Source organism: Bombina bombina, chromosome 5 (genome assembly GCF_027579735.1).
Source record: "Bombina bombina isolate aBomBom1 chromosome 5, aBomBom1.pri, whole genome shotgun sequence".
In the NCBI taxonomy this organism is placed as follows: Eukaryota; Metazoa; Chordata; class Amphibia; order Anura; family Bombinatoridae; genus Bombina; species Bombina bombina.
In genome coordinates, this window is record NC_069503.1 from 626,649,709 (window position 1) to 626,721,797 (window position 72,089).

Below are 72,089 nucleotides of genomic sequence, written 5' to 3' on the forward strand. Positions count from 1 at the left end.
CCGACGTGGAGCATCCTCTTCCATCCAACAACTAACACTATATGACCATACCTTTAAGTGACGTCATAGAATTCTATCAGCCAATAGGAATTAAGGTAGAAAAAATCCTATTGGCTGATCCAATCAGCCAATAGGATTGAGTTTGCATTCTATCGGCTGTTCCAATCAGCCAATAGAATACAAGCTCTCCGGATGGATGAAGATAGAAGATGCCACCTGGATGAAGACTTCTGGCTGTCTGGAGGTCCTCTTCTGCCCGGATCGGATGAAGACTTCTGGCCGTCTGGAGGACCACTTCTGCCCGGTTGGGTGAAGACGTCTCAAGGTAGGGTGATCTTCAAGGGGTTAGTTTTAGGTTTTATTAAGGGGGGATTGGGTGGGTTTTAGAGTAGGGTTGGGTGTGTGGGTGGTGGGTTGTAATGTTGGGGGGGTATTGTCTTTTTTTTTTACAGGTAAAAGAGCTGATTACTTTGGGGCAATGCCCCGCAAAAGGCCCTTTTAAGGGCTATTTGTAATTTAGTATAGGGTAGGGATTTTTTTTTATTTTGGGGGGCTTTTTTATTTTATTAGGGGGATTAGATTAGGTGTAATTAGTTTAAAAAAATTGTAATTATTATTTTTCTTACTTTAGTTTATTTAATTGTAATTAATTGTAGTTAGTTTAGGTAATTAATTTATTTAATTATAGTGTAGTGTTACGTGTAATTGTAACTTAGGTTACGGTTTATTTTACAGGTACATTTGTACTTATTTTAACTAGGAAGTTATTAAATAGTTAATAAATATTTAATAACTATTGTACCTAGTTAAAATAAATACAAACTTGCCTGTAAAATAAAAATGAATCCTAAGATGGCTACAATGTAACTATTAGTTATATTGAAGCTATTTTAGGGTTTATTTTATAGGTAAGTATTTAGTTTTAAATAGGAATTATTTAGCTAATAATAGTAATTTTATTTAGATGTATTTAAATTATATTTAAGTTAGGGGGGTGTTAGGGTTTGGGTTAGACTTAGATTTTGGGGTTAATAAATTTAATATAGTTGCAGCGACGTTGGGGGCGGCAGATTAGGGGTTAATAAATGTAGGTAGGTGTCAGCGATGTTAGCAACGGCAGATTATGGGGTTAATAAAATGTAACTAATGTTTGCGAGGCTGGAGTTTCGGCGGTTTAGGGGTTAATATATTTATTGAAGTGGCGGCGATGTCCGGTCGGCAGTTTAGGGGTTAAAAAATGTATTTAAGTGTTTGCGATGTGGGGGGGGGGGCCTTGGTTTAGGGGTTAATAGGTAGTTTATGGGTGTTAGTGTACTTTTTAGCACTTTTGTTAAGAGTTTTATGTTACGGCGTTAGCCCATAAAACTCTTAACTACTGACTTTTAAATGCGGTAGGAGTCTTGACAGGAGAGGGTGTACCGCTCACTTTTTCCAAGACTCGTAATACCGGCGTTAGGCAAATCCCATTAAAAAGATAGGATACGCAATTCTAGGCGATACTTTTTTATAAAGTACATATATGAGTGTAATACTTTATTTTAATATGTATTTGATGTGGTTTGTGAAATTTACACTCTACTTCAGGTCTCAAATCTCAAGTCAAGCTAAATATTCTGGTGGAATTTAGGATTTTGATTGAGCGTAAACCTATAACTTTCAACTTGCATTATGAGCACTATTTAGCACAGTTGCAATATCCATTGAAAGTATAGGTTGCGCTAGAGCGATATTAGCTGCACTAGCTATTCTCTGGTAAATGTGATTTACCATGGACTTGCAATATCAAGCTGTGCACTAATGTTAGCTCGGTTTAGCGATACTGCCATGTCCCATGTGATCGGTAGCACACTGCTTGTAATCTGGTCCTTTCTATGCTGCTGCTGGTATAACAAATCATTGGAAACAAATTAAGAGGAAAACTATTTTACAGTACACTGTTGCCACTGTTACATAAAATAACAAATGCAATTGTAGTATGCTGTATAAAGAAAAAGTCCAACGTTTATTTTTACCTTATGAAATAGTACTATGTGAGCTTTATTTAAAACCCAGGTATTAGTTGTTGTTTAAATACATTTATATTATCCTTACAACAAACTTCATATGCTGTCCTTGCTATGGTTATACTATAGGTCTAAAACACGTGTGTCCTAGTATAGAGGACTCACTGTGCAACTTGAAGATTAATCAGTCAAAGCATAAATGAATTTAAGAATCAGTTTAAAGGACTATTGCAAATAATAAAATGTATTATGTAAAAGCAAAGTAAAATACTTCTGGGTTTGAAGGGTTAATTAATAGCTGCTTACATTTAATTCTTAATTATTCAGTCATCATCTACCAATTGTCTGTATTTTAGGAGTGTTCTTTTCATGAATATTATGAAAATAATGAGAATTATAATTGATGAGCATTGTTATAGAAGGTTTTATATAAAGGAGCAATGCATTAACTAATGGAGGATCATAAGCTCCATAATACAATTGAATTAATTCTATTTTTTACATGAACCAAACAACACAAGTATCTAATATTATTTAAAAGAAAATGATCATGCTTTATGCAGCTTTGCAGAACGTTCCATTATTGAGTTAACAAGAAACAAACCAGAAAACAGAGCAGACATTTTAAATGTGTTTGGTAATCAGTCTATCTTTTTAACATTTAATACTATATTAAAAACAATGACTTCTCTACAATAGGACATTGAAAATCAGTCTTAAAAATGCCTTGTCTAGCAGTGAACACAATGATTTCAAATGAAAAGACGAACACAAATGAATAAAGGCATACAGTGTTTTAAAATGCATGGTGTCAAACAGAAAATGCTAATAACGCAAGGGAAGAATTGAAGTCTTGACAAAGGAACGCTAATGAGAGGAGTTTCATCAAGAAGAACAAAATTATAAACTTCTTTTAGAATGATAATGTGGGCTTTATCAGATCAAACGACAGATGAACAATAGAGGTTCTAACAAATAAAATGGATTTTTTGCTTGGAAACTAAATCATTATCAGAGATAACTTCCTGTTTATGTTGTGAAGGTGTTGTCTTCTCGCCAAATCCACTGCCAGAATTTATTTAACAATATCAAAGGAGACCGCAGAGAGTTTTGGGGTATACTAAACATAAATCATTTTCTAGTACCGAAAGTAAAGTGTTAACTTGATTTATACAGCGGAAATCATATTCATTAAAAAGAAATGAGAATGTTACGGTTATGTCAGACTGTGAATGCTCGACACGATGAAGCTCAGTACTACAGACAATTCTGTTTACTTTACACAAATGCATTTTGCAGACAAATCCGAAGCTAAAATTGACATTGTATTGCAAAACTTACACGCTGTAACAATATTATTTACTGGCTGTAGATAAATATGGGATTTACCCCTACAAAGGGTTAACATGGATTTATAGGTGAAGTCCTTTTAGGGAGGCAAAACCACTGCAAGGTTTTAATTCTAGGACAAAAGCAGGCCGAGCAGCAGTTGAGCATTCCCCCAATCACCAGCCATGTTCTGCTTAGGAGCTGCAATGTTTTCAGCTCCCAAGTGGGATTTTTCCTATGGAACCACATAAAGGAGTTAAACACATAGGTGTTGATTCCAATCTTTCTGTTTTGTTTTGTTTTTTAATATCCAAAAAAGCAGGAATGGACATTTTTTCATTAAAGGACCAGTCAACACAATAGATTTGCATAATCAACAAATACACGATAACAAGACAATGCAATAAGACTATGGGGCATATTTATCAAGCTCCATATGGAGCTTGATGCCCCTTGTTTCCGGCAAGCCTTTAGGTTCACTGGAAACAGAAGTTATGAAACAGCGGTCTAAAGACCGCTGCTCCATAACTTATCCGCCTGCTCTGGGGCGGCGAACAGAAATCCACCCGATCGAATACGATCGGGTTGATTAACACCCCCTGCTAGTGGCCAATTGGCTGCGAATCTGCAGGGGGCGGGATTGCACCAGCAGTTTACAAGACCTGCTGGTGCAATGATAAATGCCGAGAGCGTTTGCTGTCTGCATTTATCGATATGCGGTGGACATGATACATTACATTGTATCATATCCGCTCTCACATTGATAAATATGCCCCTTAGTCTGAACTTCAAATGAGTAGTAGATTTTTTGTCTGACAATTTTAAAAGTTATGTCTATTTCTACTCCCCCTGTAGCATGTGACAGCCATCAGCCAATCACAAATGTATACACGTACCATGTGACAGCCATCAGCCAAACACAAATGCATACACGCTTATTCTGTGAATTGTTGCACATGCTCACTAGGAGCTGGTGACTCAAATAGTTTAAATATAAAAAGACTGTGCACATTTTGTTAATGGAAGTAAATTGGAAAGTCGTTTAAAATTGCATTCTCTATCTGAATAATTAAAGTTTAATTTTGACATGAGTGTCCCTTTAACAAAAGCTCAAGCTGCATAACTGCCATGAAATTTGATCTTCATTGTCCCACACCGAAACCCTGACCGACCGATAATGGATGCCAATCACAAAAAAACAAGATGGGTTAGTGTGCGTGTTTTGTAACTAGATAAGATGGTGTTTATGACATTTATTAAACAGTCTGAATGCCATTTGTATATGTGTATGATATGTATATGAGATATGTTTGCTCAATGATTATATTTATTAAGAAAACCTTATTTTCTGATTTAATCTAAAACCAAAAACAGCGTGCAAGAAGAAAATGGCTGCAACTTGTATTACCTTCTATAAGGTGATTTTCACAGTTCTGATACTGTTAATCATGAAACCTCTAAGCGAAGAGATTGAAAACATTTATGAAAGTTCCAAACCTCACTCTACAGAACTAGGTTTTTCTTTGCTGAATTTCTATTACTTTAAGAAATCGGCCACACAAAGTTCTAAATACTGTAAATCGTGATTTTTTTTAAAAATTTGATTTTTGGGACTTAGGTTTATTGTAAAAAACATATTCAATGGTGGTTGCCAATAAACTATTGAAACAAAATCAACTCATTCTAGGTGCATGTGGAAGTATAATAGTCTGAAATTTATTGTAGTCACATAATAAAAAGTACAAATGCTCATAGCACTTTCCAATAGGAGGACAGCTCTGCCAATAAAAAAGACAGAACGGCAAAAGGTTAAATCCTGATCACAAATATGCAATTGCTGATAGAAACCCTGTTTAGTATGAAGAAGTGACTGTAGCTTACAATCACTAAAATACAAGTATGAAATAAAAAGAAATTCTGTAAGAGAGGGATTACTAAACACCATTTGTAGAGACTGCGGTCATGATTTAATTTTCTCATGTTACGTACATGTGCTGTACAAGACTTAGACATATGCAAATGTCAGTCCCACCCACTACCTACAGATCATACACAACTGCTGAATATAGTTTTTAGGAATCTATATATATATATATATATATATATATATAAACATCTAAAATGGTGTCAATGGCCATTTCAGAGCGTATTGCACACGTGCAAGATAATAGGATTATTACAAATGGTCTTGGAATTTTTGCACTTTATCAACACATTTTGGCTGTTAAAAACAGTGCCCATTTTGCTGTTGAAATATAGTGCAAAACGTGTGGTCTGGTGGATTGAGATCACCGATTTCAATGTTGTCCATGCATGGTATGGACAAATCTTCTGATATCCGATCATATCCAATATTAGGGATGGGCGAATGTTTCGCAACATTCGAAAAACGGCACAAATTTTAACACATTTGTTCGTTCGAATCGAATTTCAAATGTATACATAACATTCTAACATTCGCTTTTCGAATGTTCGGTTTAGAATTTTATGATTACATTTGAAAATATTATTTTAGAAAAATTCGAATTTAGATTGTAATAGTATTTCTAATGCTTTTTCTTTAAATGTAATATTCGAATGATGCAATATTCGAATTTGAAAAATTCAAATTTATATGTTTGTAATAGTATTTCTAATGCTTTCTTTAAATGTAATATTCAAATTATGCAATATTCTATATAGAAACATTCGAAATGATATATTTGTTTCTATTATGTATCAATTTAATAGATTCCCGCCCTACCACATGAACTATTGAACTTGTGAATAGTATTTGTTAAATAGAATGTTAAATTCGAAATTTCGAATGTGGACATTCAATATAATTATAAACATTGGAATTCGAAAGTGACATTCGAAAACTGTAAATAACATTCGATTTTAGAATTTTTAAGAATATTCGTTCTTATCAACATTCGGATTTATAATTCGAATTTCGGTAATAAAATTCGTTCTACATTCGAAATTCGAAAATTTACACATTCGCCCATCCCTATCCAATATACTATTTTTCCAATATGAAAATGGTGTTATTGTTTGAATTGTGATTAATCTGATGTCGAAATAAAGTGTATTGGGTGCCGATAATCAGCCAGTTGACACAATCGGTAGGCTTTAAATCATGTGATCTAGGATTAGCAATACAAATATTACATACATGTTCTAACCAATTACTTAAGTAAAATGCCATCCTTATTTTGTTACTTTTGACTGCAACATCATTATAACTTCCAATTAAAATACAATAGAGTCAAAATATGTTGGTTATTAAAATAAGCTTAATCCAGCTCATGAAATACTTTTAAATGAGAACTACAGTATGACAAACAGAATATTTTATTAACTTGGTTGATGAGGACTCTCCTCTCTCTTCTGTCCAGAATCTCTGATGATTTAGCAACATTTGATTGTATTTAATTCCTTTGACAAATGTAATTGCTGTACTCACACTGATTAAGTCTGCATCTGATTAGTCTTCCTAGTTAAATCTGCTAACAATTCAGCAGTGATGCTAGATAATTATACAATGCTGAATCAGTATTTCTGGTTTTATTCTCATTTTGTGTTGGAATTTCTTAGAAACGAGTAGAGCCTACGTTTCACCATTATCACTGTTATTGACATAGCTATTTTGATCAACCCATCATAGTCCACATTTGACAACATTGATGTTGAGTGTCACTGCACTATAACAGTATTTCTTTCTTCTAGTTCTCATAAATCACATATCTAACAGAACTAAATGATAGTGATTTCATACTGACCATTGTTGATACTTATAGGGATATAAAAATGTAAAAATAAAAGAATAATACGTTTTTTAATAATGCACGGTAGGTTGCCTATAGCTATGTGTTTAACAACTGTAATGGGTTAAAAACAGTGGTGGCTAGTTTATAGGAGCAATGAGGGCAGTGTCCTACTATTATTATTATTATTACTATTAATATTATTATTATTATTACTATTAATATTATTATTATCTAGTCTGAGAATAACATGTAGATATATTTTTGAAAGTTTCATTAGCTGTTTAAATATTGAGAAAATAAGTGTAAAGTTTTAGTGTCTATAAAACAATTGGAGCTGCCATTTTGCAATTTAGGTTACCTTCTCTGCTGTGGCCAATTAGAGACAGTTATAAATAGGTCACTAGAGTGTGCAACCAATGGCTGTATGGAATACAAAGAGTGTTCTGCACTTCCATTTCTAACAGGAACTAAAAAGCTCACAATTTTAGAATGGAATTACAGGAAAAGGGGACAAAATAAATAATAAAAGTATATTGCAGACTTTATATATATATATATATATATATATATATATATATATATATATATATATATATATATATATATACGATTTATCATTTTAAATTACCATCTCAAAGTGTTTAACGTCCCTTTAAATTGTCCCATGCAGTTATTTTTAGACCATCCTCTTTCGTTCCCTTCAATGTAAAGTTACTATTAAAACATGGGCAGCTGTAGTCCACAGCCTTAGAAAATAAAACATGAGAGACATACATCTACCAGCAACAATAGAACCTGTCCAATCATATCTCAGGTCAGTTTCCACTAAACACAATAAAACAGTAAAATGGAGAATCCTTTTACATACACAGGTTAGTCAAGTGTTTTCTACACCTTCTATTCTTCTAATGATTGATTCAAGTTGCAAAAGATTCAGAAATTTCTAATATTTAAAAAGAATATATATTTCTTAGTAACTGAATAGATATTTTTATTACAAGAACAGATAGTTATATTTTGCTTAGCGCTCCTTTTTACTATTCAGGATGCTTTTAAAAGAAACAGAGGAAATCAGCCAATGAGCTTTCTCAAAATGACCATATACTGTCTAAAGAGACCATAAAATAAACATGTTTTGACTTCTAACATACAGCTAGATTATGAGTTTTGAGCGCTATAGGTATTTTAATGACCACCACAATAGCGGCGTTATTTCACCTCCCTAGAATAGCGCTGCTATTACAAGTTTTAAAAAAGCAGGCTTTCGCGGGAGGTAGTTGCGTTGAGCTCCATACCACACCAAAATCAAGCGCTGCTTTGACGTGCTCATGCCTGATTTCCCCTTAGACATCAATGGGGAGAGCCGGCAAAAAAAAAGTCACCTGCGATCGCGGAATAAAAAGCTCCGTAACACAGCCCCATTGATGTCTATGTGGAAAGAAAAAGTTAAGTTTAAACCTAACACCCTAACATAAACCCAGAGTCTAAACACCCCTAATCTGCCACCCCCGACATCTCTGCCACCTACATACAGTTATTAACCTGTAACAAGACTTAGCCAAACACAGGAGGAAAGGGATTTGGGAGTAGTAATAGATAACAAGCTAAAGATGGGTGCACAATGCAGGGCAGCGGCTTCAAAGGCTAATAAGATTCTAGCATGTATTAAAAGAGGCATTGATTCAAGGGAGGAAAGCATAATTCTGTCATTATATAAAGCCCTGGTAAGACCTCACCTTGAGTTTGGAGTGCAGTTCTGGGGACCGATTGCTAAAAAAGATATTGCAGAACTAGAAAAAGTTCAGAGAAGGGCCACAAAGCTAATAAGGGGATTGGAGAAATTAACCTATAAGGAGAGGCTAGCCAAACTGGGTCTGTTTTCTTTAGAAAAAAGGCGCTTGAGAGGTGACATGATTACTTTATATAAATATTATCAAGGCCCATATACAGAGATGACAGAAGCTCTGTTTATTCCAAGAAAATTGTTTCTGACAAGAGGTCATAATTTAAGGTTGGAGGAAAGGAGATTTTATCTCCTGCAACGGAAACGTTTTTTCAATGTAAGAGCAATAAAATTGTGGAACTCATTACCAAAGGAGGTAGTGAATGCCAATACCATAGATACATTTAATAATAGTCTGGATAAATTTCTGTATATAAACAAAATTCATGGATATGATTGCTAGTATTAAATGGGTCACATTTTAATGGGGTTATTTAAGCTTAACTGGAGCTTTTTGCAAGTATTTTAGATTTGTATAGGTTGAACTCGATGAACTTCAGTCTTTTTTCAACCTTATCTACTATGTATCTACTATGTAACCTATAATCTGCCGCCCCCGACATCGCCACCACCTACATACAGTTATTAACCCCTAATCTGCTGCCCCCAACATTGCAGCCACCTAAATAAAATTATTAACCCTTAAACTGCCGCTCCCGATGTCGCCTCCACTATAAAATAAAAAAGAATTACACCTAATCTAATAGCCCTATCAAAATAAAAAAGTCCCCCAAAATAAAAACAACCCTAGCCTACAATAAACTACCAATGGCCCTTAAAAGGGCCTTTTGTGGGGCATTGCCCCAAAGAAATCAGATCTTTTACCTGTAAAAAAAATATAAACGTCCCCAACAGTAAAACCCACCACCCAACCAACCAACCCCCCCAAAAAAAAAATCTAAAATTACCTAAGCTCCCTATTGGCATTTGTATGGGCATTGCCCTTAAAAGGGCATTTAGCTCTTTTACATGCCCAGACCCTAATCTAAAATTAAAACCCACCCAAAAAACCCTCAAATAAACCTAACACTAACCTCCGATGATCCACTTACAATTCTTGAAGTCCCGCTTGAAGAATCCATCCAGCCGGCGACGTCCTCATCCATGTGGCAAGAAGTCTTCATCCAGATGGCCTCTTCCATCTTCATCCAGCCAGCGAAGTCCTCATCCAGGCATCAAGAGGTCTTCATCCAGACGGCATCTTCTATCTTCATCCATCCTGAAGACATCCGGCGTAGAGCATCCTCTTCATATGGTCTCCGCCATAAACTGGAACTTCAATGCAAGTGACGTCATCCAAGATGGTGTCCCCTGCTTTCCTATCGGCTGTACATGTAAAAGAGCTAAATGCCCTTTTAAGCCCATTGCCCATACGAATGCCCTTTTCAGGGCAATGGGGAGCTTAGGTTATTTTAGATTTTTTATTTTGGGGGGGTTGGTTGGTTGGGTGGTGGGTTTTACTGTTGGGGGGTGTTTGTATTTTTTTTTACAGGTAAAAGAGCTGATTTCTTTGGAACAATGCCCCACAAAAGGCCCCTTTAAGGGCCATTGGTAGTTTATTGTAGGCTAGGGTTTTTTTTTTATTTTGGGGGGGGGGGGCTTTTTATTTTGATAGGGCTATTAGATTAGGTGTAATTCTTTTTTATTTTTGATAATTTGTTTCTTATTTTTCGTAATTTAGTGTTTTGTTTTTTTTGTAATTTAGTTATTTTATTTTTTTTGTAATTAGATACTTTTTGTAATTTTTACAGTAGTGTTAGGATTTTTTTAATGTGTAGTTTAGTTTAATTTAATTGGTAGTTAGTTTAATTGTAGTTTAATAATTATCTTAGTTTAATTGGTAGTTTAAAATTAATTAATTTAATTTGACAGGTAAGTTTTAATTTAAAAAAAGGAATTTGTAATTTTAATATAAAGTTAGGGGGGCGTTAGGTTTAGGGGTTAATAGTTTATTTTAGTATATTTCATTGTGGGGGCTTTCGGTTTAGGGGTTAATAGTTTATTTAAGTATATTTCGTTGTGGGGGGCTTGCGGTTTAGAGGTCAATAGGTCTATTATAGCGGCGGTGTGGGAGGACGGCAGATTAGGGGTTAATTGTATTTAAATAGTGTTTGCGATGCGGGAGGGCGGCAGTTTAGGGGTTAATAGGTTTATTATAGTGGCGATGATGTCGGGGAGTGGCGGAATAGGGGTTAATACATTTTAATAATGGCGGCGATGTTAGGAGCGGCAGATTAGGGGTTAATAAATGTATTATAGTGTTTGTGATGTGGGAAGGCGGTTTAAGAGTTAATAGGTAGTATATGGATGGAAGTGTACTTTTTAACACTTTAGTTATGAGTTTTATGTTACAGCTTTGTAACGTAAAACTCTTAACTACTGACTTTAGATGGCAGTACAGATCTTGTGGTTATAGAGTGTACCGCTCACTTTTTGGCCTCTCAGGCAAACTCGTAATACCAGAGCTATGGGAGTCCAATTGAAAAAAGGAATTTTTTTAAAGTGCAGTACTAATGTTGCGTGACTGGCTAAAAGGTGTGTGGTTAACCTATACCGACAAGACTTGTAATAGCAGCGTTAGGGAAAATTAAGCGCTATGGGCCATAATGATGCTATTTGACTCATAACGCAAAACTCGTAATCTAGCTGATATTGTTTACTTTCTTATTATTGTTTATTCTGTTTGTTGTATTTCATTAAGCCTAACTTTTTAGATATATTTCCCTTTCTATTTTTCTATTGCTCTTAGTATTTACCCAAGTTTCACTAGTTTTTCATTTTTTTTTTTTTGTAGTTCTCTTTTGCTCAGTCTAGTCTACCCCTTACTTTTGGCTATCTGTTTTTCTAACATTTCCCCCAGCAGAGACACTTTTCTCTGTAGATATTTTTTATTCTGTGTTGTTTCTTTCTGCTGCAATTTCTTCTTAGTCATGAGTTCTTCCACACACAAAAAAAATAAATTATTATGTTTTTTAAGATGGCAATGATAAAAAAAGTTAGAAAATAAAAGGCTAAAACAAAACATTTATCTAAGGTGCCTCCATCTAAAAAAGATAAAGATCTTCATAGACTGTTAAATTCAGACACCCATAACACTGCTACACTGCTAAATGCAGACAGTACTCAGGAATAGGCAAGGTGTCCGTACACGGATACTGGTGTCCATGACTGGCCCTTGCAGTGTCCGCCGCCCGTTTTGTGGCAGGGAGGGAGGAGAAGGACAGATGAATGCTGGTCCTGACTCCTCCTTAACGTACGCTGCACCAAATTTTGCGGGACTGGGGCCAACTGCGTGACACAGCTCAGTAGCGGGAAAGTGAGTGAGAGAGAGGGAAGAAGCAAGCTGCCTGCAGTGCAGCCTGTGTTAACCACTCGTGAGTCGTGACGTGTACCAATTCCTTGATCTGTGCGGCAGACTGGTGCTGGTGTCTCTGTGTAGAAGTAGCAGAGGCTCCCTACTCTGACAAACCTTACCTGACCAGTAAGTAACCAACCATGATGATTATGCAAGTAACATCAAGGTGGGTGTGCTTGGTCAGGAGTTGCAGAGCCCCCCAGCAGCCTCTTTAAACTGGCTGCTCTGACTCTCATTATTCTCAGACGGTATCATGTGTCCCAGCAGCAGGAGCCTCCAGAATTCTATTTAAACAGGGTTCCTAGACTCCCCCTATTCCTAGGGGGCCCTGTTTGTACTGGGACTCCCAGTGAATGTCTTAGCAGCCAGGGGGTCTGCATGCTGAGACCACCCAGGGGAGAGTGAAGTGTTAAAACAGGCTCTCTGCAGGGAATAGATCTAGGAGAGCTGGTAACAATTCTGTCCTGCTTGTACTCAGGTGGAATTCAGTCCTGCTTCCCCACAGATACATATTTCTCTTGTTAAGTGTATCCAGTCCACGGATCATCCATTACTTGTGGGATATTCTCCTTCCCAACAGGAAGTTGCAAGAGGATCACCCACAGCAGAGCTGCTATATAGCTCCTCCCCTAACTGCCATATCCAGTCATTCTCTTGCAAGTCTCAACAAAGATGGACGTAGTAAGAGGAGAGTGGTGTATTATAGTTAGTTTCTTAACTTCAATCAAAAGTTTGTTATTTTTAAATGGTACCGGAGTGTACTGTTTTATCAAAAGCAGCATTAGAAGAAGAATCTGCCTGTGATTTCTATGATCTTAGCAGAAGTAACTAAGATCCATTGCCGTTCTCACATATTCTGAGGAGTGAGGTAACTTCAGAGAGGGAATGGAGTGCAGGTTTTCCTGCAATAAGGTATGTGCAGTAAACATATTTCTAGGGATGGAACTTGCTAGAAAAATGCTGCTGATACCGGATTAATGTAAGTTAAGCCTAAATGCAGTGATTTAATAGCGACTGGTATCAGGCTTATTAACAGAGATACATACTCTTATAAAAGTGTAATATAAAACGTTTGCTGGCATGTTTAATCGTTTTTATATATGCTTTGGTGATAAAACTTATTGGGGCCTAGTTTTTTCCACATGGCTGGCTTTATTTTTGCCTAGAAACAGAGGCTTTCCACTGTTATAGTATAAAAGTTACAGTTGGTGCAGTTAAAATTACAAACTGTGACATTCAGCTTCCCCCAGCAGTCCCCTGCATGCTATAGGACATCTCTGATGGGCTCAAAAGGCTTCAAAAGTAGGAGCTGTGGCAGTTGTTATGACTGTTTAAAAAACATATTTTTCATTTTGTTAATCTGTTTTTTGTATTAAGGGGTTAATCATCCATTTGCAAGTGGGTGCAATGCTCTGCTAACTTGTTACATACACTGTAAAAACTTTGTTAGTGTAACTGCCTTTTTTCACTGTTATTTCAAATTTTGCCAAAATTTGTTTCTCTTAAAGGCACAGTAACGTTTTTTATATTGCTTGTTAAAAGTGTTTTCCAAGCTTGCTAGTCTCATTGCTAGTCTGTACAAACATGTCTGACACAGAGGAAACTACTTGTTCATTATGTTTAAAAGCCATGGTGGAGCCCCATAGGAGAATGTGTACTAAATGTATTGATTTCACCTTAAACAGTAAAAATCAGTCTTTATCTATAAAAGAATTGTCACCAGAGGGGTCTGTCGAGGGGGAAGTTATGCCGACTAACTCTCCCCACGTGTCGGACCCTTCGCCTCCCGCTCGAGGGACACACGCTAATATGGCGCCAAGTACATCAGGGATGCCCATAGCGATTACTTTGCAGGACATGGCTGCAATCATGAATAATACCCTGTCACAGGTATTAGCCAGATTGCCTGAATTGAGAGGCAAGCGCGATAGCTCTGGGGTTAGACGAGATACAGAGTGCGTAGATGCTGTAAGAGCCATGTCTGATACTGCGTCACAATATGCAGAACCTGAGGACGGAGAGCTTCAGTCTGTGGGTGACGTCTCTGAATCGGGGAGACCTGATTCAGAGATTTCTAATTTTAAATGTAAGCTTGAGAACCTCCGTGTGTTACTTGGGGAGGTATTAGCTGCTCTGAATGACTGTGACACAATTGCAGTGCCAGAGAAATTGTGTAGGCTGGATAAATACTATGCAGTGCCGGTGAGTACTGATGTTTTTCCAATACCTAAAAGGCTTACAGAAATTATTAGTAAGGAGTGGGATAGACCCGGTGTGCCCTTTTCCCCACCTCCTATATTTAGAAAAATGTTTCCAATAGATGCCACTACACGGGACTTATGGCAGACAGTCCCTAAGGTGGAGGGAGCAGTTTCTACTTTAGCAAAGCGTACCACTATCCCGGTTGAGGACAGTTGTGCTTTTTCAGATCCAATGGATAAAAAATTAGAGGGTTACCTTAAGAAAATGTTTATTCAACAAGATTTTTATTTTACAGCCCCTTGCATGCATTGCGCCTGTCACTGCTGCGGCGGCGTTCTGGTTTGAGGCCCTGGAAGAGGCCATCCATACAGCTCCATTGACTGAAATTATTGACAAGCTTAGAACACTTAAGCTAGCTAACTCATTTGTTTCTGATGCCATTGTTCATTTGACTAAACTAATGGCTAAGAATTCCGGATTCGCCATCCAGGCGAGTAGGGCGCTATGGCTTAATTCCTGGTCAGCTGATGTGACTTCAAAGTCTAAATTACTTAACATTCCTTTCAAGGGGCAGACCTTATTCGGGCCTGGTTTGAAAGAAATTATTGCTGACATTACTGGAGGTAAGGGTCATACCCTTCCTCAGGACAGGGCCAAATCAAGGGCCAAACAGTCTAATTTTCGTGCCTTTCGAAATTTCAAAGCAGGTGCAGGATCAGCTCCATCTACTTCAAAACAAGAGGGAACTTTTCCTCAATATAAGCAGGCCTGGAAACCTACCCAGTCCTGGAACAAGGGCAAGCAGGCCGAAAGCCTGCTGCTGCCTCCAAGACAGCATGAAGGAGCGGCCCCCTATCCAACAACGGATCTAGTAGGGGGCAGACTCTCTCTCTTCGCCCAGGCGTGGGCAAGAGATGTTCAGGATCCCTGGGCGTTGGAGATCATATCTCAGGGATATCTTCTGGACTTCAAAGCTTCTCCCCCACAAGGGAGATTTCACCTTTCAAGATTATCTGCAAACCAGATAAAGAAAGAGGCATTCCTAAGCTGCGTGCAAGACCTCCTTGTAATGGGAGTGATCCATCCAGTTCCGCGGACGGAACAAGGACAGGGGTTTTATTCAAATCTGTTTGTGGTTCCCAAAAAAGAGGGAACCTTCAGACCAATTTTGGATCTAAAGATCCTAAACAAATTCCTCAGAGTTCCATCATTCAAGATGGAAACTATTCGAACCATTTTACCAATGATCCAAGAGGGTCAGTACATGACCACAGTGGACTTAAAGGATGCCTACCTTCACATTCCAATCCACAAGAATCATCATCGGTTCCTGAGGTTTGCCTTTCTAGACAGGCATTACCAGTTTGTAGCTCTTCCATTCGGGTTGGCTACAGCCCCAAGAATTTTTACAAAGGTTCTGGGCTCACTTCTGGCGGTTCTAAGACCGCGAGGCATAGCGGTGGCTCCTTACCTAGACGACATCCTGATACAGGCGTCAAGCTTTCAAATTGCCAAGTCTCATACAGAGATAGTTCTGGCATTTCTGAGGTCGCATGGGTGGAAAGTGAACGAAGAAAAGAGTTCTCTATCTCCTCTCACAAGGGTTTCCTTCCTAGGGACTCTGATAGATTCTATAGAAATGAAAATTTACCTGACGGAGTCCAGGTTATCAAAACTTCTAAATGCTTGCCGTGTTCTTCACTCCATTCCGCGCCCCACGGTGGCTCAGTGCATGGAAGTAATCGGCTTAATGGTAGCGGCGATGGACATAGTGCCATTTGCGCGCCTGCATCTCAGACCGCTGCAATTATGCATGCTCAGTCAGTGGAATGGGGATTACACAGATTTGTCCCCTCTACTAAATCTGGATCAGGAAACCAGAGATACTCTTCTCTGGTGGTTATCTCGGGTCCATCTGTCCAAAGGTATGACCTTTCGCAGGCCAGATTGGACCATTGTAACAACAGACGCCAGCCTTCTAGGTTGAGGTGCAGTCTGGAACTTCCTGAAGGCTCAGGGTTCATGGACTCAGGAGGAGAAACTCCTCCCAATAAATATTCTGGAGTTAAGAGCAATATTCAATGCTCTTCTAGCTTGGCCTCAGTTAGCAACACTGAGGTTCATCAGATTTCAGTCGGACAACATCACGACTGTGGCTTACATCATCCATCAAGGGGGGACCAGGAGTTCCCTAGCGATGTCAGAAGTCTCCAAGATAATTCGCTGGGCAGAGACTCACTCTTGCCACCTATCAGCGATTCATATCCCAGGGGTAGAGAACTGGGAGGCGGATTTTCTAAGTCGTCAGACTTTTCATCCGGGGGAGTGGGAGGTGTTTGCTCAATTGGTTCTCCGTTGGGGCAAACCTGAACTGGATCTCATGGCGTCTCGCCAGAACGCCAAGCTTCCTTGTTACGGATCCAGGTCCAGGGACCCAGAAGCGGCACTGATAGATGCTCTAGCAGCGCCTTGGTTCTTCAACCTGGCCTATGTGTTTCCACCGTTTCCTCTGCTCCCTCGTCTGATTGCCAAAATCAAACAGGAGAGAGCATCGGTGATATTGATAGCGCCTGCGTGGCCACGCAGGACCTGGTATGCAGACCTAGTGGACATGTCATCCTTTCCACCATGGACTCTGCCTCTGAGACAAGACCTTCTAATACAAGGTCCTTTCAATCATCCGAATCTACATTCTCTGAGACTGACTGCATGGATATTGAACGCTTGATCCTATCAAAGCGTGGCTTCTCCGAGTCAGTAATTGATACCTTAATACAGGCACGAAAGCCTGTCACCAGCAAAATGTACCACAAGATTTGGCGTAAATATCTTCATTGGTGTGAATCCAAGAATTACTCATGGAGTAGAGTTAGGATTCCTAGGATATTGTCCTTCCTCCAAGAGGGTTGGACAAAGGACTATCAGCTAGTTCTTTAAAGGGACAGATTTCTGCTCTGTCTATTCTTTTACACAAGCGTCTGGCAGAAGTTCCAGACGTTCAGGCATTTTGTCAGGCTTTAGTTAGAATTAAGCCTGTGTTTAAACCTGTTGCTCCCCCATGGAGATTAAACTTGGTTCTTAAAGTTCTTCAAGGGGTTCCGTTTGAACCCCTTCATTCTATTGATATCAAACTTCTATCATGGAAAGTTCTTTTTCTGATGGTTATTTCCTCGGCTCGAAGAGTCTCAGAGTTATCTGCCTTACATTGTGATTCTCCTTATCTGATCTTTCATTCAGATAAAGTAGTTCTGCGTACAAAACCTGGGTTTTTACCTAAGGTGGTTTCAATCAAGAGATTGTTGTTCCATCATTATGCCCTAATCCTTCTTCAAAGAAGGAACGTCTTTTGCATAATCTAGACGTAGTCCGTGCATTGAAGTTTTACTTGCAGGCTACTAAAGATTTTCGCCAAACATCTCACCTGTTTGTTATTTACTCTGGACAGAGGAGAGGTCAAAAGGCCTCGGCAACCTCTCTTTCTTTTTGGCTTCGGAGTATAATCCGTTTAGCATATGAGACTGCTGGACAGCAGCCCCCTGAAAGAATTACAGCTCATTCTACTAGAGCTGTGGCTTCCACCTGGGCCTTTAAAAATGAGGCCTCTGTTGAACAGATTTGCAAGGCTGCGACTTGGTCTTCGCTTCATACCGTTTCAAAATTTTACAAATTTGATATTTTGCTTCTTCGGAGGCTGTTTTTGGGAGAAAGGTTCTACAGGCAGTGGTTCCTTCCGTTTAAGTTCCTGCCTTGTCCCTCCCATCATCCGTGTACTTTAGCTTTGGTATTGGTATCCCACAAGTAATGGATGATCCGTGGACTGGATACACTTAACAAGAGAAAACATAATTTATGCTTACCTGATAAATGTATTTCTCTTGTAGTGTATCCAGTCCACGGCCCGCCCTGTCCTTTTAAGGCAGGTCTAAATTTTAATTAAACTTCAGTCACCACTGCACCCTATGGTTTCTCCTTTCTCTGCTTGTTTCGGTCGAATGACTGGATATGGCAGTTAGGGGAGGAGCTATATAGCAGCTCTGCTGTGGGTGATCCTCTTGCAACTTCCTGTTGGGAAGGAGAATATCCCACAAGTAATGGATGATCCGTGGACTGTATATACTACAAGAGAAATAAATTTATCAGGTAAGCATAAATTATGTTTTTATTTCTGCATGCTGATGGGCAGTACATGAAAAGTGCTGCCCATGCTGTATGGATCATTGCTGTGCTGGAGGGGGGGGGGGGTTGGGTAAACAGTGAGGGAGGGATTATAAAAAACTACCCTGACTAGTTAATTGGTGTCTGTTATAAAGAATAGTACAGGGCAGCACTTTTCGTGTACTGCTCTTCGCTGCCACTTCTGCTGGAAGCTATTCCACCATGCATCCACTACTCTCTCAGTAATGAGAGTGTTTTTTGATGTTTTTTAAATTGAAATGTACCTTGGTGTCCTTCACTAAGGTCTGTACCTTGGAAAATGTCTGCCATAGCCTTGGTCCGTAACTATCCCTGACAGTACTGCTGCAAGCCAACAGATTTTTTCGGCCACCTGAACACGTGCTATCTTGGAGAGCCACGAGACAGGGTGTATCACTTCAGAGTCTGATTTATCGAGTCCACCTTAAAAGCTCAGCCTATAAAAAATATATTAACTCATAATAAAATTCATAGTAGCTTTTCTTTTGGAACATTAAGCACCATAGCTTTTTCTCACAAGAGGTAGCTGATTATTTGCATTAGAGGCCATTTCTACAAATCCTCAATTGCATCCGTCTATTATTTAGGAGTAGATTCAGAGAGTAATTGTAGTTTCTGGTAATGTCAAAACAGATATAGGTTTCTTAAGACAAAGGTTCTTTCTTAGAAGGATTTATTCTAAATTAGCATATTTACTAATAATGAGACATCTCATTACCCACATGTTCTTTTATTTGTGGAAGCCTATCTACATATGCTCAATAATTATGCCAACACATCCCCTGTTCCCCTAATTATCAAAATCTAATCTCACAGCGAAAAAAAAGACACTTTATTCATAAAACTAAAACCTTTTTGACAGGGCTTGGAAACGTAGGAGCTGTTTTCCTGGCCATCCCACGCACAACTCCAGGTTCCAACACAACAAAAATCAAGCTCAACTCAATTTTTGTTTGCTTTTCACAATTTTTCCCTAAATAGGATAGTTGGCAGACTCCCAAATTTCTTCCATTCTGGAAATTAATTTCTTCATACCTTTTGGATCTCAGGGGTTTCAGGGGTATTCATAGATTTTATATTCCTCCATATTCAATTCAAAATCTAGTTTAATTTTTTTTCCATAAAACATTGTTAATCAATTAAACTCAGATTTCCTCTCTATTAAAAAAAACCAAGCTATAGAACTAGTTCTAATAGATCAAAAAGGTTTCCTAAACAAGTTATTTTTAAAGGAGACATAAACCCAAACTTTTTCTTTCATGATTTAGAAATGCAATTTAAAACACATTTCCAATGTACTTCTATTAACTAATGTGCTTCATTCTCCTGATATCCTTTGTTGTAAAGCATTTCTAAATAGGCCCAGGAGCTGCTGATTTGTTACTACACATTATTAATATTATTATTATCATTTATTTGTATAGCGCCGCCAAATTCCGTAGTGCTGGGTACAATGATAGGGGTATACAATGACAAAGTTTTTTGATAAAATACAAAACATAACAAAGCTAAACAAATCTGGTACAGGAGAAAGAGGGCCTGGTCTGCTCTGGAGAGCTCACAGTCTACAGGTTTAGGGTGCAGAGACATAAGGTTGGGGTAGCTTGTTACATTGTTGTATTTGCAGCAGTGAGTCAGGCAGTTCATGTATTAGTTTGGTTCGGATAAGGGATGAAGGAGAGATGGTAAGCCTCTCTGAATAGGTGGGTTTTCAAGTAGCGTCTGAAGCTATACAAGGTTGGAGACAGTTTTATGGAGCGGGGTAGAGAGTTCCAGAGGACAGGAGCAGCACGTGCAAAGTCTTGGAGGCGGGAGTGGGACGTAGAGATAACAGGAGTGGAGAGACGTAGGTCAGAGGTTGATCGAAGAGGACGGTATGGGGATATTTCACATAGATGCCTCATGTTATTGGCTCATGTGCATTGTTATTTCTGCAAGAAACGATACCTAAAGAATGAAGCAAATTAGATAATAGAAGTAAATTGGATTGTTGTTTAAAACTGTATCCTTTATCTGAATCGTTAAAGAAAAAGTGTAATTTCCCTTTAAAGAAGTAAAACAGACAGTTTTATCCAATCATCAACTTAAAAGACTCAGGGTTAGATTACAAGTGGCATTCTAACTTTTGCACGCAAGTGATATCGTATTTTTTTGGGCTTTTTGAGGACTACGGAAATAGCGTTTGTATTACAAGATGAAAATAAATGCGAATGCAAGAGCGCAACCATGATTTATGCTTGTCGGGTAGGAGTGACAGAAAACTTTGTGTGAAGTCGACTTCACGTCTTGAGAAAGACCACACGTTGGCGGTTGAAATGCGTTGAGGCTTTTTGGACTGTTTGAGGATCCATACTGTGCTCCAGTGACGATACCGGCTTTGACATTGACACTTCCAAACATAGCGTTTTTCTATCTGAGTCACTATTACGGACACTTGTTAAGGACGGACATACTGGTTCCGGTATTCTCATTTGCAGAGACTTATGTTTTAATCCACCCTGTATGAATGATTTTTCTTGGACATCTCATATTGTGTTAACAAACCGCCTGAATAAATTGCAATCTTGTAAGTACAATTCAGAAAGTGTGGTGTGTTTGTTGTACTTACCTACACTTGAGTCTGTTTGCACTTATGTGTTTCAGAAATTTGGGATTCTACTTTACTCCGGGAGGCACGCAGGACACCTTCGGTCATTTTGCAGCAGCAGGTCTCGTATAAACATTATTATATAGTTGCACTTGTTTGCACTTTTTGTGTTTTTTGACTTATGTTTTTTCTTTAGGACATTTGTTTGTCTTCAGGAGTTCATGTGTTTTTTATTGCTCTTACCCTTTTGTATTTGAATTTTTATTTGTTAGCTTGTTTAGTCTTTTTTTATATGTGCTGTATGCATGTGCTCATCTATGCTTGCTAAGAAAGACAAGTAGACATTGATTACAAGTGGCTCTCAAATAATATACGTAAATCCTCTTTATTAATCTTTTATTATCTACTTCACTGAATTTGTGTTTATTGCTTTACATAATAGAAATATTGAATCATCCCTGGCAGCTAGCGCTGTTTAATCAGTGTGTTTTGTAGTTTTGGGCTTTCTTGTGCATCATCTTCAGAAGAGGCTTCCTTCTGGGACGACAGCCATGCAGACCAATTTGATGCAGTGTGCGGCGTATGGTCTGAGCACTGACAGGCTGACCCCCCCACACACCTTTAACCTCTGCAGCAATGCTGGCAGCACTCATACGTCTATTTCCCAAAGACGACCTCTCGATATGATGCTGAGCACGTGCATTCAACTTTTTTGGTCGACCATGGTGAGGCCTGTTCTTAGTGGAACCAGTCCTGTGAAACCGCTGTATGGTCTTGCCAACCGTGCTGCAGCTCAGTTTCAGGGTCTTGGCAATCTTCTTCTAGCCTAGGCCATCTTTATGTAGAGCAACAATTCTTTGTTTCAGATCCTCAGAGAGTTCTTTACCATGAGGTGCCATGTGGAACTTCCAGTGACCGGCATGAGAGAGCGTGAGAGTGATAACACCAAATTTAACACACCTGCTCTCCATTCACATCTGAGACCTTGTAACAATAAAGAGTCACATGACACCAGGGAGGGAAAATGGCTAATCAGCTATTTTTTTCACTCACTTTTCTTGCCAACGGTTTAGACATTAATGGCTGTGTGTTGAGTTATTTTGAGGGGACAGCAAATTTACACTGTTATACAGGCTGTACACTCACTTTACATTGTAGCAAAGTGTCATTTCTTCAGTGTTGTCACATAAAAAGATATAATAAAATATTTACAAAAATTTTAGGGGTGTACTTACTTTTGTGGGATACTGTATAATATAAGTGTGTGTCTAAATAATAATTCCATAATAATATTTAATAATATGTTAATGTTCTTCACATTGTATGTCTTATATACCTATACCTTGAATGTCTATTCCTATAGATATATCGTTATAGATATATACAGAAACATATTATTAATAATATATTTTTTCTATGTGAAGAACAAAGAAATGTGACATATGCATATCACGCTTCGTGTTTTGCGATCTAATCAAAAGAATATATATTTTTAACAATATCTATAATAATTTATAGATTATTTGTGACAATTTAACAGTGGAAATTATAGATCATGAAATTATTACAGTGGAACACTATGATGAAGCTGAGGACAGTTATGTTGAAAATCTTGCGCCTCTTAGTTAAATTGTTTAAATTGTTAAAGTTTAAAAAGTGAAACAAGTAAAGTTTAAAATTAAAATGACAGTAAAGTCAAAATTAAACTTTCATTTTTCCGATAGAGCATGCAATTTTAAGCAACTTTCTAATTTACTCCTATTATCAATTTTTCTTCCTTCTCTTGGTATCTTTATTTGAAAAGCAAGAATGGAAAGCTTAAGAGCCGGTCCATTTTTGGTTCAGAACCTGGGTTGCTTTTTCTTATTGGATGGCTAAATGTAGCCACTAATTATGAGCGCTAGCCAGGGTGCAGAACCAAAAATGGGCCAGCTCCTTAGTTTACAGTCCTATTTTTTTCAAATAAAGATACCAAGAGAACAAATAAAATTTGATAATAGGAGTAAATTAGAAAGTTGTTTAAAATTGCATGCTCTATCTGATTCATGTAAGAAAAAAAGTTTACTATCCCTTTAAAAATAAGTTTACAAAGAAGCCTAAGTTAAACTTATGTATAGCACCTACTGTACCCAGCTGTAAAAAATAAAAGTATTTGTTGCACATACAGTTGTACTGTGTATTATTGTGTACGTAAAGTACAGTATTTTCTAACAGACTACAGATTTATCAACATTTGCCCTGCAAGCTTCAACTGTGTTAAGTACAAATTAGATATTGCCGCTTGGATGAAGACTTCTGCCGGCTTCGATGAGGACTTCTGCCGCTACATTGAGGATGGATTTCGGGTCTTCCAAAACTGTAAGTGGATCTTCGGGGGATAGTGTTAGTTTTTTTTAAGGGTTTATTGGGTGGGTTTTAATTTTAGCTTAGGGGTTTGGGCAACAAAAAAGAGCTAAATGCCCTTTTAAGGGCAATGCCCATCCAAATGCCATTTTCAGGGCAATGGGGAGCTTAGGTTTTTTAGATAGGATTTTATTTGGGAGGTTTGGTTGTGTGGGTGGTGGGTTTTACTGTTGGGGGTTGTTTGTATTTTTTTTTTACAGGTAAAAGAGCTGATTTCTTTGGGACAATGCCCCGCAAAAGGCCCTTTTAAGGGCCGTTGGCAGTTTAGTTTAGGCTAGGGTTTTTTTATTTTGGGGGGGCTTTTTTATTTTGATAGGGCTATTAGATTAGGTGTAATCTAATTTATTTTGTGTAATTTAGTGTTTTTTTTTTTTGTAATTCAGTTAATTGTATTTAATTAATGTAATTTATTTAATTGTAGTGTAAGGTTAGGTGTTAGTGTAACTCAGGTTAGGTTTTTTTTTACAGGTAAATTTGTATTTATTTTAGCTGGGTAGCTAGTAAATAGTTAATGACTATTTAGTAACTAGTCTACCTAGTTAAAATAAATACAAACTTAGCTGTGAAATAAAAATAAAACCTAAGATAGATACAATGTAACTATTAGTTATATTGTAGCTATCTTAGGGTTTATTTTATAGGTAAGTATTTAGTTTTAAATAGGAATTATTTTGGTAATAATAGAAATTTTTAATTAGATATATTTTAATTATATTTAAGTTAGGGGTGTTAGGGTTAGACTTAGGGTTAGGGGTTAATAACTTTAGTATAGTGGCGCCGACATTGGGGGCGGCAGATTAGGGGGTAATAAGTGTATGTAGGTGGCGGCAACATTGGGGGCGGCAGATTAAGGGTTAATAAGTGTATGTAGGTGGCGGCGACTTTGGGGGCGGCAGATTACGGGTTAATAAGTGTAGGTAGGTGGCGGCGACATTGGGGGCGGCAGATTAGGGGTTAATAAGTGTAATGTAGGTGTCGGTGGTGTCGGGGGCGGCAGATTAGGGGTTAATAAGTGTAATGTAGGTGTCGGCGATGTCAGGGGCAGCAGATTAGGTGTGTTTAGACTTGGAGTTTATGTTAGGGTGTTAGGTGTAAACAATAATTTTCTTTCCCCATAGGAATCAATGGAGCTGCGTTACGGAGCTTTACACTCCTTTATTGCAGGTGTTAGGCTTTTTTTCAGCCAGCTCTCCCCGTTTATGTCTATGGGGAAATCATGCACGAGCACGTAAAACCAGCTCAAAGCAGCGCTGGTATTGGAGTGCGGTATGGAGCTCAATTTTGCTCTACGCTCACTTATTGCCTGCTAACGCAGGGTTTTTGTAAACCTGTAATAGCAGCGCTATAGGGAGGTGAGCGGTGACAATAACTTGCAAGTTAGTACCGAGCAGCTCTTACCGCAAAACTCATAATCTAGCTGTATCTATACAGTACTTTGCATAGGTGTCTAACTCACTTAACGGACAGTTTTGCAGAAAGTATCGTGGAAATTAAGCGATTCATACTTTTACAGATTATATATATATATATATATATATATAAAAGTCCAATTCCAGGTGCACTTACTAATCCCATATTACAACAGCCAGGGTGCTGCGTGTTCAAATATACAAATTTCCTTTATCCTTCTAGAGAATAAAGCGCTGCACTCACCGGTATTTTGAGAATATTCCAATTTAATCACGTCACATCACATGTTAATGAACAAACTGGACTGGTACCTTCCTCAATGGGTAGTCAAACTGTATCCAAGTGTTCTCTATAAAACACAAACACCTGTCCCTATTAAACCCAAAAGTGCTCTGACTTCCGGTTCAGCTGAGCCATTGCGGTCCTGCCACGTCAATGTTAGCATACACCTACTATTGCACCCAGAGCGCATGGCTAATTAGCATAGCCTCACCCCTTGGGACGAATAGCAACTACTTCACAATACAAGCTTACACACCGCAGTAAAGACTCGCAATGGCGCAACCAATCACGGAAGTTCATCCTAACTACATAAAAAAAAAAACTCTACTCATTGTTTATATATAAAACACAGATTAGCCCATCCCTACAATTCAGATTAGGCTGCTTTATATTTAAAACGTACACACAACAGTGGTACCGAATTCCCTTTCATGTTCATAATAGCATGGTAGAAACAAACATAGGCGGATTAAACACTAATTAATTGAATCGCCCAAATTCATATAAACATACTTTCAGTCGGGCAGTAGATATTAGTATCAGAGATAGCACTCTATTATTATAGTTGTGGCAGATAAGACCTAGACGGAACAGTCATAGAATAATCCAGCTACAAAAACACGTTATAGTACAGCTGTGCATTCAATCCTCTGGGGCCTACAGTATCTAGACGATAAATCCATTAACTTTTTGAACAATTGGAATTAGATTCCCTAGAAAGAAATGCTTATGTAGCACTCTTTGCCCAGACTGATCATAGAGGCAGATTTTTTTTTTATTTAAAATATAACTTTTATTGAACACTTAAAAGATGGGTGAACACAAACAAATGAAAAGTTCTCTATCTTGAGCTGGTAAGATGTAAGAGTAACAGTGTGACCTGTTTAATGCTTATCTGGCCTTTATCCCATAAATATAATATCAGGACTCACTGATTTCCAATGAACAGTCTCCATTATGTGGGATAGTAAATAACAAGTGGGCTATACATTTTATTTATATCTTGTTGTCACCATCTAATATATTTGGCTTTGTATCATATTCTTGAGCAGGGTAAAGATTATATATGAAGATAAATTGATTATTATATTGAGTGGTGTGGTCCACTAATGTATCTTGCTAATTATTACCAACCGTAATAAAATACTTGGTAACACCATAGTTAGTTTTGCATATGATATATGGTATTTAACAATACTGCAGTTGGTTCTGCACTGGTTTCATATGTATTTGAGTTGCACTATTATTGCACTTTAATCTTGATGTATTGTGTATACAGCGACAGGTTGTGAATACTTATATTGTGGAGAATAAATCACAAAGCTACTGGTACACGTTAATCTGTGAAAGATCTTATACCTTTTTCCAGTACGTGGATGATGGAACTAAGATCCCTTAAGCATGCTGTTGCATGTGGTACAGTCCCCGCATTTATAGCAACCCAACTTCTTTTTACCATCCATTCAAGTGCCATTCTGATACCACCTTACTGGGTCATTATATACTAGGATGTCCTTCAGGTTGGGAGACTTTCTGTAGACAATACAGGGTGCATCCAATTGTGCAAATGGAAGTAGTTTATCAGACTTCACAATATCCCAATTCTTTTAGACAGACTGCTCCAACACTTTGTGTAGGGGGGTAAATATTACAATGAGATTAATTTTATTGATAGTATCTTTCTCAATGTTCTTCTTATATAGAAGTGCTCTTTGATCATATGTTGACACTTTCTCCTGTGCTCTATTAATATCCAATGTTCTGTAGCCCTGCTCCTTGAGTTTCATCTTCATATCATCTTCTTGTGTAGCTCTAGTATTAATGAGTGTATTATTACGTGCAACTCGCAGGAGCTGTGAAGAAATGACACTCCTCTTCTGATGTTCAGGGTGAAAACTAGTTGATAAAAGCAAATAATTTTTATCAGTAGGTTTGGAATATAATGAAGTGGCAAATCTGAAACCTTCCCCTTATCTATACTTTATGAAATTAAGATCCAAAAATGGTATGGTATCTGTGCTGTACTCATATTTAAAACGTATTGGTGATTCCAACTTGTTAACATTGAGACAACTAGTGGAGCCAGTGGTACAGAACTGATGCCTGCACTTAGTGCTATGCACGCAGGCAGTGGATAATAAGCAGAAACAAAAGAAAAGATTAATAACCCAGGTTATAAAATCCTGTAGAGTGTAGCCGAAGTATTGAGGGTGGAAGATAGTCACAACATTCAACGCGTTTCGCTCTATCAGAGAGCTTTATCAAGATGTTCTTGATGAAGATCTCTGATAAAGCGAAACGCATTGAAACACTAAGTTCAGGCATCAGCACGGATCCACACTCACTAAGAGGTTAACATCTTCCTTCAGTGGACGCAAGGATTTCTTTCATCGCAGAAGTATTTGCTTGTTGGGGCGAGACGAGCCCCCCGAGTGTCACCCATGACATCAGACACCAAAGTCACTTGGGGTGAACTCGTGGTTGATCTACAAACCCACAGCCGACATACAGCAACAACTCTGTAAAGGTACAAAAGTTAAAGGTAATGAATACTCTCCTCTTTTTTGCACACTGCACCATCCTATTCAGGATCACAAGTAACTGTGTTGCAGAACTTTCTCACAAGTCATATGTTTGCTCTAGAGTGATACTTTGCCTACTTTGTAACTAGATTCCTTTGCTATTCATTACGAACTTTCAAACTGCCACAAGACGGAATTGTGGAGATTCCATACCGTTACTATTTGTTTGAAACATTTGAACATTTTTAGCTGTTTGTATCAGTCTGATTCACTAATGCAACTGTATGCATTTTGAAATTATATGTTTCTGTTTGATATTGCATACCACTCTTGCACTATATGCTCATATTATTTTAGATTGTGATTTTAGATTTCATGCATATAATGCTATTGAATCTCTGAGATTGTGTCCTTTTATTAGGGAGACGTCCCTACGTTTTAATCTTGGATTTACTCCCCTCCTTTTCTTTCCCCATTTTTCTGATGTTTCCTAGATTATATTGTATTTTAATAAATTGTATTTAATCTTCAGTCAATGTTTATATGAATGTTTATTTGGTTAGTATCTCACACACTAGATATCTATATAGATTCTTTCACTTTTGACCTAAAACACTATCACATTACTTTCATATACCTTTAGCTTTCCTGGCGCCCCTTACTCACTCCCACTTGCACACTCATTGCCTTTAAAAGGTCAATCAGCTCTTTAGTGCCCATTATAAAGTAAAAAAATCTCTAATTTAAAAAAAACAAAAAAAACACCCCCCCCAAAAAAAACTAACACTAACCCCAGAATAGGTACTCACCATTCCTGAAGTCCAGCAATGAAGGTCTTCTTCAAGGCGGCTCCATCTTCATCCAGCGCGAGGACATCTTCTTTCTTCATCAGGAACAAAGACGGCATGGAGAGAAAGCGGCCACAGAGCAGGAAAAGCGGCTGCGGAACCATCCAGCGTGGATCTATATATACACACACATAATAACAATAATATTTTATTTGGTAAAATTGGTATTTAGATTCTCCTTGAAAGATAAAGAAATACTTGTTTTAACATTTCCTGAAAATCCACTTTAGGGGGGATCAAAAGGGGGGGTGGGTGATTTATGAGGATACCTAAATTTCTAAAGCCAAAGATGTTACAGAGTTGAAAATTGGTATTTAGATTCTCCTTGAAAAATAAAGAAACACGTGTTTTAACATTTCCCGAAAATCCACTTAAGGGGTGTCGAAAGAGGGGGGTTGATTTATGAGGATACCTATATTTTAAAAAACCAAAGATGTTACTGATGTGAAAATTGGTATTTACATTCTCCTTTAAAAATAAAGGAACATGTGTTTTACCATTTCACAAACTAGTATTTAAGGGAGTCAAAAGGTGGGGGATGATTTATGAGAATACCTATATCTCAAAAACGAAAGATGTTACAGACATGGAAATTGGTATTTAACTTACGAGAAACACCAAGAATTAACAAAAACTCAAGAAGTTCATGTCAGCAAGTGTGCAACCTGAACGGCATACACATGAGGGCACATTTATTTGCGAGTGGTCAGGTTTTTCACTATTTTTTTACAAATCACAAAATCAATGCGAGTGTAGCCGCGGGCAACAGCTAGTATATATATATATATAATAAAAATACTTTTTTCTTCTAAGTGAAGAAAAAACAATATTTGACGTATTTCTTAATGCAACTACGGCTTTAGAGCAGTTTTCCTAGCGCACCTTTGAGTTAGCTCATCAGCAAAAGCCAGAATAGTCAATGGAGAAAGGGAGATAGCACAAGCGTGCTGTCTGACGTCCAGATGTTTCACTTCAGCAGTTTTAGTGCTCAATAGTGCTAGTATTTTTGTGCTCCACTTGTAATCTAGCCCAAATGTGGGTATAATAATAAAAAATTAATGATAAATCAGCCCATAAAAAATATTTAACCTTAGCACTGTCTCACACACTATAAAGCATATAGCACATTTACCTCTAAGAGTGTCTCAGAATGTCCAGCCAAGGTATACTAGATATAAAAACTATAACATATTGAAACAGAGTCCAGCTTTATTAGGAAAAGAGTACCTCCATCTATATACGCAATATTCAAAACGTAAATATTTTGCTTTTCAACAATATCAGTTACTCACATAAGAATCCAATCTTTAAATACTTGAAGATTTCCTGACACTCAGGCCGGCTCACACATCATAAGGCTTAGCACAGTATTCGTATTATTATTATTATTGGTTATTTGTAGAGCGCCAACAGATTCTGCAGCCTATTCATATAGGACTGGGAGACAATATATGATGCCTCTCTATCAGATGTACCCAATGTGAAACTCAGGGTAGGAAACAAGAAAAGAATGCTCAACCCTGCACCTTCCTTACTGGGGAATGCATTCTTTATAGACCACACAACCTTCCCTGAGGCTGTCTTGCATTATTGAGCTTCAGTATTTGATCTCTCTCTGCCACTACACTAGGTGGACTGGGGTAAAGGTGCAGATGCTCTCCTGTATGATTAGCGTGTTGTGGTCACGGTACCCTTTGCACTCACTTGCCATGTCAATGTCTAATATCCAACCTCCGATACCTTTAATTTAGCATATGTTTTCATCATGATTAGATCTAAGACCCTTATACTTTTCAAGGAGCTTGAAATTAATTTTTGAATTCTGACTTATATGGTACTATAGTTGTAGTTTCTCCTCCTATGATCCTGACTGTCCTAGAATAGGCTGCCTCAATAAATGTATTTATCTTTGCATATTTTGGTATTTGTGCGTTCATTTTTCTTTTCTTCTCAACCCTATCCTTAGTGTTTTGTTCTCAATACACCCTCTTCATTTGAAATTATCTGACAAAGTAAAAAAAATAAAGTTTGTTATCTCAGCAGCTTCTAGCTAAGCACCAATATCCACATGTTTTGGATAATCGGAGATAAATATTTGTGACAATTAGACCATCTTTATTATTCCTTTGAAGAAAACTTTTTGGGAAAATCTAAATCTTTCACCATAAACCTCTCAAAGTCATTAGACATATAGCTTTTTATAGTTCTGCTTGCAAAAAATGAACATTAATACAGTAACTATCAGGGAATAATGGCTCCTGGAAGATGAATATGTAAGTTTAAAAGCAAAGAGAGAAACATTCAGTGATACAGAAGTATCAAGCCAGAAATTGCTAGTGTAGCCTTACATATAAAATATGACATTAGAGTTATGTGTCATGACTAGAATTTTAAACATGCTATTTAATAGGCATGATATATTTCTTAGATATTGCGTACATACAGTATTTAATAAAAATGTTAGTATAACTTCCTGATTTGCTGTTTAATAGAATCTATAAAAAGTAAAAATTAAAAAGTAAATTCCATTTTTTCTTGTGCCACTAAGCACAGAAGGACGGTTGGCCCTTAGTTTCCAGCGACATCACCAAGAGCATACAGGCCAATTTTAGACACATGCCTGCTTAAAAAAGCGCATTCTAAATTATATTGTTAACACTTTGATTAATCAATTTGATTAACCCTTTCGTGACAGGGTTAAAGTGTCTACATCGGAACACCTGTTCCGATGTAGACAAATTGAAACTACGCGATCGTGCATACGATCACGAGATTTCAATTATTGGATCGCATCTGGGGGGCGTCCCTACAACCCTAGGAACGCCCTCCAGACCGCGATCAAGTCCTTGAAGCGCAGAAGGCTTCAGGACAGCCGTTTGATATGACGTTCTATTCCGTCATAACGGCTTTAAAGCCCAGTGTAAATATGACGGAATAGAACGGCATAACGGCGTTAAAAGGTTAATTGATTTAATTGTGTAGTCAAATTTACAGCAGGCATAAATTTAAAAAGAGGAACTAGAATGGAAAACTGCATTACTTAAAGGGACATGAAACCCCAAATTTGTCTTTCATGATATAGAAAGATTATGCAATTTTAAACAACTTTCTAGTTTACTTCTATTATCTAATTTGTTTCATTCCCATGTGCATTGCTTTTTCTTCAACAAAGGATATCTAAAGATTAAAGTAAATTAGATAATAGAAGTTAATTGAAATGTTGTTTTAAATTGTATTCTCTACATGAATAATGAAAGAAAAAAATGTGGGTTTAGTGTTTCTTTAATTAGCTAAGTATACATTTGAGTAAGAGCTAGATTACAAGTGGAGCGCTAACATTTGTACACAAGCAATAAGGGGTGTATTGCACTTTTTTGTGCGCATTGGAAGAAGCTCACATATTACGAGCTAAAAGTAAAAGTGTTCTCTTGAGCACAACTGAATTGAATGCGCATCCCGTTAGTGTGACTTCAGAGCTCTGGTTAATTGTAATGCGAGACAAAACGTGGCACAAAACATCAAAAATACTTGTAAGAGTACAGTTACGCTCATAATAACACTGTCTGATAATAATTATATTTAAAAAAATTGGGTAAAAAGATATGAGGTCTCAGGTGTTAGCAGAAAAAGGTATGCAAAAAGGCTTTAACATTGAGATACATACATACAAGTGTAAATATGTGTATGTATGCATATACATATGTGTATTTGTGTGTACATATGCGTTTATGCGTTTTATTGTATATTTACCGTACATATTTCAGACTCCAAAGTTTTTCACTTACAGGATAATTTCCTTTTTAATACACACACACACATACCACGTATATATATATAAGTAGTTGTATATCAAGAAGGGCACTCTCAGGATTTGTAGTCAAACTATAAGTTTATTTATTCCAATACTATTATAATGTCGTCGTTTCGGCTCCTTTATGAGCCTTCATTGTATGGCCGTATTGTATGTACATCGGGGTTTTAGTTGTAATAAATTACACTGATGGCAGTGCTTCTATTGATTTGCTATTTTTGCTTTCGAACTAACGTGATGTGTTGTACTTAAGCAAGCTCAGGTGGCCTATCCACCACCCATGTTTCTCTTCCTTTGGGAGTACGGCTTCACAGCCGACTAAAGGTAGTTCTTGCAATTTTTGTTTTTTATGTATCTAACAGTGAATGTCAGTGTAACCGTGTGGCTTTTAAGTTACATATTTGGGTTTTAAAGTTACAAGTCTAGGGACAGTGTCTTTTAGATATAACTTAGGTTAATTTTCATATTGCAACAATTGTCTTTCTCTTCTGTCCTATAGCATATTCTAAATTGATCAGGTGGTTATGAGCTGCAACACACTGTTATAATAGAGTATGTATACATATGTTGTGGTAAGCAGGCTGAATAAAATGCAATATTATGTGCACATTGTTAAGTACACTAAGATGATAGTGGTTGTTGTTTCCCATCGTCTAACACGGGGAATTTTATAGAGATCCTCCCATAATTGTAGATAGCTGTGTTTCAGGTTTGTTTGCCCACTGTGTTGATTTTCTTAGTTGGCCCTGAGTAGATACATAGCATGCGTTTGGATTATATGGGCATTTAAGGATTCACATTGTGTTTAGGATTAAGTGATGTGCCATGAACTTTGTATCAATATACAGCTTGAGGTTTGATCTTATTACATAAGTTAAGATGGGGAGAGAGTAAGCGCTAGAAAGCTTAAAAGGCTAGTAAAAAGTACATTTTAATACATATAAAAATTTACAAATGGCAATCAGACGCATGGATCCATGTCTGACTTAACAAAAAATTATGTAATAAACAAAAAAAAATATATATAATATAAAAATATATATATAATAAACAAATCTAAAAGTATCTAAAAATATCCAATGGAGTAAAGCATGTGACACTGACTTAGTGAGCCAGTGATGAGGAGTTAGAAGGACATGTACATTCAATAATATAAACAACCTAAGTGAGTGATTGAGTGCACACAATAGTGTCAACAAAGAAAAATAGCATTCACAAAAAATAGTGTTCACAAAAATTGGCGTACATAAAAAATGTTCAAATGTTCAACCGGTTATATGTAAGTGAATCCAGTAGTGTTTCCTCCAAAGTGACGTGTAGAAATATAACGTGAAGTCAATAATAGTAGAATGTAAACGTTGAGTGGGTCAAATTATTGTGATTCAGCTTCTAAATTAAAAAATTGTAAATCCGTGAGGTGTATAAAAATAAAAATAACTTGTGAAAAAATCCACGTGGAAAACTTGAATTCAAATAATAAACAAAGGTCAAAAATCAAAAGACAAAAATAAAAAGACAAAAATAACAAAAGACAAAAATAGAAAATCAGTGATAATATTAAAAAGCACTAAAGATCTAGTAAAAACAAATCCTTAATTCAGATGCTAAAAATCCTTGGTAAGATCCATAACAAACAAATACATTGATAAAATACCTAAAAGGGAAAAAAAGAGAAACAAATAGTGCAACACTGTATATGATATATAATATAGGTAATTAAAACCAAGCTCACCAGTATGCCAATGCGTTTCGGCCTAGACTAGGCCTTTCTCAAGACTATGGTCTTGAGAAAGGCCTAGTCTAAGCCGAAACGCGTTGGCATACTGGTCTTGAGAAAGTCTTGAGACTATGGTCTTGAGAAAGGCCTAGTCTAGGCCGAAACGCATTGGCATACTGGTGAGCTTGGTTTTAATTACCTATAATATATATCATATACATTGTTGCACTATTTGTTTCTCTTTTGTTCTCTTTTAGGTATTTTATCGATATATTTGTTTGTTATGGATCTTACCAAGGATTTTTAACATCTGAATTAAGGATTTGTTTTCACTAGATCTTTAGTGCTTTTTAATATTATCACTGATTTTCTATTTTTGTCTTTTGATATTTTTGTCTTTTTATTTTTGACTTTTGATTTTTGACCTTTGTTTATTATTTGAATTCAAGTTTTTCACGTGGATTTTTTCACAAGTTATTTTTATTTTTATTTTTATACACCTCACGGATTTACAATTTTTTAATTTAGAAGCTGAACCACAATAATTTGACCCACTCAACGTTTACATTCTACTATTATTGACTTCACGTTATATTTCTACACGTCACTTTGGAGGAAACACTACTGGATTCACTTACATATAACCGGTTGAACATTTGAACATTTTTTATGTACGCCAATTTTTGTGAACACTATTTTTTGTGAATGCTATTTTTCTTTGTTGACAGCTATTGTGTGCACTCAATCACTCACTTAGGTTGTTTATATTATTGAATGTACATGTCCTTCTAACTCCTCATCACTGGCTCACTATGTCAGCGTCACATGCTTTACTCCATTGGATATTTTTAGATACTTTTAGATTTGTTTATTATATATATTTTTTATATTATATATATTTTTTTTTGTTTATTATATATTTTTTTGTTAAGTCAGACATGGATCCATGCGTCTGATTGCCATTTGTAATTTTTTTTTTTTTTTTTCAATGGGCTTTATTAGCGAAATGTGAATAGGCATACAGATAATGCAGGTACAACATATCCTTCAGTCTTACATGACACTATATAATTGTACATATTGTTCAGGACATTTCACGAATAGTAAAAAGATCAAATCAAACAGCATAAAAAACTCCATCAGTTACTATAAAAATGTATACTGACTATACTACATAAACATCTAACTTCAGCTGTTTAGTGATATATAAGATTAATTCTGATATTCCATCTTACACTTGACAAAGTGGACATAAAGAAAAATATAAGTCATCGAGTACGGATCTGTTGGATAAGATAACGTTTTAACAGCTTACTTACTACACACAGCTGTAGATAAGGATGTACTCGGTATGAAGGTTCCTATCTAAATAAAGAAAGAGAATTAAGTAGAAGAAAAAAAAAAATTATAAAAAAGATTACTCTCCCCTCTCCTCCTTTTAAATGAGAGGGGGGGGCTAATAGGTATTATTGCATTTCATCACATCTACCGCCAGTCTCATACCACATGAACAAATTCCTCGTCCCTCCCAAGTCAGCAACATCAACTCATGTGTGCACAATTTCCCGATTTTAAGATAGTGATATCTTTCAAGTCTCAACAGGTCAGCTACTTTGTTTTTCCACTCTTGTATACTAGGGATAGTCTGTTTTTTCCAGTATAGGGGAATCAAGCTTTTTGCACTGTTAAGCATTAAAAGTAGAAGAAGGTATTTGTCCTCCCTAACAATCTTAGGTAATTGGTGGTATAGTAGGTAGCAGGGGTTAGGGGGGATGATTGTTCCCAGGACCCTACTCATTTCGGCCATTATGTCATTCCAGTAGGGCAGTATTAGGGGACATGTCCACCAAATGTGTAAGAGGGTACCCTCATTTCCACAGCCTCTCCAGCATCCCCCATTCGAATGTGGGTATATGTGTTTCAGTCTTTGGGGGGTTAGATACCACCTGCTTAGCAATTTGCATTGTGATTCCTGGATCCTGGCTGAAACTGAGGCCCGCTTTGTCCTATCAAAAATTTTGTTCCAATCTTTGTGTTCTATCACTAGGCCCAGTTTGTCCTGCCATGTCTGTGTATAATTTGGAAGATGAGGGTCCCCCCCTGTTGCAATAGTTTGTATAATTGTGAAATCAAGTGAGTCGGGTGCTGAGTCATCGTGCACAAGATCTCAAAGTGGGTTCTGCCTCTCGTCAAGTCTGGTCTTGCCTTGTGAGTGTCAAGGTAGTGTCTGATCTGGGCCACTGTGAACCATGATGCAAAAACCTCACCATCCCACCGACACAGCTCTGTTTGGGACTTCAATTTATCTCGCTGAAGTATGTTATATATGGCCGTTTCCCCGAGACCACAGGTCTTGATCGAGAGATTAGGCCTTGATAGGAAGTTCATATCCGGGTTTTCCCTAAGAGGGGTAACCGGTGAACACGAGGTTGAAATATAAGGAGCTTTTTTAATCAGTTTATCCCAGCTCGTGAATATTTCCTCTATCATCGGATAGAGCTTGACTGCAGTGGGCCTATTAGTAGGAGTGATCCACGCCAGGGCTCCCACATTTCCTCTCCTCAAGATTGCGTTATCGACCTGAATCCAGGCCTTTTGAGCTGAGTTTTGACACCGATCCACCAATCTTTGGAGGGATATTGCCTTCTGATATACCCTTAAATCTGGTATTCCCAATCCACCTTTATCTCGTGGTAGAAAAGTAGTTTTTCTGTTAATTCGTGGCTTCAGGTCTCTCCAAATGTAGGACTCTATAGCTGATTGTATCTGGTAAATGATGTGGGAAGCTGCAGTCAGCGGGATGGTCTGCATGATATAAAGCACCCGCGGGATAACATTCATTTTGACCACCCCAATTCGGCCCAACCAAGAGATGGTTTTATTTCTCCAGTTCGATAGATCTCTGAGGATCTCATCTCTGATGAGTTTATAATTCAAGTCAACTGTCTCTTTTGTACTAGGTGTCAGATAGATACCAAGGTATTTCAGCTTGCCATGTGCAACCTTTACCGGGCAGTTGTCCTCAAATATCTTAAATTCAGTTTGGGGAGTTGTGACATTCATAATTTCAGACTTTAAGGGGTTCAGGAGGAAATTTGACACGCTGCCAAAGCACGCAAACTCCTCCAAGGCCACTCTAAGGGATTGTCCTATGTCTGATATCAGTAATAAGACGTCGTCGGCATACATGGCAAGCTTGTGTTCGGAGCCCTCAATATGGATTCCACTCACCTCGGCATTTGCTCGGATCCTACTTGCTAGGATTTCAATTGTCAATGCAAACAAAAGAGGGGACAGGGGACAACCCTGCCTGGTCCCATTACGAATTGTAAAGGCATTGGAAAGCATACCATTCACCCTTACTCTAGCATTTGGTGATGAATATAAGGACATGATCCTATTTATGATTTAAGATCCAAAACCCAATTTCCCTAAGGTGTGTTGCATAAACATCCAGCTGACCCGGTCAAACGCCTTCTCGGCGTCCGTGGAAACCAGGGCCAGCGGGATTGTGTTGTTACGAGCGTACGTTATTATCTGGAGGACTTTAAGGCTATTATCCCTGGCCTCCCGTCTCGGAATAAAACCCACTTGATCAGTAGAGATCAGTTGGGGGAGATATCTATTGAGGCGATTGGCTATTAATTTCGCTAGAATCTTGATGTCCGAATTTTAGTAGCGAGATGGGGCGGTAGTTCTCTGGTTTGTTTTCTGGTTTGCCTGGTTTGGGAATCACCGTGATATGGGCTTCTAGCATCGAGCCAGGTAAAGACAGGGCATCTGAAAGTTGATTAAAGAGGAGCAACATTTCGGGTGCTAATATATCCCCAAATACTTTATAGTATTTGGCCCCAAATCCGTCCGGGCCTGGGCTCTTCCCGGATGCCAAGTCTTTGATGGCTTGTTTGATTTCTGCCAGGGTAAATGGAGACTCCAGAGCCTCTGAATCTTGCTCTGAAAGTTTAGGGACCTCAACGCTAGACAGATACTCACAAATCTTCTGCGTTTCTCGTGCCCGAGAGGAAGGGTTGCCCCCCATCCCATCAACACCGTGGATGTTATAGAGGGTTTCATAGTAAGATCCAAAGATCTCAGCAATTGATTTCCCATCCTCTCTTGGTCCTCCATCAGGATGGATCATGCTGTGCACGTAATGTTTCTTTTTTTTCCGGGCTATAGCCCTGGCCAACATCCGCCCTGCCCTATCCCCTTGCTCAAAAAATTGTTGCCTTAAGATCAAGGCCGCCCTTTGGTAATCGATTTGAAGGAACTTCAAAAGTTCCGCTCTCGCCTGCGCTAATGTCTTGCTTAGCAAATCGTCCGTTGGTGCAAACTTATGCGCTTTTTCCGCTTTCTCTACTCTGGTCAGTAGATTTCTGTACATCTCCCTTCTCTTCTTGACTAATCTGGCTTTCTGCTTGAGGAATATGCCTCTTATTGTGCATTTATGAGCCTCCCATATCACTTCGGGTTGGGAGTCCGATCCTCTATGTATTTGAAAGTATTCTGTTAGTGCTTTTTCTATTTCGAGCTTGAAAACCGGATCATCGAACATAAGATCATCTAGCTTCCAAATGTGAGGTGTGACCGGGGCATTAGGCCATAATACAGTGCATGTCACCGGGGCATGGTCTGACCATGTGATGGGAAGTATGTTGCTGCTCGTGGTAATTGTAAGCCCTGTTGCGTCTGTAAACCAGTAGTCTATTCTGGAGTATTTTTTGTGGGGGTGGGAGTAAAATGTGAAGTTCCTGGAGGTGGGGTGCTGTGACCGCCATATGTCGTGTAGTTCTGCATCCCTAAATGAAGATGATATACGCTTAAGAGTTCTAAGGGGGACGCTAGAGACTCCGTTAGAGGTATCCAAGGCAGGTTCTAGAGAAGCATTTAGATCGCCTCCCAGGAATAAAATGCCAGATTGTATTTCGAGTACCTTTGAAAAAAGGTCTGTTGAGATTGATTGGGGCAATAGACATTAACCAACGTTACAGGTCTACCATATATTAAGCCTACGAGAATCATGTATCTACTCTCAGGATCTCTGTAAGTTTGTGTTGGTTGGAACGGTATGTCAGTACTAAAGAGGATGCCCACCCCATTTTTTTTTTTTGAGGGCCCGACGCAAAAAAAGCTGAGGGATATTGCTGACTAAACCATCTAGGCTCATGGCCTGACGCAAAGTGCGTTTCCTGCAGATAGACAATATTTCCTCCTTGCCTATGTAGGTCTCTCAAAACCATAGAGCGTTTAGCTGGGCTATTTAGGCCTTTTACATTTATAGAAATCATCTCGACAGGTCGGGACGTGACTCCTACAAGTGGATTTAACATGTTTAACGTCTCAGGAGGAGAGGGGGAAAAAAAAAAGGGGGGGGGGAGCAGGGGGCGAGAAAGTAGAAGGGGAAGAGAAAGAAGGGTGGGGAAGAAGTGGTACGGAGCTACAGAAAAGGGTAGAAAGCGGGAGAAAAGAAAAAAGGTGACTTAATTCACCGTACAATAAATGTGAGCAGTACCAAACCTATTTGTTAAACACTTAATACTTACTTTAACCTGTATCTTGTCACACACAGGTACAGTTTGATTTGGGAAATAACAGTTACTAACAACAAGCAACTAAAGCAGGGGTAGTGTTCCCTGCCTACTTACACTAAATATATTTTCTTTGAAAAACAATAAACAGTAATAAGTACATTTGAAAGAAGCATTTTTCATTTTACACGACTTACCCTCTATATATTTAAGAGCAAACATATACAATGGACCTTAAATACACACATGAAGAGCAGTATGTTGTTATCATTGATGGCAGGAGGCCATAGCCATTTCAGTCTGTAGTAAAAAGTTATAGGGGTTAGGTAATGGTCCTTTTACGGTGGTATCTATGGATTTAGAATGAACTGGTCACTCAGAGAGCAATATCCATATCTTGTTCTAAACTGTGAATTGGTTCTTGGATATGATCCAAGCCGGTATGGTTGCATCGTAACAAAGTTAGTACAAGTATTATATTACCTAGTAACTTTTAACCTAAGTGAGGTTTTAAATAACCATAACAGTTATCTCAACTGAACATTACACAAAATTCAACATCAATAAACAAACTTATCTGAGAAGTCTCTCGATGTCCGATTAGCTGAGGCCCCTACTTGGGTCCCATTCAAGGTCCAGGTAAGTCAGAACACTGCAAACACCCATAGGAGAATGTTCATATTGCTCAGACTGGGACATGTTGCGGGCCATTGGGTTCCTCCTCCGCTGGACCCTCCGGAGCCGCAGGAAGCCTGATGTTTAGGCCTAAGGCCTGGTTGAAAGAAGGTAGATCCGCTGGGGTTTTGAGGACATGTGTGACATTATTTTTGGTGACTATGAGGCTTGTGGGAAAGCCGCACCTGTATGGGATTCTGTTGGCTTTCAGAGTAGATGTGACAAATCTGAGGTCCCTTCTCTTTTGGAGAGTAGTTGGGCTTAAATCAGAATAAACCTGTATTTCCATTCCTTTGAATTCTATCTGTTGTTTATTTCTGGCCAGTCGTAGCACTTCTTCTTTTTCTTTGAAAGATTGCAGCTTTATTATGATGTCTATGGGTGGGGCCCTTCCCGGGGGCTTAGGACGTAGTGCCCTATGTGCTCTTTCTATTTGGATCTCAGGGCCCATGTCCTCGTTTCTGAGGTATTTGACAAAGTCTTGGATATACACTTGAATATCAGGAGGTTCTATAGACTCAGGAACACCACGCAGTCTAAGGTTATTCCTCCTACTGCGGTTTTCAAGATCCTCGATTCTCTCCAATAATGTGTGAACAGTGCTCTCCTGTGCCTCATGTTTTTCCTCTACTTGCGTTACCCTGCGGTCAACAGCTGATATATCTCTTTTAAGTTCATGAAACAGATTTGAAATCCCTCATAGCTTCTTTTATATCCTCTTTTGAAGAAAGGAGCCTGAGATCCTCTTTGGTAACACAGTTCTGATGAACAGACGTTGTTTCAATGTTATGCATCTGTGCAGTTGTGGCCTTCTGGTGTATCTCATGTTTCCCTATTGGTGCTGTAGGATCATTGGTTATTAAATAGTTTTCCATCATGGTGGTTTGGGAATTTTTAGGTGGTTTGGGGTGTCTTTTGTTCGACATCACACATATATAGGTGCTTTGAATGTAAGGCAGTGGTAGTTGCAGTTCTAATCCTATGACTGAGGTCTTATGGCTGTGTATGCCTCAGGAGTAGAACTGAGAGAAATTAAGTGCAGTTTATATAACTCTGTCTGAAGCTAGATCACTCCCCAGGGGACTCTCAAGGCCAGGGACACAGAGAAAAAACAAAAATATAAGGGTGTCGCTTAAAGCACCCTTCTGTGTTAAAAAGGCAGTGCTGTGTTTGACTGAAAGGCTATGTTGGGAATATTCCCGTGTGCACTACAGCTTCTAATCACACAAACTAGGCTGCTAGTTGATCAGGCAGTTATCTACTTTGTCCCTACCTTCAGTTAGTGCAGGGGAGTAATCCGGTTAGATTCCGGTGCTAATCAGGCAGATGTGTTCCCCAATTATAAGCCCCTACCAGGCAGTGTCTCTACCCACCACATGGGTTCTTCTTACCTTTGTGATTCAGACACCGCGACCCCAACAGGGCCCACACCACTCTGTGCTAAGTGATTGACCTGTCCGCTTTATTCTATCCCACCGCCTGGATGGCCAGTGTCAGGTAAACAGATCCTTTCAGATTCAGCCTGTAGGTAAATTTACTCAGCGCAACCGCCGGGCCCAGCACTTCCTGCCCCAAAATGGAAAGGCCCACGCTGGCTCCGACAGACACCGGGATCTCTCAAGTAGCCCCCACTGCTTTTGTGGTGTACCGCTCGGTCAGACCGCAACCGGCTATTGATACAGCGGGGTAAATCTTCTGTTAGGGGTTATCCCCTGTGTCTGATGACCTCGGGTGGGACCGAGCCCAATTTCTGAGACGAGGATTCCCGGTTCCTCAAATTGATCCTCTGATAGGTCACCTAGCCTCTAAATGTATCGTAAGTCTGGGTGTTATATTTCGGGTGATGAAAAATGCGATTTCCTGCAAATAATTATAGCTTTGAATGTACTTATTTTAGCGTAAGCTCGACAGGGACATCAGAGCTTTTCTAAAAAGCAGCCATGTCCAACTATCCCCTGCCATTTGTAAATTTTTATATGTATTAAAATGTACTTTTTACTAGCCTTTTAAGCTTTCTAGCGCTTACTCTCTCCCCATCTTAACTTTTATATTGTTAGCCTACTAGGAGTCTATATAGTTAGTAAGCTTAAGGCCCTGGGTGTAGCGCTCGGTCCACTTCTCCTGTTCTTATAGATTGATCTTATTACATAGTTGATTCAGATTGTCTGTTAGACTAACTCGTTATATGCTCTATTCGAGTGGCTCCATAGATCGGTACTCTAATGTTGCATTTTCGCACTGTTTGAGTTCTGTCCGGAAGTAGTTCTGAACGGGTTGGAATCTTTTACTGTTCTTTCTTTCTTTTTGTCTCTAAGCTGTGGTTTAGTAAGTCATAGCCACATAACATGTTGGTCATTAGAGGCTTATATTGCCACAATTATACAGTTTAGCATTCAGTCTCAGGTATTCTACTTTCTGAATAATTCATTTGGGGGTTGATGCAATTTGACAATCCATTTTCTATCCTTTGTACTAGCGCTGGAACATTTAATATATATCCCAGGACAGGTACATATTTGGCAGAGTGAGTGATAGTACTGGTTGTAAAATATGTACTTGTCTGTTTTTATGCCTGAACTTTCAGTTGGAGTGAGATAATGTTTATCCAATATTAATTTTAAAGTTAATATATACATTTTGGTGCTGGGTGTTTCTGTTGTTTGTCATCACTATCTTTATATATTTTGTTAGTTTTGTTTTTTTTTCTCATGTTTTTTTCTAGATTAATTTAGTCCAGAAGAAGGAGCCGAAACATCAACATTATAATAGTATTGGAATAAATAAACTTATAGTTTGACTACAAATCCTGCGAGTGCCCTTCTTGATATACAACTACTTTTATATTTTTTTGAGGATTGTACCCAGGTCCGGTATATATCACCAAGGTTGGAGTGCTGGGCCACTGGCTAAGTGAGATTATATATATATATATATATATATATAGATATATATACACAGTATATATACTCACCAGCCACTTTATTAGTTACACCTTGCTAGTACCGGGTTGGACCCCCTTTTGCCTTCAGAACTGCATTAATTCTTCACAACATAGATTCAATTAGGTGTTGGAAACATTCCTCAGAGATTTTGGTCCATATTGACATAATAGCATCACTGTTGCTGCAGATTTGTCGGGTGCACATCCATGATGCGAGGCAGGATGGATCCATGCTTTCATGTTGTTTATGCCAAATTCTGACACTACCATCTGAATGTCGCAGCTGAAATTGAGACTTATCAGACCAGGCAATGTTTTTCCAATCTTCTATTATCCAATTTTGGTGAGCCTGTGCGAATTGTAGCCTCAGTTTCCTGTTCTTAGCTGACAGGAGTGGCACCCGGTGTGGTCTTCTGCTGCTGTAGAACATATGCATCAAATTTTGACGTGTTGTGCATTCAGAGATGGTATTCTGCATACCTTGGTTGTAACAAGTGGTTATTTGAGTTACTGTTACCTTTTTATCATCTCGAACCAGTCTGCCTATTCTCCTCTGACCTCTGACATCAACAAGGCATTTTCATCCACACAACTGCTGCTCACTGGAAATTTTTGGACCATTCTATGTAAACCCTAGAGATGGCTGTGCATGAAAATCCCAGCAGATCAGCAGTTTTTGAAATACTCAGACCAGCCCTTCTTGCACCAACAACTATGCCACGTTCAAAGTCACTTAAATCCCCTTTCTTTCCCATTTTGATGCTTTGTTTGAACTTCAGCAAGTCGTCTTCACCACGTCTAGATGCCTAAATGCATTGAGTTGCTGCCATGTGATTGGCTGATTAGCAATTTGTGTTACCAAGCAATTGAACAGGTGTACCTAATAAAGTGGGGGTGCTCTGATGAATGGGGTGAACACCCCAAAATGTCACTTTAAATAAAATTGTGTTGTACACTTGATAAGACCAGAGAGTGCATAGTCCATCAGCTCTATCAACCATTCCTAGCACCCTGGCATAAGAAGATTGTTTGTTAGTGGGAGTGCACCTATTTCTACACAATTATATATATATATATATATATATATATATATATATAAACCAAAGAAAAGTCCCCTTAAAGCGTAACCGAAAGGAACAATGAAAGTGTGACATACAGGCACAAAACTGCTATAAGGGTACAAAGTAAAACATACCTTACCTGTACTTACTGTAATAGCCTTACCTTACTGTAATAGTGAATAAGGAGGCTTAGTTTATCCTCACACCTACCTTTGACAAAGCGACAGAAGGACATGAAACGCATCAGATCACGTCACCCTCCATTAGTACCTACGCTCCATTAGTACCTACGTTCCAGGTCACTATCTTGCTTCTTAGACTGTCCTGTTTGTTTTAAACTTTTCGAATAAAGGTATGTTTTACTTTTTAAGCTCATAGTAGTTTTGTGCCTGTACTTCACGCTTTCATTGCTCCTTTTGGTTATGCTTTAAGGGGACTTTTCTTTAGTTAATGTATTACCGCTAGCATCCTCCTAGGCAGTTTATAGGCTCTGGAGTAGACATCGGAGTAATTCTCCTGCCTACTGAAAACTACTTGTACTCCTTTGAACTACACATTTGCACTAACGCATATATATATATATATATATATATATATATATACAGTATATATATATATATATATATATATATATATATATATATATATATATATATATATATATACAGTATATATATAGGTATAGATGTATATTGTACCAAACATCCATCAGATATATATATAGAAATATTTAAGAATAAATCAAACATATTCTTCTATGCAAAGAACATCGGAATGTGAATTATTCATATTTCAAGTCGGGTTGAACACACTTGGTTAACTGCGATCGGGTTAGCGCTCGAGTATAGGTGTTTTTGCACTCCGTTGAAGTCTATGGGGGAAGACGTAAACACGTTTGCAAAATATTCTAAGTTCCACTTTTTTCAAGTCTCACGTTTGCACTTGTGTGCAAACTTTTTACTCCTAATACAAGTGCAACCCGACGAGCACAAAAAAACCTCTGTCTATTGCTTTTTACGCTCAAGGGGGAGTGCATAATAGCTCTCCACTTGTAATCTAGCCCTAAATGAGTACTATTGCAGTTGCTTTGTTTGCCTAATGATAAATCATACTCTTAAAACAGAAGAGAATATGGTAGTTTGTTACAACTAGAAAAAGTTAATTGGTAATATTGATGAAATTCAATTAAAAGCTGTCAGTATTGTAACCTCTGCTGCAAATAAGAATCAGATTGATGGTGCAGAAGGAGAATCAACATAGCAGAAAGTGTGACAGACAAGCAGAATACCATACATAATTATTAAATCTGGAGATGGTGAAGATATTCAGACAGAAACATATGTGGATGGATGGCAAAGGGAAAAAAATATGACAGGTGACAGTAATAAAATAAGAGGTACAAGATTATGAGTAATGAATGAATGTATGTCCTGTTTTTAAAGTGTCATACGTGTGAACAGTACTTTAAAGTTGTGATAATACAAATACAAAGGAACATACGTACATTTTAACACAAATAGGCCTAAAGATGGGTCAGTACCAAAATGTATTGATACTCAATGCTTGTACATAATATTGTGCCTAAATACTCATTAGTAATAGTGGTACTTACAGTTACTTACAATATATTTTGAATATCAAATGTAACATTTCTATATTGCATGTGACATTTGAATGTTAAAAAAAAACCATTCAATACATTCCCAGTGTCTATTCATTTAAACACTCTTTCAAGTGTTTTGAGAACCCATCACTATAGAGAACAAACAGCTAAGGATCAATGTGGAAATTCTGTTTAATTTAAATGTTCTCTATATATCTCTCAGGAGGCTTTATAGCTTAACCTGATTTAATCTTTTTATGTAGTTCTTTCCCAGAATTTTCCTCAGATTTGAGAACACTTGGAGCTTGACCTGTGACTACCTTACCTTATACTGTGCTCTCAGCAGAGACATTGAAATAACTCCTTGACGTATGAAACATTTTTCTTGCACCACATGGTTCTCATTTCCAACTTTGTTTTGTTTTTAGATCAGTCACTAAACTAGGATGAAAAGAAGTCATGTATGTGCTCACCACCTTTTGTTTTACTAGAACACAATGTCTTACTGTAGAAAAAGCAATTTTTTTCTAATCAGTATATTGTATGGCGTCTTGCTTGTTCACAGTTCTCTGAATATTGCTAGTATCTACATGTACTTCTAAAAGAACTGTTTTTAATAAATATTTTGAAACAGTAAAGTCTAAGGAAGTAGATTTGTAGTAAAATGAGGAACTGACCTGTGCTGCCTGAGAGACTGATTTAAAGGGACAGTCAACACCAGAATTGTTGTTGTTTTAAAAGATAGATAATCCCTTAATTACCCATTCCCCAGTTTTGCATAACCAACAAAGTTATAATAATACACATTATATCTCTGTGATTACCTTATATCTAAGCCTTTGCAAACTCCCCCCTTATTTCAGTTCTTTTGACAGACTTGCATTTTAGCCAATCAGTGCTAACTTCTCAGTAAATTCACGTGCATGAGCTCAATGTTATCTATATGAAACACATGAACTAACGCCCTTTAGTGGTGAAAAACTTTCAAAATGCAATTAGATTAGAGGCAGCCTTCAAGGTCTAAGAAATTAGCATATGAACCTCCTAGGTTTAGCATTCAACTAAGAATACCAAGGGAACAAAGCAAAATTGGTGGTAAAAGTAAATTAGAGAGGTTTAAAATTAGATGCCCTATTTGAATCATTAAAGTTTTTTTTGGACTTGACTGTCCCTTTAAAACTATAACAGTTCTGCAAAAATGTTTTGAATCAGGGAAATCTTTCAGAAACAACTTAAACTAAAGGATAGCTATTCAAAATAGCGATAATGTAAAACATATAATTCAAGAGAGGAGCCCAAACATACTTGTGCTTTAAAAAAGGAAAGTCACTGGTGAGATTAGAGACCTCAAGTTCAGAGCATATATGTATAAATAAATATATAATTTTTCTCAGGCTGAAGAGCGACATCCATTCATATGGTCAAACCTACTTCAAAGCCCCTATGTCTCTCACTGGGTCATCTCTCACCTAACAGTTCTCTCCAACTGCCGATAATGTGCAAATTCTTAGATCAAAGGTACAGTACTCAGGTATGTACATATATTAGATAGATGGGGAGGACCCAATATTAAAAAGAAAAAAAATAAGAGTCCAAATATGTTCAAAAAGCTTTAAATATCATCCAAAAATTTATTTCTAAAAGATAAAGTGTCATCTAAAAATGAATAACAATATGGGGGATATTTATCAAAGCGTCAATCTCAGTGCATTTGCCGGTGTGAATACGCTCGCCTAACAATGTGGCCGCGGACTTAAATACAATCTCCATATTTATAAAAAAAAGCAGTCAAAAACACGCGCACCAAGTATGGGGTGATGAACATTGGATTGTTGTTAACTAACAGTCATCGATGACGATGCTATTCGTGTTTTTCCCAACTTTATTTATACCAACTAAACTGCTACAAAGTACACTAACACCCATAAACTACCTATTAACCCTTAAACCGCCATCCCACATCGCCGCCACTATAATAAACCTATTAACCCTATTCTGCTGCTCCTGACATCGCTGCCACTAATATAAATATTAACCCCTATTCTGCCGCTTCCCGACATCGCTGCCACTAAATAAACTTATTAACCCCTAAACCTCTGGCCTCCCACATCCCCACCACTAAGTAAACCTATTAACCCCTAAACTGTCAGCCCCCCACATCGCCAAAAACTAAATTAAGCTATTAACCCCTAAACCTAACAACCCCTTAACTTTATATTAAAATTACAAGATCCCTATCTTAATATAAATTAAAAATTACCTGTAAACTTAAAATAAACTAATTTTAAACTATAAATTAACCTACCATAACTATTATACTGAAATTAAATTAAACTACTAATTCAATAAACTAAATTACATATTAAAAAACCTAACACTACTAAAATTATTTAAATATACAATTAAACATTATTACAATGTCGTAAATTACCCAAAAAAACAAACACTAAGTTACAAAAAATAACAAACACTAAATTACGAAAAAAAGCAAATGAGATTTTTTTACACCTAATCTAATAGCCCTATCAAAATAAAAAAGCACCGCCAAAATAAAAAAAAAACCCCTAGCCTAAAATAAACTACCAAATGGCCCTTAAAAGGGCCTTTTGTGGGGCATTGCCCCAAAGATACATATAAGGAAAAAAGGAGGTCTGTGAATTAGCACAAGAATGGCTACCCTGAAAAAAGAGGTAAGTTCCAGAAGACCTCTAAACAATAAATATAAAAAAACCAAATACAGGGTGCGCTATTGAAAGCTGCTAATCAAGAGGATTAAGTAGAACTAATAATGGCAGAATATGTGAAGAACAAGTGGATAAGATAATATCATAAAAAATATTTTAATACATTAAAATAAACCCTAATACAAATGAACTAACAATGAAAATCTTTAGGAATGTACTCTAAATGAAAAGTATGAAAATATATAGATAAAACATAAAATAAAATAAAATAAAATTAAATATAAAACCACCGGTGGAAAAAATCAGGAAGAAAAAATGGAAAAATGAAAAAAATGGAAGTCCGTTAGAGGCTTAAAAATATATCCAAATAAACACAGTTCATAGGTTAAAATTGTAAATGAAAAAATATATAAGTAGTGGAAATCAAATGAGAGCACGGAAAGCAGCTAAGTCAGTCTGTGTGGCTGTATCAATGTGATTTTGCATCAATGTAACATTCGGGTAGAAAATTCCGTCGATGGCTACAAAGACGATCTGCATTCAAATGAAAAAGTCAGTGACATAAATGGTTCATCTTACAAGTTGGACTCACCCAGAATACGAAGCTATTTTCTATTTGCTTCTCCGTGTGTTAGAGTAGTAGGTCCGAGGTAAACACGTTAGACCCTTGGTGGTTGAGAAATTACCTTTCAGGTGAGTAGTATCGCTCCAGCGTGTACTGTGGTTTGCCGGATTGTGCAGCGTGTGCGGGGTCACGTGATATTTTGTTCCAATTAGATGCACGGATTACCGGGTGGTCTGTGATTCAGCGTGTAAGTGATGTCTGCAGATTCTGATTCTTGAAAAAGGCTACATCAGCTGAAACGCGTTGATCCGCAACATCGAGATTGTTTTACTACCAAGTTTTATATAACACACAGAGCGCTCTGTTGTTTTCCACTTTGGAACTCTTCGTAAACAATCCTAAATGCTATGTAACATTGTTCTCCATCTCATCAACAAGTTTGGCTAGCTGTGACGATCAGAATCTGCAGACATCACTTACACGCTGAATCACAGACCACCCGGTAATCCGTGCATCTAATTGGAACAAAATATCACGTGACCCCGCACACGCTGCACAATCCGGCAAACCACAGTACACGCTGGAGCGATACTACTCACCTGAAAGGTAATTTCTCAACCACCAAGGGTCTAACGTGTTTACTTCGGACCTACTACTCTAACACACGGAGAAGCAAATAGAAAATAGCTTCGTATTCTGGGTGAGTCCAACTTGTAAGATGAACCATTTATGTCACTGACTTTTTCATTTGAATGCAGATCGTCTTTGTAGCCATCGACGGAATTTTCTACCCGAATGTTACATTGATGCAAAATCACATTGATACAGCCACACAGACTGACTTAGCTGCTTTCCGTGCTCTCATTTGATTTCCACTACTTATATATTTTTTCATTTACAATTTTAACCTATGAACTGTGTTTATTTGGATATATTTTTAAGCCTCTAACGGACTTCCATTTTTTTCATTTTTCCATTTTTTCTTCCTGATTTTTTCCACCGGTGGTTTTATATTTAATTTAATTTTATTTTATTTTATTTTATGTTTTATCTATATATTTTCATACTTTTCATTTAGAGTACATTCCTAAAGATTTTCATTGTTAGTTCATTTGTATTAGGGTTTATTTTAATGTATTAAAATATTTTTTATGATATTATCTTATCCACTTGTTCTTCACATATTCTGCCATTATTAGTTCTACTTAATCCTCTTGATTAGCAGCTTTCAATAGCGCACCCTGTATTTGGTTTTTTTACATTGCCCCAAAGATATCAGCTCTTTTACCTGCAAAAAAATACAAACAACCCCCAACAGTAAAACCCACCACCCAACCAACCCCCCAAAATAAAAACCCTAACTTTAAAAAAAAACCTAAGCTACCCATTGCCCTGAAAAGGGAATTTGGATGGGCATTGCCCTTAAAAGGGCATTTAGCTCTTTTACAAGCCCAAACCATAATCTAAAAAAAAAAAACACCAAAAAAATGTAAAGAACATCCTTACACTAACCCCCGAAGATCCACTTACAGTTCTGAAGTCCCGACATCCAGGCAGAGAAGTCTTCATCCAGGCGGCGATGTCTTCATCTATCCAGGCGGAAGAAGTCTTCATCCAAGCGGCATCTTCTATCTTCATCCCTGCGGCGTGGAGCGGATCCATCCTGAAGCCATCCGATGCGGAGCTCCTCTTCTTACAGTGGACACTGTAAACTGAAGCTTCAATGCAAGGGACGCGATTCAAGAGGGCGTCCCTTGCATTCCTATTGGCTGATTTGAGTATTAAATTCAAATCAGCCCATAGGAGGCGAGCTTCTGAAATCCTATTGGCTGTTCAAATCAGCCAATAGGATGAGAGCTACTGAAATTCTATTGGTTATTTAAATTATAGTTTAAAATGAGGTTTTTTATTCTACAGGTAAGTTTTAATTTATATTAAGATAGGGATCTTGTAATTTTAATTTAAAGTTAAGTGGTTGTTAGGTTTAGGGGTTAATAGCATTATTTAGTTTTTGGCAATGTGGGGGGCTGATGGTTTAGGGGTTAAGGGGTTTAGTTAGTTGTGGTGATGTGGGAGTCCAGAGTTTTAGTGGTGGCGGTGTCGGGGAGCGGCGGGATGGGGTTAATACATTTTATTTGTGTCGGCGATGTCGGGGGCGGCAGATTAAGGGTGTTTAGAGTTGGGGTTTATGTTAGGATGTTAGGTGTAAACATAACTTTTTTTCAACCATAGAAATCAATGGGGTATGCTTCATTCTCTTGCAACATCGAACATAAGCTTTTGTTGCTTTCAGACTCCAATTGATTTCTATGGCATCCGCGGCCTCAAGGGTGGCGGTTTGAAAACCAGGTATGATGCATCGGAATAGCCAAGAGCATACCTGTTAAAAGTTTGATAAATTGGAAAAAGCGTCAAATAGAGGCGAACATCTGTAATAACGTAGGCATCGATCTGCGTCGGATTGAGATTGCGGGATCGTATGTTGTCACAAATTTCAACATTTGTCGATCTTGATGCTTTGATAATTAGGTTGGATCAATCTCGCAACAATTATAATACAGAATTCCAGCGTATTTTTGGTTGACGCTTTCAAAAATAGGCCCCTATATGTCCATGAACATTCATCCACAGCAACTAGAATATATTTTCCTTTTATATAATAGACTATATAGTTCAAGATCCACAGGCTTCCTGACATAAACAGCTTAATAAGTCGTTTTAGTGGATTTTTCTTTTCTTTATTTTTGCTGCTAGGAAACAAAAGCACACATACATTTCTGAGTTTTAGCTTCTAAATTCTAGTTCATGAGGGAAACCATACTTTTTTTCTCTCTAACAATAACTTTGTTTTCACAATTTTAAGATTACTACTATAAAAAGTATCAATCACCTCTTGTCATAGTACAAAAAGAGTCACTTTTATTTCCATTGAGAATAATAACATCCTTGTGGACTGTACATTTTTTTTTGTATTGTTTGAAAATGCTATAAAGCACAAATGTTTATTCCTTTAAAATGATGGCTGCATTTTAAACCACATATCAAAAGAAATACAATCTTCTATCTCAGATAATACTACTTCTTAAGCGGTGTCTTTATTAAGAGATTTGCTGTTAATATAATTATTAATTATGAAGTAAATGTGTTCATTTAGGGGCCGATTTATCAATGCCAGGCGGACATGAACTGCTTGTGCACTGCTTGTGAAATGCCGCCCCCTGCAGATTCGCAGCCTATCGATCGCTAGCAGGGGGTGTCAATCAACCAGATCGTACTGATTGATGTCCGCAGCATCAGAGGCAGCGGACGAGTTATGGAACAGCGGTCTTAAGACCGCTGCTTTTTAACTCCTGTTTCCGGCGAGCCTGAAAGCTTGCGTGGAAACAGCAGCATTAGGCTGAATACAGGCCTTCATAAATCGGGCCCTTAGACTCTATTCTAATCCATTTGAACTGGAGTGAAGAAAAAAAATAGTGTATAGCAGCTCAGTGATTTTTTTACATCTGTTTTCTAAGTAATTCCAGTGTATCTGAATAGCTATTAAGCCTGTTAAAAGCAAACACTGGATATATGTACAAAATCATTAACACATTTTACTTTTAGTTAAGTACAAATTCAAAAGTAGTAAGGGAGTTGTTTTATACTTTATGTTGAACTTCTTGGCTCTTTGCAGAACAATATTTAAAAAGTTATAACTAGCAAATGGAAAACCACTGCATCATCATAAAATCAACTATACATAAGGTTAAATTATTCAGAGGAATTTTAGCCTCATAACTAGATTATTAATTGGAGATCGAAGGACTTGCAATCAATTTACAATCAATCAACTTTACATTCAACTCTCTCTCCCATCTCTTTTGCTCTCTCCTCACTCTCTCCCCATCTTTTGCACTCTCTTTCCCTCCCCTCTTTTGCTCTCTCTCCCCTCTCTTTTGTTCTCTCTCCCCTTTCTCCCCCTCTCTTTTTCTGTCTCTCATTTGCTCTATCTATCTCCCCTATTTTGCTCTCTCCCCTTTCTTTTGCTCTCCCTCCCCCTATCTCTTTGCTGTGTCTCTTCCTCTCTTTTGCTCTCTCTATCCCCCCTCTTTTGCTCCCTCTATCCCCCCTCTGTTTTTGAGCTCTCTATCCCCCTTCTTTTTTTGAGCTCTCTCTCTCTTTCTCTCTCTGACATCTGCCTGGCCCTGCCCACCTCACACCCGACCCCACCCACGCAACGCCAGGTGTGTTTGTCCTCACGCAGTTTCTACTGCGCATAACAGCTTCGGACAAACACACTTTTTATATAATAGGATATGTAATATACTATTTAACTTTCTGTAAAGAAAAATAAGTTTAGAGTGAGCAAAGAATAATTGATAGACAAATGCAATTTATTAAACACATTGAAATTTACATTACAAATAATTATGCTACCTAAAGAATGCAATTCAGTCCTATTTTTCCAAAAGTATAATATTTGATGTTACTCATATGAATCACTTAGTATATTACCATCCTTCTCTATTTTACTTGTTTAGAAAAAAAAAACAGTAAAATTGCCATTACTTTGTAGAAGAAAAACAGTAATGAAAAAATACATATATTTATTTGGTGAGACCTATATGAAACTGATCAGAAATCAAAGCTTGTAGTTGAAAACATGTCCTTGGGCATATCCTAAGGCTAAAAAATAACTAAAACTGTACCATAACTAACAATGTATGAAATTAGGTGCTTTTGAAAAGCATTCTTTGAAATTGATTAAAGCAATTACTTGGGGGTGGGAGTGGAGATTTCCATTTTGTTTTCTTCCATCTCTCTATAGGGGAGAGAGAAGATAATTAAAGGAACAACGAAAAAAGATAATTAAGATAATTTATTACTTAAATTATTATTGTTATGTTTATTGCATAGAACAAGCTAACAAGATATTGAGCTGTTGTTCTTTCCTGAGAGTGTACTTCTCTTTCTGTATGTATTTAGTCTTCCTAAGGGGAAAAGGGGAAACCAGACATGGACTATTTGCCCAATATGCTTAGATAAATATGTCTACATCTCACTGACAAAGCCCAATGAAGACTGAGATGATCATTTGGGGTTGTCTTATTCAGAGAAGGATTGCTCTAAAGATGGCATAATTAACAACAATGAATATTGGTTCATGAAAAATGAATTCCCTGTAGTACCAACTTTCTGTACAATTCCTAAATTGCACAAAAATAAAATCCCCCCTTCCGGTAGACCCATAGTATTTGGAATCAATGGCCTCAGTAAAAATCTGGGCAAATATGTTGATTGGTTTTTGCGTCCACATCTATTGTCATTACCTTCATATGTACAGGACACTAGAGACGTCCTAAGGAAATTGGACAATATTTGTGTCTCTTCAACAGTTCTCCTGGTATCAATAGATTTGGAGTCTTTATACTCATGCATCCCACATGCATTAGGAATTGAAGCAGTGAAATATTTTCTGATGTAAAAAGGGTCAACAATATAAACAACATACCAATGTTGTTCTATTGTTGCTTCAGTTCTTATTAGAAGATAAATATTTTACCTTTAACAAAAAAATTCTACAGACAGTTGATAGGCACAGCAATGGGGGCATGTTGTGCCCCCACCCATGCCTGTCTCTATCTGGGAAAAGGGGAAGCTGTGAACATCATTGACATTTCAGAGAACTTTGGAAATTAAATTGATTTATGGATACGATATATTGATGACGTCTTCCTCTAATGGGATGGCACAGTATCTGAATTAAACAAATTTATGGAAACTCGTAACAATAATTCCTGGAATCTGAAATTTACATACAAGTATAGCATGAATGATTTGACTTTCCTAGAGTTAAGAATTCCGAAGGTGGTATATAGACTGGTGACTGAATCTTTCAGAAAACCAACTGCAGCAAATACATTGCTGGAAGCTAGTTGTCATCACCCTAGGACACAAATTGGGTCCATCCCCTTTGGGACAGTTTCTGAGACATCTCAGAAACTGTTCCACAGTGGAGGGATTTAAGGCCTATGCTCTGGATCAGACTAAGTGTTTTAAAGCCTGTGGATACCCTACTAACTGCAAGATTTAGAGTTCCGCGGCCAAAGGGGTGCGTTAGCTACGCATGCTTTTTTTCTCCCGCACCTTTTAAATACCTCTGGTATTTAGAGTTCACAGAAGGGCTGCGTTAGGCTCCAAAAAGGGAGCGTAGAGCATATTTACCGCCACTGCAACTCTCGATACCAGCGGTGCTTACGGACGCACGATTCCCCCATAGGAAACAATGGGGCTGTTTGAGCTGAAAAAAAACACCTGCAGAAAAGCAGCGTTCAGCTCCTAACGCAGCTACATTGTTTGCTATGGGGAAACACTTCCTAATTCTGCACCTAACACCCTAACATGAACCCCGAGTCTAAACACCCCTAACCTTACACTTCTTAACCCCTAATCTGCCGCCCCCGCTATCGCTGACCCCTGCATATTATTATTAACCCCTAATCTGCCGCTCCGTACACCGCCGCCAGCTACGTTATCCCTATGTACCCCTAATCTGCTGCCCCTAACATCACCGACCACTATGTTATATTTATTAACCCCTAATCTGCCGCCCCCTGCATATTATTATTAACCCCTAATCTGCCGCTCCGTACACAGCCGCAACATACATTATAGTTATGTACCCCTAATCTGCTGCCCCTAACACCGCCGACCCCTATATTATATTTATTAACCCCTAATCTGCCCCCCAAAACATCGCCGCCAGCTACCTACAATAATTAACCACTAATCTGCCGACCGGAGCTCACCGCTAGTATAATAAATGTATTAACCCCTAAAGCTAAGTCTAACCCTAACACTAACACCCCCCTAAGTTAAATATAATTTAAATCTAATGAAATAAATTAACTCATTAAATAAATTATTCCTATTTAAAGCTAAATACTTACCTGTAAAATAAATCCTAATATAGCTACAATATAAATTATAATTATATTGTATCTATTTTAGGATTAATATTTATTTTACAGGCAACATTGTATTTATTTTAACCAGGTACAATAGCTATTAAATAGTTAATAACTATTTAATAGCTAAACTAGTTAAAATAATTACAAAATTACCTGTAAAATAAATCCTAACCTAAGTCACAATTAAACCTAACACTACACTATCAATAAATTAATTAAATACAATACCTACAAATAACTACAATTAAATAAACTAACTAAAGTACAAAAATAAAAAAGAACTAAGTTACAAAAAATAAAAAAATATTTACAAACATTAGAAAAATATTACAACAATTTTAAACTAATTACACCTACTCTAAGCCCCCTAATAAAATAACAAAGACCCCCCCCAAAAAAATGCCCTACCCTATTCTAAATTAAAAAAGTTCAAAGCTCTTGTACCTTACCAGCCCTGAAAAGGGCCATTTGCGGGGCATGCCACAAATAATTCAGCTCTTTTGCCTGTAAAAAAAAACATACAATACCCCCCCAACATTACAACCCACTACCCACATACCCCTAATCTAACCCAAACCCCCTTAAATAAACCTAACACTAAGCCCCTGAAGATCTTCCTACCTTATCTTCACCATGCCAGGTTCACCGATCCGTCCACCGAAATCTTGATCCAAGCCTCCAAAATCTTGAACCAAGCCCAAGCGGAGGCTGAAGAGTGACGTCCATCCTCCGGCTGAAGTCTTGATCCAAGCGGAACAGCCAATAGAATGCAAGCTCAATCTGATTGGCTGATCGGATCAGCTAATCGGATTGAACTTGATTCTGATTGGCTGATTCCATCAGCCAATCAGAATTTTCCTACCTTAATTCCGATTGGCTGATAGAATCCTATCAGCCAATCGGAATTCGAGGGACGCCATCTTGGATGACGTCCCTTAAAGGAACTGTCATTCGTCGGGAAGTCGTCGGTGAAGATGGATGTTCCGCGTCGGCGGGATGAACATGGATCCGGAAGAAAGAAGATTGAAGATGCCATTGATAGAAGACTTCAGTCGGATCATGGACCTCTTCAGCTCCCGCTTGGATGAAGACTTCAGCCGGGTCATGGACATCTTCAGCCCCCCGCTTGGGCTTGGATCAAGACATCGGAGCCAGGACGGATCGGTGTGATAACCGGCGAGGTGAAGATAAGCTAGGAAGATCTTCAGGGGCTTAGTGTTAGGTTTATTTAAGGGGGGTTTGGATTAGATTAGGGGTATGTGGGTGGGGGGTTGTAATGTTGGGGGGGGTATTGTATGTGTTTTTTTTACAGGCAAAAGAGCTGAATTCTTTGGGGCATGCCCCGCAAAGGGCCCTTTTCAGGGCTGGTAAGGTAAAAGAGCTTTGAACTTTTTTAATTTAGAATAGGGTAGGGCATTTTTTTATTTTGGGGGGCTTTGTTATTTTATTAGGGGGCTTAGAGTAGGTGTAAATTGTAATTAGTTTAAAATTGTTGTAATATTTTTCTAATGTTTGTAAATATTTTTTTATTTTTTGTAACTTAGCTTTTTTATTTTTTGTACTTTAGTTAGTTTATTTAATTGTATTTATTTGTAGGTATTGTATTTAATTAATTTATTGATAGTGTAGTGTTAGGTTTAATTGTAACTTAGGTTAGGATTTATTTTACAGGTAATTTTGTAATTATTTTAACTAGGTAACTATTAAATAGTTATTAACTATTTAATAGCTATTGTACCTGGTTAATATAATTACAAAGTTGCCTGTAAAATAAATATTAATCCTAAAATAGCTACAATATAATTATAAATTATATTGTAGCTATATTAGGGTTTATTTTACAGGTAAGTATTTAGCTTTAAATAGGAATAAGTTATTTAATAAGAGTTCATTTATTTCGTTAGATTTAAATTATATTTAACTTAGGGGGGTGTTAGGGTTAGGGTTAGACTTAGCTTTAGGGGTTAATCCATTTATTAGAGTAGCGGTGAGATCCGGTCGGCAGATTAGGGGTTAATAATTGTAGGAAGGTGGAGGCGACGTTGGGGGCGGCAGATTAGGGGTTAATAAATATAATATAGGGGTCGGCGGTGTTAGGGGCAGCAGATTAGGGGTACATAGGGATAATGTAGTTTGCGTCGGTGTACGGAGCGGCAGATTAGGGGTTAATAATAATATGCAGGTGTCAGCGATAGCGGGGGCGGCAGATTAGGGGTTAATAAATATAACATAGTGGTCGGCGATGTTAGGGGCAGCAGATTAGGGGTACATAGGGATAACGTAGCTGGCGGCGGTGTACGGAGCGGCAGATTAGGGGTTAAAAAATTTTAATAGAGTGGCGGCGATGTGGGGGGACCTCGGTTTAGGGGTACATAGGTAGTTTATGGGTGTTAGTGTACTTTAGAGCACAGTAGTTAAGAGCTTTATAAACCGGCGTTAGCCCAGAAAGCTCTTAACTACTGACTTTTTTCTGCGGCTGGAGTTTTGTCGTTAGATTTCTAACGCTCACTTCAGCCATGACTCTAAATACCGGCGTTAGAAAGATCCCATTGAAAAGATAGGATACGCAAATGGCGTAGGGGGATCTGCGGTATGGAAAAGTCGCGGCTGCAAAGTGAGTGTTAGACCCTTTCCTGACTGACTCCAAATACCAGCGGGCGGTAAAAACCAGCGTTAGGACCCTCTAACGCTGGTTTTGACGGCTACCGCCCAACTCTAAATCTAGGCTTAAGTGTATAAAACAAAGATACCCTAGAGCAAGGGAGATGGAGCATGAAATCCTTTTATATAAGGAAAAAGAGCCTAAAAAACCTATAGTAAAATTTATATCTACATATAATGATAGATGGAATTATATTAGGGTTATCCTTAAAAGGCATTGGGAAATACTATTGACTCTGAACTTTCTGATATAGTAGGTAAATTCCCATCTCTAACTGTGAGAAAGGCACCATCATTGAGTGACAAGCTAGTTAATAGTCATTTTGTGGACTCAAATCCTAATATCAATTAGCTGGCCAAGAGAAAGCAAGAAAATAGTTCCTTTAAATGTGGCAAATGCGTAATTTGCAAATTTATGATGAAAGGAAACAAAATAACAAATTTAGATGGAAAACAATTTAAAGTCAAAGGACACATTAATTGTAAAAGCAGTGGGGTAGTATATTTAGTAACATGCACATGTCCCAAGTTCCATAGAAGAGATATACTTAAAGAAATAATTAAAAGCAGTGGAATAGCCAGACACTTTATGGAATATCATAACAGTGAGGAAAAGGATCTAAAGTGGATGGGCTTAGAGCTTACTGATTTAATGTTTAGAGGAGGTGACATCGATAAACTGTTAATAAAGGCAGAGTGTAAATGGATATACAATCTGAATTCATAACAGCCAGTAATGAGGAAATTAACTATGCCCCTTTCTTAACTTAATTTTGCAATCTGTTTAACATTTCCCTCTATATACAAATGGCTATCTGCTGCTAATATTTCTAGCCACTTCTTCAATTAATAGTTATTTAAATGTATAAAATCCACCTGAGGTCTCTTTATAATATGTACCATTCTCTTAGGTATTAACGTAATAACAACATGTGTTTAACTAATGCATTTAAATAGATAAAATACCCATCCTATTTGTAAATGAATTACTGTGGTATGTGTATTTATATTTATATATACACTTTTTCTTTGCCAACATATAGATTTAATTTTGTTTCAGTTCTAGATGTATATATATGTTTTTTGATTTGAATATATGCCTTAAAAATTATTAAATGAATATAGCTGGTGAAAATCCCACTCTCTCTCTCGTATATAAAGAATAGTAGCCAGTGTTAGATAAGAAGTGTATAGAATTACACACACATTTGCGGTATATAATAAAGTATAAGAAAGAAAATGAAATGTGAATTTATGTCCAATAAGCAATCCGACTGGTCTATTTCGCCCACTCCATTTTGTGAAGGTATGCGATACACGAACACGCCCCCTTTTCTGTCTGAAGGTGGCATGCAACATGTGGAGGAGCCTTTGAGGAGTCTTTGAGATTAAGCTTCCTATTGGGATACCTGGGAACGTGTATGCAGACAAACAGCAGCACACTAAGCAATTGCTCAGGACGTGGGTGAGCCCACCAACAGCCAAGACTGGAGGATTTCTCGATAACAGTAATTGCAACTGCATCGATCCGGTGAATGGATGAAAGAAGGGGCAGCTCTGGGAGGACCTGAAACTGGCAATTAATTACTTTGGGTCCGGTGAGCTTCTTCTGAATCGTTCTTTCCCCTATACCTGCCATCACTCTAGGAGGATTGATATGTTAACTCTCAACTTGTCTGGCTTTATCTGTTTGTTTGTGCTTTGCTACATGACGCATTTTTGCTATTGGCTTTAACTTGGACCTGCACTAACGTCCTATTGCCAACGCTTTACACACATTAATTAACTGACTGTGCCATTGTTCTAAGGACATCCTGCAAAGCTTTGCTTAATCATATTTGGGTTTTTTGTAGATATTTACCCCCTGACCTGCTATATATGTGTCCTCAATACCCTCCTTCAATAGGATTGCTCACTGTATTATTTTTGTGAATATGTATATTTTTGTGTGTGTTTTTGAGATTAACATCCATGATCAATAAACATATAATCTGTTTGAATTTCTGAGCCTCCTATGAATTTCTTATATGCTGGTTTATTCCTAAATGTTTGCCCTTAATGAGCTAATGTCGGTTTCGTCCAATCTGTCCTTTATCTTACAATTTTACAATACATATAAATACACATCAATTTATTAAGACTATTAAAGCTAACTATATATTAACTAATATATACAGTATGTACATATATTAGATAGATGGGGAGGACCCAATGTTAAAAAGAAAAAAAATAAGAGTCCAAATATGTTCAGAAAGCTTTAAATATCATCCAAAAATGTATTTCTAAAAGATAAAGTGTCATGTAAAAATAAATAACAATATGGGGGATATTTATCAAAGCGTCAATCTCAGTGCATTTGCCGGTGTCAATACGCTCGCCTAACATCGTGGCCGCGGACTTAAATACAATCTCCATATTTATAAAAAAAGCAGTCAAAAACACGCGCACCAAGTATGGGGTGATGAACTGTTGTTAACCCACAGTCATCGATGACGATGCTATTCGTGTTTTTCCCAACTTTATTTATACCAACTAAACTGCTACAAAGTACACTAACACCCATAAACTACCTATTAACCCTTAAACCGCCGCCCTCCCACATCGCCGCCACTATAATAAACCTATTAACCCTATTCTGCTGCTCCCGACATCTCTGCCACGAATATAAATATTAACCCTTATTCTGCCGCTTCCCGACATCGCCGCCACTAAATAAACTTATTAACCCCTAAACCTCTGGCCTCCCACATCACCACCACTAATTAAACCTATTAACCCCTAAACTGTCAGCCCCCCACATCGCCAAAAACTAAATTAAGCTATTAACCCCTAAACCTAACAACCCCTCAACTTTATATTAAAATTGCAAGATCCCTATCTTAATATAAATTAAAAATTACCTGTAGACTTAAAATAAACTAATTTTAAACTATAAATTAACCTACCCTAACTATTATACTGAAATTAAATTAAACTACAAATTCAATAAACTAAATTACATTTTAAAAAAACCTAACACTACTAAAATTATTTAAATATACAATTAAACATTATTACGTCGTAAATTACCCAAAAAAACAAACACTAAGTTACAAAAAATAACAAACACTAAATTACGAAAAATAACAAATGAAATTATGCAAAATAATTTTTTTTTACACCTAATCTAATAGCCCTATCAAAATAAAAAAGCCCCGCCAAAATAAAAAAAAACCCTAGCCTAAAATAAACTACCAAATGGCCCTTAAAGATATCAGCTCTTTTACCTGCAAAAAAAATACAAACAACCCCCAACAGTAAAACCCACCACCCAACCAACCCCCCAAAATAAAAACCCTAACTCTAAAATTAAATTAAAAATTAGGTTTTTTATACTGAAGGTAAGTTTTAATTTATATTAAGATAGGGATCTTGTAATTTTAATTTAAAGTTAAGGGGTTGCTAGGTTTAGGGGTTAATAGCATTATTTAGTTTTTGGTGATGTGGGGGGCTGATGGTTTAGGGGTTAATAGGGTTAGTTAGTGGTGGTGATGTGGGAGTCCAGAGTTTTAGTGGCGGCGGTGTCGGGGAGCGGCGGGATGGGGTTAATACATTTTATTTGTGTCGGCGATGTCGGGGGCGGCAGATTAAGGGTGTTTAGAGTTGGGGTTTATGTTAGGTGTAAACATAACTTTTTTTCAACCATAGAAATCAATGGGGTATGCTTCATTCTCTTGCAACATCGAACATAAACTTTCGTTGCTTTCAGACTCCAATTGATTTCTATGGCATCCGTGGCCTCAAGGGTGGCGGTTTGAAAACCAGGTATGATGCATCGGAATAGCCAAGAGCATACATGTTAAAAGTTTGATAAATTGGAAAAAGTGTCAAATAGAGGCGAACATCTGTAATAACGTAGGCATCGATCTGCGTCGGATTGAGATTGCGGGATCGTATGTTGTCACAAATTTCAACATTTGTCGATCTTGATGCTTTGATAATTAGGTTGGATCAATCTCGCAACAATTATAATGCAGAATTCCAGCGTATTTTTGGTTGACGCTTTCATAAATAGGCCCCTATATGTCCATGAACATTCATCCACAGCAACTAGCATATATTTTCCTTTTATATAATAGACTATATAGTTCAAGATCCACAGGCTTCCTGACATAAACAGCTTAATAAGTCGTTTTAGTGGATTTTTCTTTTCTTTATTTTTGCTGCTAGGAAACAAAAGCACACGTACATTTCTGAGTTTTAGCTTCTAAATTCTAGTTCATGAGGGAAACCATACTTTTTTTTTCTCTAACAATAATTTTGTTTTCACAATTTTAAGATTACTACTATAAAAAGTATCAATCACCTCTTGTCATAGTACAAAAAGAGTCACTTTTATTTTCATTGAGAATAATAACATCCTTGTGGACTGTATATTTTTTTGTATTGTTTGAAAATGCTATAAAGCACAAATGTTTATTCCTTTAAAATGATGGCTGCATTTTAAACCACATATCAAAAGAAATACAATCTTCTACCTCAGATAATACTGCTTCTTAAATGGTGTCTTTATTAAGAGATTTGCTGTTAATATAATTATTAATTATGAAGTAAATGTGTTCATTTAGGGTCCGATTTATCAATGCCAGGCGGACATGAACTGCTTGTGCACTGCTAGGGAAATGCCGCCCCCTGCAGATTCGCAGCCTATCGATCGCTAGCAGGGAGTGTCAATCAACCCGATCGTACTGATTGATGTCCGCAGCATCAGAGGCAGCGGACGAGTTATGGAGCAGCGGTCTTAAGACCGCTGCTTTTTAACTCCTGTTTCCGGCGAGCCTGAAAGCTTGGAATTTTAGCTTCATAGCTAGATTATTAATTGGAGATCGAAGGACCCTCTCTTTTGAACTCTCTATCCCCCTCTTTTGCTCTCTCTCTCTCCCCTTTGTTTTGCTCTCTTTCCCCCTCTCTTTTGCTGTCTCTCTCCCCCTCGCTTTTGCTCTTTCTCTCCCCCTCTCTTTTGCTCTTTTTCTACCCCTCTCTTTTGTTCTTTCTCTCCCCCTCTCTTATGCTTTCTCTCTCCCCCTCACTTTTGCTGTCTCTCTCCCTCTCTTTTGTGCGCTCTCTCTCCCCTCTCTTTCCACCCCTCTCTTTTGTGCTCTCTCCTCTATTTCGTTCTCTCTCCCCTCTCTTTTGCTCTCTCTCCCCATCTCTTTTGCTGTCTCTCGCCCTTTCTTTTGCTCTCTCTCCATTTCTTTTGCTCTCCCCCCTCACTTTTGCTGTCTCTCTCACTGTCTTTTGCTCTCTCTATCCCCCCTCTTTTGCTCTCTCTCCCCTTTATTTTGCTCTTTTTCCCCCTATCTTTTGCTGTCTCTCTCCCCCTCTCTTTTGCTCTCTCTCCCCCCCTCTCTTATGCTCTCTCTCACCCTCTCTTTTCCTCTCTCTCTCCCCTCTCTTTTTCTCTCCCTCTACGTCTCTCCCCTCTCTTTCCCCCCTCTCATTTGCGCTCTCTCTCCCCTGTCTTTTGTGCTCTCCCCCTCTCTTTTGCTCTATCTCTCCCCACTCTCTTTTGCTCTCTCTCCCATCTCTTTTGCTCTCTCCTCACTCTCTCCCCCCTCTTTTGCACTCTCTTTCTCTCCCCTCTTTTGCTCTCTCTCCCCTCTCTTTTGTTCTCTCTCCCCTTTCTCCCCCCTCTCTTTTTCTGTCTCTCTTTTGCTCTATCTATCTCCCCTATTTTGCTCTCTCCCCTTTCTTTTGCTCTCCCTCCCCTTATCGCTTTGCTGTCTCTCTTCCTCTCTTTTGCTCTCTATCCCCCCTGTTTTTGAGCTCTCTCTCTCTACCCCCCTCTTTTTTTGATCTCTCTCTCTCTCTCTCTGACATCCTCCTGGCCCCGCCTACCTCACGCCCGTCCCCGCCCATGCAACGCCAGGTGTGTTTGTCCTCACGCAGTTTCTACTGCGTATAACAGCTTCGGACAAACACACTTGGCCTTTTATATAATAGGATATGTAATATACTATTTAATTTTCTGTAAAGAAAAATAAGTTTAGAGTGAGCAAAGCATAATTGATAGACAAATGCAATTTATTAAACACATTGAAATTTACATTACAAATAATTATGCTACCTAAAGAATGCAATTCAGTCCTATTTTTCCAATAGTATAATATTAGATGTTACTCATATGAATCACTTAGTATATTACCATCCTTCTCTATTTTACTTGTTTAGAAAAAAAAACCCAGTAAAATTGCCATTACTTTGTAAAAGAAAAACAGTAATGAAAAAATACATATATTTATTTGGTGAGACCTACATGAAACTGATCAGAAATCATAGCTTGTAGTTGAAAACATGTCCTTGGGCATATCCTAAGGCTAAAAAATAACTAAAACTGTACCATAACTAACAATGTATGAAATTAGGTGCTTTTGAAAAGCATTCTTTGAAATTGATTAAAGCAATTACTTGAGGGTGGGAGTGGAGAAGATTTCAATTTTGTTTTCTTCCATCTCTCTATAGGGGAGAGATAAGGAACAACGAAAAAAGATAATTAAGATAATTTATTACTTAATTTATTATTGTTATGCTTGTTGCATAGAACAAGCTAACAAAGTATTGAGCTGTTGTTCTTTCCTGAGAGTGTGCTTCTCTTTCTGTATGTATTTAGTCTTCCTAAGGGGAAAAGGGGAAACCAGACATGGACTACTTGCCCAATATGCTTAGAGAAATATGTCTACATCTCACTGACAAAGCCCAATGAAGACTGAGACGATCATTTGGGGTTGTCTTATTCAGAGAGGGATTGCTCTAAAGATGGCATAATTAACAACAATGAATATTGGTTCATGAAAAATGAATTCCCTGTAGTACCAACTTTCTGTACAATTCCTAAATTGCACAAAAATAAAATCCCCCCTTCCGGTAGACCCATAGTATTTGGAATCAATGGCCTCAGTAAAAATCTGGGCAAATATGTTGATTGGTTTTTGCGTCCACATCTATTGTCATTACCTTCATATGTACAGTACACTAGAGATGTCCTAAGGAAATTGGACAATATTTGTGTCTCTTTAACAGTTCTCCTGGTATCAATAGATTTGGAGTCTTTATACTCATGCATCCCACATGCATTAGGAATTGAAGCTGTGAAATATTTTCTGATGTAAAAAGGGTCAGCAATATAAACAACATACCAATGTTGTTCTATTGTTGCTTCAGTTCTTATTAGAAGATAAATATTTTACCTTTAACAAAAAAATTCTACAGACAGTTGATAGGCACAGCAATGGGGGCATGTTGTGCCCCCACCCATGCCTGCCTCTATCTGGGAAAGGGGGAAGCTGTGAACATCATTGACATTTCAGAGAACTTTGGAAATTCAATTGATTTATGGATACGTTATATTGATGATGTCTTTCTCTAATGGGATGGCACAGTATCTGAATTAAACAAATTTATTGAAACTCGTAACAATAATTCCTGGAATCTGAAATTTACATACAAGTATAACATGAATGATTTGACTTTCCTAGACGTAAGAATTCCGAAGGTGGTATATAGACTGGTGACTGAATCTTTCAGAAAACCAACTGCAGCAAATACATTGCTGGAAGCTAGTAGTCATCACCCTAGGACACAAATTGGGTCCATCCCTGTGGGACAGTTTCTGAGACATTGCAGAAACTGTTCCACAGTGGAGGGATTTAAGGCCTATGCTCTTGATCAGACTAAGTGTTTTAAAGCCAGTGCATACCCTACTAAGTGTATAAAACAAGGATACCCTAGAGCAAGGGAGATGGAGCATGAAATCCTTTTATATAAGGAAAAAGAGCCCAAAAAACCTATAGTAAAACATATATCTACATATAATGATAGATGGAATTATATTAGGGTTATCCTTAAAAGGCATTGGGAAATACTATTGACTCTGAACTTTCTGATATAGTAGGTAAATTCCCATCTCTAACCGTGAGAAAGGCACCATCATTGAGTGACAAGCTAGTTAATAGTCATTTTGTGGACTCAAATCCTAATATCAATTAGCTGGCCAAGAGAAAGCAAGAAAATAGTTCCTTTAAATGTGGCAAATGTGTAATTTGCAAATTTATGATGAAAGGAAACAAAATAACAAATTTGGATGGAAAACAATTTAAAGTCAAAAGACACATTAATTGTAAAAGCAGTGGGGTAGTATATTTAGTAACATGCACATGTCCCAAGTTCTATATTGGGAAAACCTATAGGGAAATCCATGAAAGGATAAAGGAGCATAGAAGAGATATACTTAAAGAAATAATTAAAAGCAGTGGAATAGCCAGACACTTTATGGAATATCATAACAGTGAGGAAAAGGGTCTAAAGTGGATGGACTTAGAGCCAACAAATAGATTTAATTTTGTTTCAGTTCTAGATGTATATATATGTTTTTTGAGTTGAATATAAGCCTTAAAAATTATTAAATGAATATAGCTGGTAAAAATCCCACTCTCTCTCGTATATAAAGAATAGTAGCCAGTGTTAGATAAGAAGTGTATAGAATTACACACATATTTGTGGTATATAATAAAGTATAAGAAAGAAAATGAAATGTGAATTTAATGTCCAATAAGCAATCCGACTGGTCTATTTCGCCCACTCCATTTTGTGAGGGTATGTGATACACGAACACGCCCCCTTTTCTGTCTGAAGGTGGCGTGCAACATGTGGAGGAGCCTTTGAGGAGTCTTTGAGATTAAGCTTCCTATTGGGATACCTGGGAACGTGTATGCAGACAAACAGCAGCACGCTAAGCAATTACTCAGGACGTGGGAGAGCCCAACAACAGCCAAGACTTGAAGATTTCTCTATAACGGTAATTGCAACTGCATCGATCCGGTGAATGGATGAAAGAAGGGACAGCTCTGGGAGGACCTGAAACTGGCAATGAATTACTTTGGGTCCGGTGAGCTAAGGAAGTGATACACTTCTGAATCGTTCTTTCCCCTATACCTGCCATCACTCTAGGAGGATTGTTATGTTAACTCTCAACTTGGTTTGCTTTATCTGTTTGTTTGTGCTTTGCTACATGACGCATTTTTGCTATTGGCTTTAACTTGGACCTGCACTAACGTCCTATTGTCAACGCTTTACACACATTAATTAACTGACTGTGCCATTGTTCTAAGGACATCCTGCAAAGCTTTGCTTAATCATATTTGGGATTTTTGTAGATATTTACCCCCTGACCTGCTATATATGTGTCCTCAATACCCTCCTTCAATAGGATTGCTCACTGTATTATTTTTGTGAATATGTATATTTTTGTGTGTGTTTTTGAGATTAACATCCATGATCAATAAACATATAATCTGTTTGAATTTCTGAGCCTCCTATGAATTTCTTATATGCTGGTTTATTCCTGAATGTTTGCCCTTAGTGAGCTAATGTTTGTTTCGTCCAATCTGTCCTTTATCTTACAATTTTACAATACATATATATATATATATATATATATATATATATATATATATATATATATATATATATATATGTTTATATATATATATATAAATATATATATATATATATATATATATATATATATATATATATATATATATATATATATATATATATATATATATATATATATGTATATAGACTGCATTCACTGGGTTTCAGACAAACCAGTCAGAATTTCTGGTATTGACCAGAATAAAGAAATACTGAAGTCTGTATACTTTCTATTTATCGCCCATGCCGGAAACATGGTTGTTGTCATTTTTGGCTAGAGAGAGTGCAGTTCCTACCATTTATGTGTGTATATACAGTGTATTACTGTACTGAGTTAATCAGCTGAGTCAATCATAGGTTTGGGTTGATAGCACAACAGGTTTATTGCACACATCTCCTATTAGCATCATTACACAATATTACAAGGGATCTGTCAACATGCAGGTCCTTCAACCTGTGATGTAAGTGTTAAAGAGAAAGAAATGAAAAAAGAGAGACACACACAACTGAGAATGAACATGAGCTGGAAAAACATTCTTGCTTGCTCGTCATTCCAGTGCCACTAAGGTGCAGTCTCTTTCAGATCAATATGCCTTTTACAGGATCCCTGTAGGATATCAGTATGATCTTTCCTCATATACAGTTCAGTCCAGTCCAGTCTAAAAATACTAGGAGTCCTCCTATGAAAGTGAGAACGCAATAAGCGTTGCATTTTGAATCTCTGTAGGGATCAAGGAGTCTATCTCTGGTTTCCCTTCTTACTGTTAGGGAGACCCATGAGTGTAGTAGTGACAAAGTAGTTTGAGCTAGTGAAGACAATAAAAAATAACCACTGTTTCTTAACTATTGGCTACACTGGGGCCGAATTATCATTGTGTGAGCGGACATGATCTGCTATTGCGGATCATGTCCGCTGCACATCGATAAATGCCAATAGCATACGCTCTCAGCATTTATCATTGCACCAGCAGTTCTTGTGAACTGCCGGTGCAATACCGCCCCCTGCAGATTAGCAGCCAATCGTCCGCTAGCAGGAGGTGTCAGTCAACCCAATTGTATTCGATCGGATTGATTTCTGGATGTCTGTCCGCCACCTAAGAGCACCTAAGTCTTTAGACCACTGCTTCATAACTTGTGTTTCCTTCAAGCCTGAAGGCAAGTCAGAAACAGGGGGCATCAAGCTACATACGGAGCGTGATAAATATGCCCCAGTCTCTTAATTGGAGCCCATAGCATGTTATGCCTTAAAAAAACTAAGACCCACCATTCATAGATCCTTCAGCACAAATTCTCCCTGCTTAACTAACCTAAAAAAAGCAAGCCTTTCAACCCCCTACAACTGCAGGTTCTCACAAGCGAACCTGCATGCCGTATTTAACAAGCAGCGGTCATCAGACCGCTGCTTTTCTTACCTTTCGCCACCTCTAAAGCATCCCCACATTCTGTCTCTATTTTCTGATTCTACAGCTCTAATACCGTTATTTCAGCCATTATTTTCTTCCTATTACCTTTTTTTTTTTTAAATCATTCAGTTTTAATGGTCTTTGATCCTACTTTGTATTTTCTAACTGTTGTTGTCCATACCTCTTTGTTAATTTGGGCCTTGCTTTTCTTGATTAATGATTTTGAGGATTCAATTCTTTATTGCAACACTTTTGGAAAGGGACAATCTCCTCTATGGAAATTAATCTTATCTAGTTTTTTTTTTCATTTTATTAAAAGAAAATATAAGGTATGCTACATCTGTTTCATCATTGCTAGCAAATGAGGCTCTCATAAAAAAAAATTTCATCATTTCTTCTCACCTTTTCCACGCTCCTTTGGCTATCGGTTTCCACTATAAATCTTATTGTTCAATCACTTATAACTCTAGACTAGCGTTTGGCAGATATTTTGTATTTCAGTATTGATTGATAATCCCTAGAAAAGATATTTCAAATTAAAAAACATGCTTTTAAAATACTTAATCAGAAGCCTTTGAGAAATGGTTATCAAGGGCAACAGTCAATACCAGTATATAGACTTGCTAAGATTTGCTAGGGTAATATGATTAAATGGCAAGACGAGACAGTTTTCTAAAGCAGTATGTGCGTATGTATATTTGTCTAATTATTATTATTATTATAAAATGTCACATCATATAATAAAACCATTAGATTTTATATCTCCATCTAGTTTGAATTTATTTTTTGAAGTGTGTATGTTGAGTGCAGCTCTTTGTATTCTTTTTATATAAACTCTAGCGCCTAGATTATGAGTTGTGCATTAACAGGGGTGCGTTGCTAACTTGCAGTTTATTCTCACTGCTCACTTTCCTGCAGCGCAATATTAAGGGTTATTATCAACCCGGTGTTTAAAGGCAAGAAGTGAGCGTAGAGCAAAATTGCGCTCCACACTGCACTTCAATACCAGCGCTGCTTAAGTGAGCGGTGAGCTGGTTATACTTGCTCATGCACAATTTCCCCATAGACATCAATGGGGAGAGCAGGCTGAGAAAAAGTCTAACACCTGCCAAAAAGCAGCATAAAACTCAGTAACGCAGCCCCATTGATTCCTATGTTTACACCTAACATGAACCCCAAGTCTAAACACCCCTAATCTTACACTTATTAACCCCTAATCTGCCGTCCCCGACATCGCAGACACCTGTATTATACTTATTAACCCCTAATTTGCCGCTCCAGACATCGCCGCCACCTACATTATACTTATTAACCCCCAATCTGCCGCCCCCGACATCGCCGACACTTACATTATATTTATTAACAAATACAAGAAGATCCCTTGAGACAAGTTCCCAGACCTATAGTATTTTCCAATAGGGTCGGCACTTTACAAGCACATCACACAGGATAGTGTAAAAGTTTCATACCTTTATTTTTAGTGTTGCATACAAAATAGCTATAAATATGCTTATCCAGCTATAAATGAAGCAACAACATATGTAATGACTTTTATCACATTTTAATTGCACTTTACTTAAAACTTTTTATTATGCTTGCTTTGCATATTTGTAACATTGTGACATCAATATAGGGGTGGTATCTTGAAGTTTCAATGATTTAAAAGTAACTAACGTACACACACCCCGACATCTTTGACAAAGCGCCAGAAGGGCGTGAAACACGTCAGATGACGTCACAATCTGCTAGCACCTGTGTCTCCTGGTAATTACCCTGCATGTGTTTGCTGTGTGTTTGTATGCAACACTGAAAATAAAGGTATGAATTTTTTACACTATCCTGTGTGATGTGCTTGTAAAGTGCCGACCCTATTGGAAAATACTATAGACAGGCAACAAGGGTTTGTGTTAACTGAGACTCAAGGTAAAACCAGACTTGCCAACCTCACTAACTGCACTTCTCACAAAAATGTACAGTTGTAAATGGAAGCTCAAAAAAACACAAAGATTGGAGATGGCGCCTACGGCCATCTGACAATTAATAAGCAATTGGTTAATGCATTCTGTGTATATAGATATAAACACAAATCTTATTTAAAAATAAACACAAATCTTAATTAAAAATTAAACAAAATGCAAATTGCTATAATTGTAAAAATAATTAAAAGTTTATTAACACATTAAAACTACTAATTCGTATATACTATTTGATCAATTCCCTGGTAATAAAATTAATCATAATAGACGATCCCAGTTGTAGGGTCGTTACTAACTAAATGACACCGGTGTCTGGCTAACTGGAAATGAATCCAGAATTTGAATAGTGCTTAGAAGTTTCCAATCAAAA